Source organism: Bombina bombina, chromosome 3 (genome assembly GCF_027579735.1).
Source record: "Bombina bombina isolate aBomBom1 chromosome 3, aBomBom1.pri, whole genome shotgun sequence".
Lineage (NCBI taxonomy): Eukaryota > Metazoa > Chordata > Amphibia > Anura > Bombinatoridae > Bombina > Bombina bombina.
In genome coordinates, this window is record NC_069501.1 from 373879327 (window position 1) to 373951415 (window position 72089).

At 37.7% G+C, this 72089-nt stretch overlaps 1 protein-coding gene across 1 annotated transcript in view; it reads left to right on the forward strand.

The window, feature by feature from the left end:
* The first annotated feature begins 71045 nt into the window (after positions 1 to 71045).
* SIRT2 (sirtuin 2) overlaps positions 71046 to 72089 on the forward strand; it is a 105465-nt gene continuing 104421 nt past the window's right edge. The window contains exon 1 of the mRNA XM_053706513.1: positions 71046 to 71102. Within this exon, the coding sequence (XP_053562488.1) occupies positions 71093 to 71102 (10 nt within the window). The 5' untranslated portion in view covers positions 71046 to 71092. The remainder of the gene's footprint in view (positions 71103 to 72089) is intronic.

The window sequence follows — 72089 nt, forward strand, 5'->3', positions numbered from 1 at the left end:
TAAAGTTGCGAGATCTCGGGTGTTTGAAAAAAATCCACACAAATCCATTTTCCCATTGACTTACATGGACATACGGGAAAAGACCCTCATATACCTACATCTAACGAATAACATTATCACAAACATACACTCATCGATGCATACAAACAATATACACCACATTACATACACAAAATATTTATTTATTACAAAAAGAACACGATTTAGTTACTTTTTCACACAAGCTCATGACGTCACTCACTTTACGAGGAAAACCAGTCTTAGAAAAAAAAATATAGAAATCTTTGGAGCCTCCATTGACTTCTATTGGGAAGACGTGCTCGTGCACGCGAAACCCTCATTTCCCTAACGCACGCAAATAGCGTAGACGGAAAAACTCCAAATACCAGCGCTAGAAAATACATGCTTTTATGCGTTAGACACAGCTATGATAAATAGATCAAGAAATGACTATTTCCCTATGGTGGATTTATGTTTTTTAATATTAAATATTCACCACACCATAAATATTTTTAACACTTTTAGATTACATCAACTACAAATCCCCATCACTAGTAACACATTATTATTTCAATAAAATTACATTTACAATTAAAATAAAATTCAATACACATTTCTGGATTCACAAACACTACACAATGGGAAACATCTCTCATTTACCTTTATTATTGCATTTCTGTTATTCAACTCATATGCTTGCAGCAACTGCATATCTACATAGGCTTAACACATGATCACTCATGGATGCACATACATTACTTTTAACATTCACTCATACATGTGCATTCAAATGATGGGGGAAAAACACATTACATTCTCTCGAGGAATCACAAAACACAACATATGGATTTTACTGTACTTTTAACATCATGATTCCATCACCAGAAACCATTAGGAATTACCTACAACAAGAACATCATTACAGCAGATTACAGATGTCACTTTATGGGAAGGAACAACAATGCCAGACCGCTATATAGAAGTCAGCATATGTGGGACACAATCACAATATATACGTACATGTACATAACACGCATCACCCATCACGCAACCACAAAGCACACATTTAGATTTTATTCAGCACACAATAACAATGTAGCACAATACAACAACACAATGAGGATTTCACAACTACATAGGCAGGTTAATAATATCATGACGTCATTACAAGATTCAACCATACACATCACAGATTCACCACTGTACCGCCCCTTTAGGAACTTTAACACTCAATACTACAATACAACATATACGTAAAACACACTTTTGAACAGCATTATTATGGAGATTTCAATGGGACAATTCAGAAATATTGTCAGATCGCACATCAATTATATATATAATACTACAGATGGCAGCCGGAAGTTATTCAGTATTCGTGCAATTTTTATGGGACGCATACAATATCGTCAGATCGAAAATCACTTATATATATAATACTACAGATGACAGACGGGAAGTTCGGAATTATTATTGCGATTTTAAAGGGACGCGTACAATATTCACATCTCGGCAATCACTTATATATACAATACTACAGATGACAGCCGGAAGTTATTCAGTATTAGTGCCATTTGAAAGGGACGCATACAATATTGACAGCTCGGCAATCACTTATATATACAATACTACAGATGGCAGACGGGAATTTCGGAATTATTATTGCGATTTTAAAGGGACGCGTACAATATTCACATCTCGGCAATCACTTATATATACAATACTACAGATGACAGCCGGAAGTTATTCAGTATTAGTGCGATTTGAAAGGGACGCGTACAATATTCACATCTCGGCAATCACTTATATATACAATACTACAGATGACAGCCGGAAGTTATTCAGTATTAGTGCCATTTGAAAGGGACGCATACAATATTGACAGCTCGGCAATCACTTATATATACAATACTACAGATGGCAGACGGGAATTTCGGAATTATTATTGCGATTTTAAAGGGACGCGTACAATATTTTACAGCTCGGCAATCACTTATATATACAATACTACAGATGGCAGACGGGAAGTTCGGAATTATTATTGCGATTTTAAAGGGACGCGTACAATATTGACAGCTCGGCAATCACTTATATATACAATACTACAGATGGCAGACGGGAAGTTCTGAATTATTATTGCGATTTTAAAGGGACGCATACAATATTGACAGCTCGGCAATAACTTATATATACAATCCTACAGATGGCAGATGTTCCTTTATCATTTACAAACAATATTGCAGCAACATTGATCGATCACATTCGATGCACATTATACACAACTATGCACTTTCATTCATGTTAGCCTGGACGTGTGCTTGTTACTATAACATCGCGTTTAGGAAATATTGATTACGCATATGAACAAACATTACAAACATGCACTGTATGTGTGATATTTGACACTTTCACATTGAGAATCATTGTTTGAAACTAACATTTCAGCAAACAACAAATAAACGCCCACTGTGAAAGCATTCGCGCCGCTCACATACAAACAGGTGAATACAATCAGCAATCATTACAAACTCACTACCATTGGACTAATTGTACTATAAATCCCCCAAACAACATGGCCAATGCATCACTTGTGATCCACATCAGATCAAGTGCTTACCTTGTTACGCTGTTTTGAAAGATGGATGACGATGACATGGTAGACGCTGCTGGTGGTGCTATTGGCGAACTAGCTGTTGGTCGAATCAGGCAGCCTCGGCGGCTCAGACCGAGACGAAGGGGTCGTCTGGTTCGAGGTCCTCGTGTCTACAGGGTGAGACCCACCTTGGAAAACATGAGTGACTTTGAGGTTTTTGATAAGTATCGGCTCGATCGCGAACAGCTCATTGGCCTTTACGAGCTTCTTAAACCTCATTTGGAGCCACGTATACAAATAAGGACTGCTGTTCCCCCCATGAGTAAGATGCTAAGCTGTCTATACGTCCTGGCCTCCGGGAGTTTTCAATCCGGAGAACTGTACATGCATGGCCTGGCTCAAGGTACATTCTCTGGGGTGTTTGATAACTTTCTGAACGCCATGGTACGTATCAGTAAGCAATACATAGGATTCCCACAGAATGATGGTGATTGGAGGCGCCTGAAGCGGGAATTCTTTGATATTGCTCAATTGCCCAATGTCTTGGGAGCCATTGATTGTACCCACATTGCGCTGCGTGCTCCAATTGATGACTTGCCCTTCAGAAATCGCAAACATTTTCATAGCCTCAACGTGCAGTATGTTTGTGACGCACGGATGAGGATTATGCATGTGTATGCGAATTTTGGAGGTGCTTGTCATGATGCCCGCATCCTCTCTCTGTCGTCCCTGTGGAGACAGTTTGAGGAAAGACAAATGCCCCCTGGTTATCTCGTTGGTGAGTATTTGTGCACAACATGGTTAATTATTTTGACAATTGCCCCTGTATTTTTTAACTGTTAGCGTCATGTTCAGCTATAGGATTAAATTTAACCATTTGTTATTTACCGACGCTAATGTCTATTTTTATTGAAATGCAGATATGTAGCATGTCTTACCTTAAGTGTTCAGATAGAGAATGCAATGTAAACATGTAGTTAGCATTTTACACAAGGTTTGTTTTAGGAGAAATACGCATATGTAGCATGTCTTAGATGAAATGGCAAGATATTATCTCATGCAATTTAACCCTGTCATTGTCTTTTTCTGCTAATGTCTATTTTTATTGAAATGCAGATATGTAGCATGTCTTACCTTAAGTGTTCATATAGAGAATGCAATGTAAACATGTAGTTAGCATTTTACACAAGGTTTGGTTTAGGAGAAATACGCATATGTAGCATGTCTTAGATGAAATGGCAACATATTATCTCATGCAATTTAACCCTGTCATTGTATTTTTCTGCTAATGTCTATTTTTATTGAAAAGCAGATATGTAGCATGTCTTACCTTAAGTGTTCATATAGAGAATGCAATGTAAACATGTAGTTAGCATTTTACACAAGGTTTGGTTTAGGAGAAATACGCATATGTAGCATGTCTTAGATGAAATGGCAAGATATTATCTCATTCAATTTAACCCTGTCATTGTCTATTTCTGCTAATGTCTAGTTTTATTGAAATGCAGATATGTAGCATGTCTTACCTTAAGTGTTCATATAGAGAATGCAATGTAAACATGTAGTTAGCATTTTACACAAGGTTTGGTTTAGGAGAAATACGCATATGTAGCATGTCTTCGATGAAATGGCTAGATACAGATTTAGATATAATTTTTTTTTTTTTTTTTATGTTTCTGACAACTTTTAATATGGATTATGGTTTTTAAAAAATATATTTATACAACAATATACTAGTTTAAGTATTCTGTTTGAATTATGTTCTGTTCTAAATTTATAGGTGATTCTGGGTACATGAGCCGGCCTTGGCTCATTACCCCCTTGCGTAGCCCAACTGATGTGTCTGAGGAGCGCTACAATAGGGCTCATAAGAGAACCAGGGCGGTGGTTGAAAGGATGTTCGGGCTCCTGAAGATGAGATTCAGGTGCCTGGACCGTTCTGGAGGAGCACTCCAGTACAACCCAAAGAAGGTGGCTAAGATCGTTGTAGCCTGTAGCGTCCTGCATAATATTGCACAGCGGGCTGGGATGCTGCAGGCCGTCCCGGTGGACAGAGACCTCCTCAGAGATGAGGAGGATGATCCTGTTCTAGAGGGGGAATTCCAGGACGAGGGACTTGATGTCAGAGCAGACGTCATCAACCGCCACTTTAGACGGTAAATAATAGAAGTTACACTGGAGTATTTTCAATAGATGTGAACTCTAGGGAAATGACAAGTAGAGAATTGTGCAAACATGTTAGTATTGATAAAATGTTATAATAATATTTATTTCTCATAATATAGGTGATGCTCTGGGCATTGGGTCCTATAGCGAGTCTTTGCCACCTGGTTTTTATAGAGGACATCAGATGGTAAGTAGAAATGTATGGACTGTTGCTGGCATGATTTGTACACAAATACATAATATGGCATAAATTTTTAAAAATATAACTTTGTTTACACATTACTTATGTACATAATCAGAAAGGGATACTCTAGAATGACTATGGTTCAATGTCACACAGAGGTTTGTTCTGCTCAATATGACTCATCTTCACACTTGATAGAAAATAACACAGGTTCATACACAGGCTTAGTAAGCTAGTGATAGATATTTATTATGAAATGGGGGGTGGGAGAGGGGTACAGAACTGATTCACACACTTGTATGAAATCTTTATATATAATTTCTTACATTAGGGAGATGACTTAATATAAAGACTGAAAGGGAACAATTTGAAGCCTGACAGTGAAGATTTCCAAGACTGACAGTGGGGAAAAAGCCAAGATTGAAATTGAAGTATACCAATGGGATCATGTCTGGCATATTTAAATTCTGCTGACCTTGAAAACCATACAAAGACATGTTCACATGGTAAGTGCAAACTATTTGATAGAATAAGGCTGTGGAGACATCCTATTGGAGACACTTAGATGATTTTCTATTTTGTAGATGGTATTTCCCAGTCCTCTATTTAATGAACTGATGAATAAGACACCTATTGAAGATCAACTGTTTACCCCTGAATTGACATTCAAAGACCATGCATTGTCCAGGTTGGTGTACCAATGCATGCTAGTGAAGACTGTAGAATATTAGTAGCTTACATACATTAGTCATATTTAGTTCTTAATTAGATATTTAGGGATCACAATCAGACACTTAGATGATTTTACTTTTTTAGATGGTATTTCCCAGTCCTCTATTTAATGAACTGATGAATAAGACACCTATTGAAGATCAACTGTTTACCCCTGAATTGACTTTCAAAGACCATGCATTGTCCAGGTTGGTGTACCAATGCATGCTAGTGAAGACTGTAGAATATTAGTAGCTTACATACATTAGTCATATTTAGTTCTTAATTAGATATTTAGGGATCACAATCAGAAAAAGGAATACATATTATAGTTGATATAGAGGTATTTGAATGGACATGAAATATTACATTTATGTTCAGCATACATATATTGTTTACATGTGATATACATTATTATGTATAAATTTAATTTTTGAAATTTAAATATTATTTTTAATCAACAATATAATGGTGTATGTATTTCATTAATTTAAAATGAATGTAATGATTATCTTTAAAAAATGTTGATCAAAGTTAGAGCATAGACACCATATGATTTTAAATGTATTTTATGAATATTTTACAACGTGTGTATTAACTTTGTTCCATTTTTATTATTTGTCATTTCAGATTGGCATCTGATGACTTCATGGAATATTTATTTATTTTCTATTAAATATATATTTTTTTTTTAGCAGATTCTAATATATATCAATATAATCTGTAAATAAATAAAACTTGGACTCCCATGACTGGTAGTTGGCTATTTGACAAGCACATGCATAAGAGAAAATAATGCATTAATAGTAGAAAATAAAATTCTTCAGAGAATATTAAAAGATATATTTTAACATTAATTGGGGAGTCATATTCTTCAATGCTTTTATATTGAAAAAGTATATATTAAAAATATTTAGGATATGTATTAATATTATGATTGTTTTAACATTTAATAAGGTGAAGTGGTTCAATTACATGAAAGTGACAGTGTTGTTGAATGTAAAAAGAATTGTATAAGATCATGTATCTTCCTTAGGTATCTCAAAACATTATTAGAAAATATTTTACAATTATTACATTTATAAATGGTAGGTCATTTAACTTTATAATTTTTAATAATTATTTATTGGATGCCAGGTTAATCTATGTAATTTTCTAGTGGAGTCATTTAACTATACTTAGTAATATTATGTATTTATTACAATCTTACCTCTTGGGTTAGACATCAAATATCTATATAGAATGTAATTTCCCCTTTAGTTTTTTTTGTCAATGTTAAATAAAAATACAATATGTTTGGGTCCTTAAAGGGGTCATTCAAAATGTATATTTTGTATACATTGTTACAAATATCATACAAGAATTTAAACATATTTAGAATGTACTATAGAATTACATTCAGTCTTTAAATATACTTGTTAAAATAAAAATAAATGCACATATCTTAGTGAATGATATAAGGCATCTATATGCAAACAACAATCAGCATCAAAATAGCCTATGTAGAGATGTATTTAATCCACGAATATATATAATTACAATATAATGATTGAATAACAAAACATATTAAGTTGGTCAAATATAAGATTATGATACAAAATGCATACATAACATATAGCTTAATGTCCCTCTACGCTGAAGGCTAAAAAATACCTCATTTAATAAATATATTTCAGTCAGTGTGTAAAACAATCTAGAAGTTAATCTAAATTTGCTTTACTCATATGTTAGACTCATTTAGCAAAAGGAAGGTGCCTAGGTTTATGATATATTAAGCATTATTGTGAAATGTTTATTTAAAGGGACATGAACTCAAAATATACTTAAAGGTAGCCATTTAAAAAAAACAATGATTTATACATTCTGAATGAGTATTCTATTTTAATCAACTTTAAAACTTGTCTCATATTATGAATGCTCATTGTGATGTTGCTATCATTACTTTAGAAATAAGGCAGTAAATAGCTAATTTATTTGCTTCAGTACTCTGGACAGAACTTGATTGTTTGGAATAATTGATGCAACAATCGTCAAGGACAACCCAGGTTTTTATTAAACAATTGTCCGTAATATAAAATATCATTATTGATTTTCAAAGAAACATAACAAGATAACTTAACATTTGATAATCGTATTAAATAATAAAGTTGATTAACATTTAATGCTCAATCACCAATGGTAAATTTGTTTGGACAGTGTCCCTTTAAGAGCTTGAAATAGTGTATTTACTTCTCTTCCTATCTTGACATACTTTGCTTGAAAAGCATATCGAGATAGGCTCAGTAGATGAAGATTGGTGGATGCACAGAGATGCCTTATGTGATTGGCTCAACCATGTGCATTTAAATTTCTTATGTTGAGGATATATAAATACTAAGAGAAAATGATTTACATTTTAAAGTCTAAACAATCTTCTATCTCTACAGATCATTTGATACAATTGTTTGTAATGTCTCTTTAAAACTAAAGACGCCATTGCACAATAACATATATGAGCACTTCAGAGAAATACAAGCTCGAGGTTTATTTGCGAATAACAAAGCTGTAGTTTAACATTTATAAACAGATTATCAAAGTTACTGACATTCTTCCCGGAATTTTAACATTAATAAATATTGCGTGGGAAACGCATCTTCAAACACCAGATTAGCATATTTAAACATTAGTGTAATGTCACGCAATAGCACACAATCAATGTGCATTATAAATACATTTAATAGAGCAATGTCAATACTTCACAATCAATTTATTTAAAGAACAATAAAGACATACAATATTAAATGTGTATTTGTATTAAAGAAACAGACCGTTATTAAACCGAGAAATGTCTACAACATTAATAATGTGACAGGATGAGATTTTAAAGAGTATTTAATCATTAATATTTCACGGATCACGGATATTAAATCTGCGTCACACATATCCGCATGACAGGCCCATGAGTTACAAATAAGTCTACATGAAAAATGAAGTTACAGCACCACCAAGCGGTATGTGTAAGGAAGTTACTAAGATATGAAACATTAAGGAACGGCCAATCAGAGTTCATCACACAAACACAACTTGAGTCAGGATGGTCTCACAGACATTATAACAATATTTCAAACTTTTATCCAATCAGATGTACAGATAAATTGTCCCATGGTGCATCTCATGTTTACTTCACCATATAAAAGTCCATTACACGTTGCCATCTTTGTCAGTTCTCTAATGCCTGCAGGCAGTCTTATATATTAATATTATTATAATATATTTAGTAGCCAACCGAGCAGGCATGTCAGTTCCCAGGTTCACCAAGGAGGAGAGCGCTGCACTGGTCCACGCCGTCAAGGACTTTTATCCCCAGCTGTTTGGGAACAAGAGGAGCTCGACAGATGCGCCTGTTAAGAAGGCCCTCTGGGAGTCTATCACCAATGCGGTTAGATTGGTGTGTGACGTCCAGAGGACCCAGGATCAGATCATGAGGAGATTCGGAGATATGAGGTTGCGTTTATCGAAAAAAGTCAACCTCATAAGGGACTGGGTACAAGCCCGTAAAAGAGGGGGCCAAAGAAAGGCCCCGCGGAAACTGTACCTACTCCCTTATGAGGTGACTTTATGCGAGGTCCCCAAAAGATTTAGATCCTCGCCATCCTCGGCCTCCTCTTCTTCCCTCCCAGCTGCGGGATCTGAAAGTCCTGACGCGGGGGACAGGGCAGATGCTTCTCCGTCCGGTGGCCTGGGAGGACCCGATAGAGAATCTGAACCAGGTAATTATCCAACTTCATATAATATTTATAATGTTAAAAATCCAAAATGTGTATTTAGTCAGATACTAAACCTATACAGATCTCACAACATACACTACATATGATGTTTAGATATCTGATTTTACATTAGTGATACATGAAATTGGAATGATGTTTATTGCGCTCTACAGAATATGCGTCACAGAGCGGAAATCTAATTTCGCATCCACGTTAACATGGGTTTGCGGAAAGTGGCATTGCTTTATACATGTTGGTCAAATGACGGATGCGTAATTCCGCTTGGAATCATTGCGCAATGATCGCGAAAATGGCATTTCTCATCCACGTTAACATGGGTTTGCGGAAAGTGGCATTGCTTTATACATGTTGTTAAAAATTAAATGGAAAATCTTAGATTAGTGAAGAATACAGTATTCTTATTTTAAATATTATATCTAATAAAAAACGAATAATACTAATAAATTATAACATATGGCCATCAATTGATGATTATGTAATAACAAGCATATATTCTTAAAGATACAGTAAACAACACAACTGATTGAAAATAAGAGTCCAGGATATATTTATCATTCATTTAATTTCGGAAACTATTAACTCATGGGACTACCAAAGGATTAATATTTTTCTATTGATTTGTTATTAATGTAAATATTTTAAACATGGCATGATTAGTATTAATGATATGCAATCCTCATTTAATATATTACAGATATGGATGTGGCTGCTGGATCCTCAAGCCAGGGCTTGTCACAGTATGGTATGTCTCATTTTAATTGACATTTGTCTTAGAAACATGGAATGAACATTACATACTAAATACACATTGTTCTATATTTATATGTAATGTCTATTTAATAGATGAAAATTATATAATTATTCGGATATACTTAAATAACATATTTGATTTTAATTGCATGCTCAATACCATTCATTACATCAACATATGGAGTAGATAATTCATTAACAAACAACAACATTGTGGAATCTATTTAATTTTAGATTAAAGGGATACTGAACTACAATTATTAATATTGTCTTTCACATACAGTATGCAATATTAATAAACATAAAATATAATACTATCATCATATGTGACATATTCTATTGCTAAATGTATTTTAAAATAAATAAAGTACGTTTATGTGCATCTAAATATTTGTTGACCAACCTGGGTTTATATTGATGATTGGTGGATACCTTCAACAAACAATATTTATTGAATCCAATATTCCTTATCTGCCTTTAAGATTAATATCGAACAACATTCGAATTATAATAGGAGTCAATGTTAAATCATTTTTTACAGTTTGAACATAGAAATCAATTATTTAAATTAATCATGTCAGTGTCCCTTTAAGACAAAATAGATTCATTCATCATTACATTATTTTTATTAAAAACTATTGATATATAAATCTAATTATCTGTTGGAGTTACTTTATATATATCTGCATACTCTAACAGCACCATGATTACATATTTGTAATAATAAAGTTTGTTATGTATTGTGATAAATATGTGTTGTGTCCTAAACAAGATTACTGTACATTGAAAAAATGGCTCGATGTGACACATGTTTGTTTAGATTTGTCAACAGATGCTCCTCAATATGTGGTTTGTGTGTATTCTTGTAACTTCTTAAGGACATATGACGGAATTATTCCGTCATAAAACAATTGAGCTAAGTGAAAGCTGTGTCCTTAAAGGGTTAAGAACATTGATCATTGGGTATATTTAGATATGCAATAGCAGCATCTGAGATGAATTTGATGTCTAATGTAGTCTGACATTAAACATATGTTGAATACAGATATGTTTACAGAATCCCCTTGATTCAATCAAGCATTTTCTGGTGTAATGACTGCTCTATTCTTCACATTTTAAAGTTGATTAATGTTAAAATTCTAGACAGATGTGATTTAGTGATATCCAAAATGTGTTTAATAATATATATCTATATCATTCATAGAGAGAGTTGGTGTGGGGAGCCCACAGGAATCCAGCAGTGACATAGAGCCGCCTTTGCGGTCTCCTGGTAAGTCCATTGACTCATTTATATGTAATTGAAGGTGTATTGCTAATCAATATTATGATCATGATTCCGATGAAGCATAACATTATAAAAAATCATAGAATTTATCTTCTGATTATATATTTATTTTTTATATTGAGCGATTAATAATTTCTACTTTATTATTCTACACATTTGTTATTCATAAGATGTCTAACATATGTTTTTTTAAATTTTTTTTTTTAACAACAGTCATCAAGTGATACACACATGAGAAATCTTAAATGTTCTATGTACTATGCTTTTATGAATTTAACATTAAGACAAACAATACATTAATATTCTGATTTATTGACAATAACAAATCTATTGTCATTGGTATGCTCCATCAAAATGATGTAAATCATAACTTTGTGTGTGTATATCTTTAATGCAACATTGATGTGCGTATTTGAGCAACAGTAACATATGTTATAATATCTGATCTTAAGGTGTACACAACATGTTATGTTTTACAGAGATTGATGTCACATGTGGGATGGAGGAGGAAGAGGCTGCCTTGGAGTCTGATGGTATGTGAAATATATCTATCATGTTTCCAACATGTTTCTTTTTTTGAAATCATTTTATTGAAGACATTCAAAGTCTACAGCTTTTTCCCTTTAAAAAGGAATATTATTTGTCTGTTCAAATACACTACTGCCCCCTTTCTATATCAGGCAGCATGAAAATCTGCTTGTATATATTTTTTTAATAATATATAATTCATGCCATCATTATGTCACATGCATATTCCATGCCAAAACACAATAATAAGTTTCACATTGTACAGACAGTCATTGAGATTCATCTGAGTGCCTATATAGATACCATATCCTCATTTCAGAATAGTTTACAGATTCAAACACACTTCGAGGTATATTGAAAACATAATCAATTTTAAATGCGTTGATTTGATGTCAGGATGTATGAGATGTTAATATATTTATTTTACATTTTCAGATGGATCCACCACTTCTGGTCATCTGGATTCCGCCCCTGCCCAGTCACAGACCCCTCCCCGTGCACACACCCCTGACCATGGCCACACCTCTGCACACACCCAGAGCCCTTCCCATCACCAAACCCATGACCATGCCCCGACCACTGCCAGCCCTTCCCATATTTCATATCCTGTCCCTCCCAAAAAACGCCCATACACCCCCCTTCGCCGCTCTCCCCGTATTCTGGCCCGTACAGCTGCCCAGACCCAAACTCCCCACTCCCCAGCTGTACGGCCTACCCTGGAGCAGCAGCTCACCACTCCCCAAGCCATTCCCATCCCTCCCCGAGCCAATCCCATCCCTCCCCCCTGTTTAAACCTTCATTGTCCTGGGTGTCAGATTGTCCTTCCCAGGCACAGCTGTAAGTATCATTCTAAATACACTTTATAAGATACTTAAAGGTACAGTGAAGTTAAATTGGTTAAATTGTGATTCAAATCCAGCATGCAATGTTAAGCCAATGTATAATAGAATACTCTTATGAATTATTCGTCATTCTCTTGATATATTAATTGAAAACAACTTATTCCTATAATTAGTTTAAACAATAAAATAAATGTGGCCATCATTTCTTTATTGTTGGATGAATGTATCCATCAACCAGCATGCACAAACAAGGTTCATCAACAAATATTGGCTTCCATAAAAACCAACATTCTTGCATTCAAAATATAGCTTGACAATTAAAACATATAATGAATATGTGTAATTTCTAAAGATTTGTCATGTCATGCTCTATCTGAATCAGTCCATTAAATATTTAGGTTCAGTGTCCCTTTAATTGGATATCACTACATATACCAAACACCACTACTTGGATACAAAATTTTATGTCCAAATGTGGATACATTATCTCTTGTCTAACCCAGTGGGAATGTAATTTCTTCTGGTTGCTATGTTTACACAGCTTGTCCTCAATGCCAAAATGTTTAAGGATATGTGTGCCTACCACAGTCTAAATTGAATTTTTAAATTGCTAATGTAAGTACAATGTAAATCCTTTAACAAGATTTGATACACTCAAGCTGTATAAGTGGATCATCTAAAACCAATTAAAGGGTTCAACATGTTTGAGTAACATGAGCCTTTAATGATTTCTGTCTGTCTGAATAACCTAATTCATGTGTAAAGAATATATGAAAAATAATTGATGTAAATAATTATTTGTCTTTATGATGACAATGTATGTATTAAAATCTTTTATTCTGTTGTGTAATTATCCTTAATATTAATTTTTATTTTATTTTAGGCTGTGACTCAGCATGGCTCATGCTAGAAGGGATAGCAAGAGTAGAGCAGGCCGTGTTGAGGAACGCAGCTGTCCTGAGAGGGATGAACGACACCATGCAGGCCCAGCTCCGGGTTCAGGACTTGACTCTGCGTGAAATTATGCAATTACGTTCAAGGCCTGAATCTGGAGCTGGACATGCACAGGACAATGAAGAGGATGACCAGTAAGTGGAGGATCTGGATATGCTCCATGGTGGCAGATAATAATCCTCTGTCCACATGTTGAATTTGTATTTATATTGTTGCCATTTGGCCTTTTTATCAGTTTTTTGTTGTGCCTGTTGCACTCTTTTACCTTGTCATGTGTCTCCAATGAGGCTATGCTGGCCCTTGGCAACTCTCTTCATGGACTGTGATGCACTGTGTTACCTTGCCATGTGTCTCCAATGGGGCTATGCTGGCCCTTGGCAACTCTCTTCATGGACTGTGATGCACTGTGTTACCTTGCCATGTGTCTCCAATGGGGCTATGCTGGCCCTTGGCAACTCTCTTCATGGACTGTGATGCACTGTGTTACCTTGCCATGTGTCTCCAATGGGGCTATGCTGGCCCTTGGCAACTCTCTTCATGGACTGTGATGCACTGTGTTACCTTGTCATGTGTCTCCAATGGGGCTATGCTGGCCCTTGGCAACTCTCTTCATGGACTGTGATGCACTGTGTTACCTTGTCATGTGTCTCCAATGAGGCTATGCTGGCCCTTGGCAACTCTCTTCATGGACTGTGATGCACTGTGTTACCTTGCCATGTGTCTCCAATGGGGCTATGCTGGCCCTTGGCAACTCTCTTCATGGACTGTGATGCACTGTGTTACCTTGCCATGTGTCTCCAATGGGGCTATGCTGGCCCTTGGCAACTCTCTTCATGGACTGTGATGCACTGTGTTACCTTGTCATGTGTCTCCAATGGGGCTATGCTGGCCCTTGGCAACTCTCTTCATGGACTGTGATGCACTGTGTTACCTTGTCATATGGCTCATATATTCCTTATTTTTACAAGATTATTTATAAACGTTGTGTATGTTTTCTTACATACTAATAAAATAAATTTTATTTCACAAATCTTTGTCCTCATTCTTCCTGTTATTTTTTGCAAGCTCTAGTTTATGTTGTTTATCCTTAAAGGGACCTAACAAATCTATTTGTTATAATGAAATCATATATGTAAGACAATAGTAAATGACTTTAAGATTAACATCTCCAATGTAATCTTATTATTTGTGTTTATATTATTTTCTCTTAGCTCTATCATTGCCTGATTATGATTAGCAGAGTAATTTCTTTATATATGTATATATATTTTTGTATTTGTGTATATATGTATATTTAAATGTTCATATCCATGTGTGTATTTATAAACTCTGCATGAATTGATGCACCTTTACCAAATGATCTGAGTATTGATACAATGATATAATCCCTGTAAAGTGTTCATTTTATTTAAATAGTATTGACTATGTGTATGCTCTTTTTAAAAACAAAATAATGTCCCTTTAAGTGATGTTGATCACTATTGTAAATGAATGTATTTCCATTTGTAAAGCGTTTTTGTCCTTTTTACAAGAACAAGGACATATAGTTTTATTAATAAACAATCTTATTGTAATGTTGACAGCACCTGTATTTCATTTTCAAATCTATATTATTGTCAAAGTGTAACCAAATCAATCTCTGTGTGTAATACAAATAATGTAGATGATGAATATTAGTTAACTAATATGTTAACAAAATACATCTCCTCCCATATATGGCTATAGGTAGGCTGACCATAATTAAACTTGAATAAATGACACGTTTAATCAATACATGTATAACTATTGTTATTCAACAACAATCCAAAGATATCTTAAAACATCAATGGCATATGTATTTCTCATGTGTATCTTTTAAATGTTAAAGATATACACCATAGCTATAGTTCAAGGGACAGTCAAGTCCGAAAAGATGATTCATAATTTGGTGACATTCCTAGATAGCAATCTACACACATACTAGTTCCTAAAATATAAATACGTTTCTTAATGATATGCCAAGATGTCACTGAGTCCTTGTATTGTCTGCGGTTTTTCAGCGATCTCGGATGCGCCATGTTGCTTAAGACGTCACCTGCCAGGCTGTCCAATGATTCCTTGTATTGACTGACGTTCTTACGTGATCAGGAATATGCCTTTTATTGGATTGCGTTTTGACGCGATCAAGGATGCGCCTTTTTTTTTTGGGCGTTCTTACGTGATCAATAATGTGCCTTTCATTGGATGGCGTTCTTACGTGATCAAGGAAGCGCCATGTTAAGACGGCACATGTAAAGTTAAAAAAACGTGTGATTGGATTGCGTAGTCCCGCAATATTTGTGCACGTTAAAAACGTTTGTGACTGCATGCAATTTTAAAAAGCTTGCGAATATGTATTATTTGCATCATGTTACATTGTTGACCCGTAGCTGATAAAGACCAACACATTCTCTTTTGCTGGATGTCTGGTTGAATCAACGAACGAAAGCAAAATGTTTTCATGCATAGGATATTTCTAGGCAAGTGCAAATCTCTACAGTCCATGTTTAATATGTTTGTCAACAATGTTCCTTTTTCTTAAAAATTAATGTTGTGTTTAATGTTGAACATATCTAATTAATAAATATGCGCTATTGTGTTTGAATAAAGTAATCAATATGCATTTATCATATGCTAAATATATGATGCCGACTTCTTCTAAATGTAATTTCGTTGTATATTTTATGAAAGGTTCATTAGACACTCACATTATAAATAAAAATATTTGATTTTGTCTCTAGTTAGATAGTCCATTGTTTAACCAATAGGTTTATTTTGTCTTGTGTTGTAAGAAAATGTAAGTAATTTTCTTACTCCTCGCAAAGCCAATGAGTTTCATGTGAGTACCATCTCCAGCTTTGTCCAGTTTGTGTAAAGGTTCTTTTCATATGTTAATGATGGGGTATTGTGTTTTACGGTTGTAATGGTGGTTCATCTATATTTAAAATATAGCTAACCCTATTTTATTTGCAAGTGTTTGAAGCTTTTTAATATTGCTATCAGTATATGTTAATCTTGTTGTTTGTAGTAGTGTCTATTACATACAGTTATGTAAAAAATATAGGATACTGTCCCTTGAATGCAAATGTTGTTTTTTTTGTATCATGTATGAGATCCACATAGTTTAATCTTCAAATATATTTTTGTTAGCATATTTCACCCCCCCACTCCTAAAAGGACTTTAAACCATATTCATTGTTAAAATATAAATAGTTACAATAAAATATTAACACAATAATGTCTCTTAAAGAAAATAGACTTTATTTAACACGTCAATATAAATGTGATTTTCAAATATTTTTTTTGACAAAGTACATGTAGATATAGCAACAAGCTTAAAATGTGTTAGCATATGTAATGTTGTTAAAGGGACAGTTTCGAAAAAAAATATTTTTACATTATTCGAAAAGTCAATTCTGTAATAACAAGGATATCAAATGTTTCTCAACAATTGAACATTTGCTATCTAAATTTGCTATCTAAACCTATGAGGTTGGTGTGCTCATTTCTTAAATCTTGAAGAGTGCTTGTAATCATTATACAATTTGAGCACTAGAGGGCATTTGGATAGCATTTGTATATGTAAAATCTTGTGCTCATACAGCATATTATTGACCATGTATTGATCATTGATATCTAAAATGTTGTTATGTCAGAACAACAAATAAGTGGTCATTTTTCATAGTCATAGATACAAGGGTAAGCACATAAGTCACACATGTATTTCTCCATGTTTTGTTGTTTCAAACTTTATAATGCGTAATACAGTGTTTTCTTTGTAATCAATAATTTTCTGACTGTCCCTTTAAGCTGTGTTATTGGCATTCAAACAGTAATATGCCATCATGGATAATTGTTATGGTAATTTAGTTAGCGATTCGGGAAACAGTTTGGACATCACATCACAGAAACCAATCAATATCATGAACAAGGATAGGTATGTGATGATGTGGTTTTCACACACTTATAACCCACACTCTGCAAAGAATCTTCCTCCATGGACCCGGTCCCATAGAAGTCGATTATATACAGAGTGTGGTCCACAAGTGTATGAAAACCACATCATCACATACCTATCCATTACACAAAAAACAAAATTTAAGATGGAAAAAAAAACTTACTTCCTCTTCCTTCCCCTCTTCCCACGGGGCTGAGGCTCTGGGAGAGGCAACTGCCGACTCCGAAGAGTCCTCCTTGGAGCTGTTGTGGGAGGAGTGGAAGGAAGAGTACTGGGACGACCAAGGTGAGGAGTAGATGGCTGAGGAGGAGGAGGAGAAGATGGCTGAGGAGGAGGAGGAGAAGATGGCTGAGGAGGAGGAGGAGTAGATGGCTGAGGAGGAGGATGAGATGGGCCGGCAGGAGGAGATGGCCCAGCAGCAAGAGGCCCAGCAACAAGAGGCCCAGCAACAGGAGGTAGACCAGCATGCGCCTCCCGGAAAAATGTGAACATTTCCTGATGAAGATTGAACATTCTTGTTTGTCCTTCTTGTATTGTATTCAGTATACTGATTATTTCGTTTTGGCCTTGAATTATTTGATTCTGCCCATCAAGTATTCTGCGTCGTCCTTCTATGTTTTCTATCCGGGAGGTACGCATCTGGTCTATGTACTCCAGTAGAACCCGCACCTCCGCTATTTCTTCTTGTTGTGCCTGTTGAACCCGTGCACGGCGGGGTGCCCGTGCACGGCGGAGTGCGGGTCTTTGAGGGACCTCGGGTTCCGCGGCTTCAGCGGCATCCTCCTGTGCTTCCGGGGCCTCTTGATCATCTCCCGTGCGCTGTTCGTCACGGGGGGCCTCTTCCCTCCGAAGTGGGAATTCCTCACCACCACTCTCATCCCGGGGAGATGCAGGAGGCTGTGCTGCCTCGTCCCCAGACTCTGTATATTAAAAAAAAAATAAAAAAAGAAATGTATATATTAGCATATTTGCAAATAAAGGTTTAAATGACTTAGCTTACGATACAATTACAAATGCAGAATCATTAATCCACTTTGAAATCTAACAAACAATCAATACGATTTCCGCTTTTTCTAAACAGTGTTTGTGATATCTGGTCAATGTGAATGTTTCTGCGTTTGTTTTCAGTCTGTTTAAATGCACACCTAACCTATAGCCTAGATACTGATGTAACCGCTAAGTAATAGAATGCGTGTAAACAGCGTAATAGCATTAATCTGATCCTTAACACATGAAACCCAATGTTTTATCTTTCATGATTTATAAGCATACATTTAGTATCAACTTTCGAATGTACTTTTGTTATCTAATTAGCTTCATTCTCTGGATATTCTTTGCTGAAAAGCATATCTAAATATGTTTATAAGATTCTGATTGTTAGCTGAATATAGCTGCCTCCTGTGATTGTTTCACCGTGTGCATGGCTATTTCTTCATTAAAATATATCTCAAGAATGAATCAAATTATGTAATATAAGTACATTTGAATGTTTTGTCAAATTGTATTCGCTACCTCAATCATGAAAGTAAATGTTTGCGTATAGTGTCCATTGAAATACATTCGTATGTGAAATTATTGTTAAATGAGCTTACCGTCAGATGAGAGTGGCAGGTTCCCGGTATCGATTCCTCCGATACCGACTACTTCCACCTCGGAGATGCTGGGCCGCAACATTTCCTCCCATCTGCAGTACTCCATTTCAAGGGCAGGGCCGCCACCGGTCCCTGCGGCATGTCGGGCCTCCAGGCTTAACTTTTTTTTAAGTTCAAGTTTACAGTCCCGGTACCGATGTTTGATGGAATCCATATCCCTGTTCCGGCAACCCACTGCATTGACTGCATTCCGAATCTCGTTCCAGAGCCTCCTCCTGTCAGTCGGGGTAGTCTTCTGGTGCTGCAGCATCCTATACCTGGCCATATAGGCCTCTACGAGGGCCTCCTTCTCCTCCATCGTAAACCTCGCCTCCCTAGTCGCCTTGGCCTTCCCCTGTGACGATGCCCTCTGTTTCCCGGACTGTGAAGCCCTACTCTGACCGCCACTGGGCCCAGCCACTTGGTCATCTTGAACCAAGTGGCTGGGTCCACCCACCGCTTCCCCCCCCGCTTCCTGCCCCCCTTCCTGCCCCCCTTCCTGCCCTGTTCCTCTCCCCCTCCCTCTACTCCCCCCTCTACCTGTCCCCTGCCTGGCCTCCATCTCCTCCCTAAACTAAACCCCAAATAATCAAAAAAAATTGAGTGTGATGAAATGAAAGGGGGTCAAAATAAAGAACTAAAAAGACAAAAAAGGTGCTTAAAGTGTGAGGGATGTAAAAAAAAACAAAGAGGGTAAGGAGTATTTAAATAAACGAAAAGAATAAGACTAAAAGGAGGATATGTAAACTAAATGTAACTAGGGGATGGGTATGGGATGGGTATGGGGTATGGGATAAGAGTAAATGGGATGAAAGGGAATGGGACTACAAGGAATGGGGTATGGAGTGTAGTATGAGGGGGTAGGGGGTATGGAGTGTATGTAGTGTTATTGATAAGTGTATGTATGTATTGAATGTGTTTGCGTGTAAATGTGTTAAGTGTACAGATAAATCACTCGCTCGCTAACTAACACTACTTCTAATTCTCAATAACAAACACTCCCACTAACGCTCACTAACTACCACTAACTGACGCTCACACTAACAACTATCACTAATAACTCCCACTAACTCACTCACGCTCCCACTAACAGACTCTCTCCCACTCCCGCTACCTCCCACTAACTCACTCACTCTCTCACGCTAACACTACCAACTGACTATCTCACGCTAACACTACCAACTGACTCTCTCACGCTAACACTACCAACTGACTCTCTCACACTAACACTAACTCACTCTCAAAAAATCGCAAAATCTCTATTCTTAACTCTCCAAAGACCCACCAGCAACACAGTCAAAGAAGCCCTGCTTGTGTGGTGCTTATATACCCTGTGTAAATGTTTAATGATGTCCCAATTTCCATTGTAATTAGTGTTCAGGTGTGCTTTATTAGCAATTAATATTATTGCAATGTGTATTAGGTGTGTTAATTTGCGCATGCTCATTTTGAGTTGGTATTTGTGGAATGTGTAGAATGCGATGATGTCATAGTGGTCGTTTTCTCTAACATTGTCCAATAGTATTCTTTTTAAATGTGAATTTGCGATGGTGTGTTCTTCGTGAAGTGTTGTATATGTATGTTTTTCATAATATATAATGATATTGAATGCGATTTTTATTTTAGTGTATGTATATATTTTTTAATCCTTGTTGTTATTGTGCGATTTTCCGCATCTTAAAGTATATGCGTATTCCACGTATAAATAGTATTAAAACTTCCCCCGCTTGTGAATGTGTAATGCTTGTGTGCTTTGTTGATTGATTGATGTTGTGACATTTGCGGCGTGTTATTGTTGTGCATGATGTGGTATGCGTCATATGACCGAGCTGTGCGTATTTCTCGCGAGATCGAGTGTTAGGTGAAAAAAGCTATTTTTTGCCTTTCCCATTGTTCTCTATGGGAGACTGTCTAACGCGGGCAGGATTACGCGTGTGACATACACGCGTTAGGAGCATCGTTAGATGGTCTTATATTAACTCTAAATACCGGAGTCAAACAATGCCGTGCGTTAGACATAAAACACGCGTGGCGTTAACAGCCCATCTACCGCCGAACTCTAAATCTAGCCGTAAGTTTTCATGTGAGCTAACCCGACACTGAGTTAGACCAAAAGCACGAAACATAAAGAGTGTTACGCATATTTTACATTCCTATGTTCTTCACATAGAAAAATATATCATTTTTATAATTAAATATATATTTCTCTATATAAATGATAATGTTAATGTAAAGTATATATATCTATACCTATAGGAATAGATATACAGGTATTTACAATAAAATACAATGTTCCTGTATGTGAAGAACATTGGAATATGAAATATTTACAGTAAAATACACAGTATATCACAATATTAAATATTATTATAGAATTATTATTTGTGTGTGCACTGTCTAGAGTGCTCCAAGTTTCTGCGCTTGTTAAAGGGAATGTTGTCCATTGCTGAATAATCGATTCATTTAGGCAGCAATATGTTCTTAAAGTGTTTGGTGCAACTTTTTGTAATTTTTTTTTATCCCTAACCCTTTACACGAGGTCTTTGGACCCGCTAACCGGACGCGTGTTAAATTTGATTGCGCTCTTGCATTCGCAGTTACTTTCAACTTTTTAATCCGAACGCTATTATCGTCACGTGCAAATAGCCGAAAATCCCCTGATATTTCTTGCGTGCTAAAGTTAGTGCACCACTTGTAATCTAGCCCTTTGTGGAGCACTAATTTATCGTGTTCCCGTAGATGGGCAAATTGGCCTGTTTACGGGCATGCAATAAATAATCAGCCATTACAAGTGGCGCTCCAAAAATTAACCAGAGATCAGATATCTGGTTAATTTTCTAAATGTGTCCCCAAAATACAGTGGTGTGTTTGTTTAATTAAATAAAAAATATTAGCTTTTTTTAAACTAAAATAACTGCAATGAGCAGTTATGAGGGGGTTAAGTTGGCGGGTGTTGGGAGTTAGAAAAAAAAAACGGCACTGAAAAGACCCTTTACATTGTGGTCTATGGGGACTGTGGTATTCCTATAAATATACAGTATATGTATATGCTTCTATACATATATATTTATGTGTTAAAGGGACAGTCTACCATAGAATGTTTATTGTTTTAAAAGATAGCTAATCCCTTTAGTACCCATTCCCCAGTTTTGCATAACCAACAAAGTTATATTAATATACTTTTTACCTCTGTGATTACCTTGTATCTAGGAACCTTCTTCCAGCCCCCTGATCACATGACTGTGACTGTTTATTATCTATTGACTTGCATTTAGTATTGTTTTGTGCTAGATCTTAAATAACCCCCTGTGCCTGAACACAGTGTTATCTATATGGCCCACGTGTACTTTCTGTCTCTTTGTGTTGAAAAGAGATTTAAAAAGCCTGTGATAAGAGGCAGCCCCCAAGGGCTTAGAAATTAGCATATGAGCCTACTTATGTTTAGTTTAAACTAAGAATACCAAGAGAAAAAAGCAAATTTGATGATAAAAGTAAATTGGAAAGTTGATTAAAATTACATGTCCTATCTGAATAATGAAGGTTTAATTTTGACTAGACTGTTCCTTTAATATCTGTATATACACATATAAACACATAAATATATATATATGTATATATTCATACACATATATATTTAAAGGGACAGTCTACACCAAAAATGTTCTTATTTAAAAAGATAGATAATCCATTTATTACCCATTCCCCGTTTTTGCATAACCAACACAGTTATATTAATATACTTTTTACCTCTGTGATTACCTTGTATCTAAGCCTTTGCAGACAGCCTCCTTATCTAAGTGCCTTTGACAGACATGCAGTGTAGTCAATCAGTGAAGACTCCTAAATAACTTCACGGGAGTGAGCACAATGTTATCTATATGACACATGTGAACTAGCACAGTATAATTGTAAAAAACTTTCAAAATGCTCTGAACTAGGAGGCGGTTTTCAACTGTTTAGAAATCAGTTTGAGCCTAGCTAGGTTTAGCTTTTCAAAAATACCACCAAGGGAACAAAGCAAATTTGATGATAAAAGTAAATTGGAAAGTTGTTTAAAATCGCATGCCCTATCTGAATTATGAAAGTTTAATTTTGACTAGACTGTCCCTTTAAATCTGCTGCCCAACGCTGCGTGACTTACCTCCTTCACTGTGCTAGGTTCTCATGCCGTGTCTCACGACATGAGAATGTGGCTCCCTTTAGAGCCTATGGAACCGCACTCTATTTAGAGCAAAGCTTCCATGCAATGCAAACATGAGGTCGCGTTCGCATTGCGGGCCACTTCAAATACCAGTGCTCAATTTTGCACTCCACTCGCAATCTGGCCCTATATGTTTGTCTATAAGCAAAATATTATGATCTATACTGCTCTCCCCTATATTTCAGACCTTGTCTCCAGATACTCTCCCTCCCGTCCCCTTCGCTCTGCTCATGACCTCCTACTCTCCTCCTCTCTGGTTACCTCATCGCACTCCCGTTTACAGGACTTCTCCAGACTGGCTCCCATCTTGTGGAACTCTCTGCCTTGCTCCACAAGACTCTCCCCTAGTTTTGAAAGCTTCAAGCGCTCCATAAAGACTCTACTGTTCAGGGATGCATACAACCTACACTAACCTTACTTTAAACGAGTTCCACTCCTCCATCGCTATCCCCTGAACCCCCTTAGCATGTAAGCCTAAGAGTCCAGCTGTTTGTAGATCACCTTCTGCCCTCTACCCATTTGATCCCTATATTTGTTTTGTTGTACTCCCCCTTTGTTTATAGCGCTGCAGAATCTGTTGGCGCTTTACAAATAACCAATAATAATAATAATAATAATTGGAAACACATTAAAGAAAAATAATTTGACAGTATACTGTATCTTTAAACAGCAACTGTCATTAAACAACTGACACCCAGCTAGTGAAAGACTAAACTATAACAATTAAATAGCAGAGTGTGCTCCATAAACAGAGTCTGAGACACATTAGAAATAGGACATTAGGAAACATGATATAGCAATCAAGATATAAAGAAATAAAATGTTGACACCATAAATTTATTTATTGACAACAAATTTGACAAATTAAAAAAATGTACACTAATATTTAAAATTCAGTAAATAATTGTGAGTGTTTCACTGTGACTTGCAAGTAGATCATTTACTTTGAGTCTCTCATTGTATATAATCAACACTGCTATCATACGGCTAGATTTAGAGTTTTGTCGGTAAGGACCCGCATAGCTAACGCTGGCTTTTTTCTGGCCGCACCTTTAAAATAACTCTGGTATTGAGAGTCCATAGAATGTCAGCGTTAGGCTCCAAAAAAGGAGCGTAGAGCATATTTAACGCAAATGCAACTCTCGATACCAGAGTTGCTTACGGACGCGGCCAGCCTCAAAAACGTGCTCGTGCACGATTCCCCCATAGGAAACAATGGGGCTGTTTGAGCTGAAAAAAAACCTAACACCTGCAAAAAAGCCGCGTTCAGCTCCTAACGCAGCCCCATTGTTTGCTATGGGGAAACACTTCCTACGTCTGCACCTAACACTCTAATATGTACCCCGAGTCTAAACACCCCTAACCTTACACTTATTAACCCCTAATCTGCCGCCAGGGCCGCCACTAGAAATTTTGGGGCCCCTGACTTGACCATTGATCAGGGCCCCCCCCCCCCCCCTTGACATGTGCAATTTTTGACCAAGTGACTAAAACGTATATGGACTTTATTCTCAAGTGTCTATTTAAACTTGGAAATGTTGTAAAGGTAGTAACATACAAACACACAGACACACTCATACACTAAAACACACACTCACACATAAGGATTCACATATAGATACTCTAGCAGACACGCAAAGAAACACACAAACACACTCAGACACAGACACCCACACAGACACTCAGCACTTGATTACATTGACCTGACAAGTAATGAGGTAGGCTACAGTTTTGTAAGAAAAAAGGAGATTTAGAAAACAAAATATGGAGTTCTGATTATCTTTTTGTAAAGGAAGATGCCAACTAAATGATGACAACAGCATGCAGTGGCTGAAAGGAAGGGCCCTGAACTGCCTAAACAATAATTTAAAGGTTAAATGGTGGATTGGTGACTTCCGTAAAGGTTTCATTAGTCTCAAAGTATGTAGAAAGATGTGAATAATCAGTAGTACGGTAAAAATGTCCTAAAAATGAACAGACAATGGACACACACACACACAAACTCAAACTTGCACATACACCCAAGGAAACACCGACAGAGACAGCCTCAGGAAACACAAAAAAATACAAACACACACACAGAGACAACCACATAAAACACAGAAAGACATGCATACACACACCCTCACTGAGACATCCACAGAAAACAAACAGACATACACACACCCTCACAGAGACACCCACAGAAAACACACACCCTCACTGAGACATCAAAAGAAAACACACAAAGACATACACACACCCTCACAGAGACATCCACAGAAAACACAGACATACATACATATACACACACACACACACCCTCACAGAGACATCCACAGAAAACACAGACATACACACCCACCCTCACAGAGGCATCCAGAGAAAATACACAAAGGCAAACATACACACACCCTCGCAGAGACACCCATAGAAAAAGCTCAAAGACATACACACCCACCCTAACAGAGAGACCCACAGAAAAAAATACATACACACTCATAGAGACACAAACCAAAGCACAAAGACATAAACACAGACACCCACAGAAACACTCACAGGAGGAAACATTTATGCACCTTGCATCCCCTAAATCAACAGTGTGTGACATGCATGATAAAAAAATTGCAGAAATTAAGAGATCACTTTTTAAAGAATCATATTTGTAAATGTGTAAACAAAAATAATTCTGTGAATTCAAAATTGTACATTAATGATCTGGGTAGATGGCTAGATGAAGAAAAGTACTTTTAAAAGGTTGACATATGTTTGTTTTTTCCCCAACCAAGAGCACCACTTCAAATATAGTGTACAAATGTTCCCATCTGTCAGCTGTACTTATGGATTTTGAAAATGCTGTACTCTATATGGTCTTGGTGGAACCATAAGCTGTGGTACTCATTACCATTAGATCTGGTTAAATGCATAATTTAGGCTTTTTGGTATGTATTTCAAAATAAAGTCAGCTGTAGTGTAAACTGAACAGTTTGAAGTTAACCTGACTCATTTCAAACACTGAGCAATCTAAGTCTGAGTATAACATTTTATGCAGATGTGAAAATCTTAGATGAAATGCCTCCTTGCATCTGGAAAGTCCTTGCATAAAGGGGTAGTAAAGTGTAATGTTTTATATATATATATATATATATATATATATATATATATACATATATATATATATATATATATATATATATATATATATATATATATATATATATATATATATAAATAAAAAATGCATATCTGCCAAAAGGGCACCTACCATTTGTGTATTGAGGAGGAAACATTTCTGCATGGTTTTAAATATAGAATTTCTACAGCATTGTCAAATAATCATAAATACACTGCTGCTAAAAAAAAATTGTTTTTATGGACCCCTGGCCCCACCATACAACTACTACCACACTGAAGTTACAATCCGAAATTGCACAAAGAAATAAAAAACATTTGCTAATTAAGTCATACCTCCTCTGCAAATGAAAGTTATCTGCAGTCTGACTCAGGTACACGCTGAACAAACTTAAGTGCCAAGTCTGTCTCACACTGTGCATAGTGGTTTAGTACACATTCAGAAATCCTCTAAAATGCTAATACTTTACTCCTTGTAATAACATTTCCCATGCTAAATTAGCACTCTGCTGTAGTACCCACTGGTGGTTGCCAAAACTTAACCCAATCGGATTGAACTTGATTCTGATTGGCTGATTCCATCAGCCAATCAGAATATTCCTACCTTAATTCCGATTGGCTGATAGAATCCTATCAGCCAATCGGAATTCGAGGGACGCCATCTTGGATGACGTCATTTAAAGGGACCGTCATTCGTTGTTCAGTCGTCGGCCAGGATGGATGTTCCGCGTCGGAGGTCTTCAGGATCCTGCCGCTCCACTCTGGATGGATGACGATAGAAGATCCCGCTTGGATGAAGACTTCAATCGGATGGAAGACCTCTTCTGCCCCGCTTGGATGAAAACTTCTACCGGATGGAGGACCTCTTCTTGCTCCGATTGGATGAAGAATTTGGCTCGGCTGGGTGAAGACGACTCAAGGTAGGGAGATCTTCAGGGGCTTAGTGTTAGGTTTATTTAAGGGGGGTTTGGGTTAGATTAGGGGTATGTGGGTGGTGGGTTGTAATGTTGGGGGGGGGGTATTGTATGTGTTTTTTTTACAGGCAAAAGAGCTGAACTTCTTGGGGCATGCCCCGCAAAGGGCCCTGTTCAGGGCTGGTAAGGTAAAAGAGCTTTGAACTTTAGTAATTTAGAATAGGGTAGGGCATTTTTTTATTTTGGGGGGCTTTGTTATTTTATTAGGGGGCTTAGAGTAGGTGTAATTAGTTTAAAATTGTTGTAATATATTTCTAATGTTTGTAAATATTTTTTTATTTTTTGTAACTTAGTTCTTTTTTATTTTTTGTACTTTAGTTAGTTTATTTCATTGTAGTTATTTGTAGGTATTGTATTTAATTAATTTATTGATAGTGTAGTGTTAGGTTTAATTGTAACTTAGGATAGGATTTATTTTACAGGTAATTTTGTAATTATTTTAACTATTTTAGCTATTAAATAGTTCTTAACTATTTAATAGCTATTGTACCTGGTTAAAATAAATACAAAGTTACCTGTAAAATAAATATTAATCCTAAAATAGCTATAATATAATTATAATTTATGTTGTAGCTATATTAGGATTTATTTTACAGGTAAGTATTTAGCTTTAAATAGGAATAATTTATTTAATAAGAGTTAATTAATTTCGTTAGATTTAAATTATATTTAACTTAGGGGGGTGTTAGTGTTAGGGTTAGACTTAGCTTTAGGGTTTAATACATTTATTAGAATAGCGGCGAGATTCGGTCGGCAGATTAGGGGTTAATAATTGAAGTTAGGTGTCGGCGATGTTAGGGAGGGCAGATTAGGGGTTAATAAATAGAATATAGGGGTCGGCGGTGTTAGGGGCAGCAGATTAGGGGTACATAGCTATAATGTAGGTGGCGGCTCTTTGCGGTCGGCAGATTAGGGGTTAATTATTGTAGGTAGGTGGTGGCGACGTTGTGGGGGGCAGGTTAGGGGTTAATAAATATGATATAGGGGTCAGCGATGTTAGGGCAGCAGATTAGGGGTACATAGCTATAATGTAGCTGGCGGCGGCGTGCGGACGGCAGATTAGGGGTTAATTATTGTAGATAGCTGGCTGCGACGTTGTGGGGGGCAGGTTAGGGGTTAATAAATATAATATAGGGGTCGGCGGTGTTAGGGGCAGCAGATTAGGGGTACATAATTATAACGTAGGTGGCGGTCGGCAGATTAGGGGTTAAAAAAATTTAATCGAGTGTCGGCGATGTGGGGGGACCTCGGTTTAGGGGTACATAGGTAGTTTATGGGTGTTAGTGTACTTTAGAGTACAGTAGTTAAGAGCTTTATGAACCGGCATTAGCCCAGAAAGCTCTTAACTACTGACTTTTTTCTGCGGCTGGAGTTTTGTCGTTAGATTTCTAACGCTCACTTCAGACACGACTCTAAATACCGGAGTTAGAAAGATCCCATTGAAAAGATAGGATACGCAAATGACGTAAGGGGATCTGCGGTATGGAAAAGTCGCGGCTGAAAAGTGAGCGTTAGACCCTTTTTTGACTGACTCCAAATACCGGAGGTAGCCTAAAACCAGCGTTAGGAGCCTCTAACGCTGGTTTTCACGGCTACCGCCAAACTCCAAATCTAGGCCATAAAGTCCACAACATCTTTTTTGTCTGCTCCATGTGTAAAATGAAATCTTCACGTATGTTCCTGTATCTTTCTGAAACAGCACCTAAATAATAATATTTAACATGAATGTGCTGCTTTATTCCTGTGACTGATGAAGTAGTACTTACCGGTTGCTTATAGTTGTTATCAATTAAATAATAACTTCAAACATTATTAATCGTGTGATGTTGGGATTAATTATACTTTTTTGCCAGGTCTTCGCGTGAATACTGTTAGGCTGCACATTCACCGAGATTACAAGTTTTGCGTTATAGAGGGTGCACAACGAACGCAACAAAAGTTGAGTTATTTCACCCCCATAGCACTGCCATTACAGGTTTTGAAAAAGCCGCCTCGTGTGTGCGATATGGTTGCGTTGAGCTCCATACCGCGCAAAATACAAGCGCTGCTTTGATGTGCTCGTGGACACTTTGCCCATAGACATCAATGGGGAGAGCGTGTTAGAAAAAACCTAACTCTTGCAATCGCGGAATGAAAAGCTCCGTAACGCAACCCCATTGATGTCTATGGGGAAAAAAAAGTTACGTTTAAACCTAACACCCTAACATAAACCCCACGTCTAAAAACCCCTAATCAGCTGCCCCTGACATCGCAGACACCTAAATAAACTTTTTAACACCTAAACTGTCGCCCCGACAGAAATATATTAACCCCTAATCTGACGCTCCAGATATCGCCGTCACTTAAATAAAGTTATTAACACCTATTCCCCCGCACCCCAACATCGCCCATACTATAATAAAGATATTTACCCCTATTCCGCCACTCCTCGACATCGCTAGCTTAGGTTTTTATTTCACAGGATAGTTTGTATTTATTTTAACTAGGTAGACTAGTTAGTAAATAGTTATTAATTATGTACTAACTACCTAGTTAAAATAAAAACAAACTTACCTGTGAAATAAAAGTAAAACCTAACATTACCAAAATAAACTAACATTACAAAAATAAAAAAACTACCATTACAACAAATAACAAACAAAATTATCCAAAACAATAAAAATTATTCCTATTCTAATACCCTATTTAAAAAAAAAAAAAACACCCCAAAATAAAAAACCCTAATCTATAATAAACTACCAAGGGCCCTTAAAAGGGCCTTTTGTAGGGCATTGCCCTAAAGAAATCAGCTATTTTGCTACAAAATAAAAACAAACACCCCCTAACATTACAAACCACCACCACCCCCCAAACCCACAAAATAAAAAAAAAACTAACTAAAAAAATCTAATCTACCCATTGCCCTGAAAAGGGCATTTGTATGGGCATTGCCCTTAAAAGGGCATTCAGCTCTTTTACTGCCCTTAAAAGGGCATTCAGCTCTTTTAGAATTGCCCAATAGCCCTAATCTAAAAAACAAACCCACCCCCAAAAAAAACTTTAAAAAAACTAACACTAACCCCATTTTAGGTACTCACATTTGCCAAAGTCCGGCTTGAACAATCTTTATCTCAGTGGCTCCATCTTCATCCAGGTGGCTCCATCTTCATCCATCAAGGGATCGGCCTCTTCTTCATCCCTGCGTAGGCGGAGCAGTTGATGCGCAGAGGCGAAGGTCTAAGGCGGAGGTCCATCGATCCGACGTGGAGGTCCCCTTCATGCGATCGTCCGCTGCACACTGAGGATTCAAATGCAAGGTACCCCTTTTATACTGGGGGTACCATTGCATTCCTATTGGCTGAACATTTTAAATCAGCCAATAGGAATGAGAGCTGCTTAAATCCTGTTGGCTGATTTGAACAGCCAATAGGATTTTATCAGCTCTAATTCCTATTGGCTGATTAAAATTTTTCAGCCAATAGGAATGCAATGGTACCCCCAGTATAAAAGGGGTACCTTGCATTAGAATCCTCAGTGTGCGGCAGACAATCGCATGAAGAGGACCTCCACATCAGATTGATGGACCTCCGCCTCCGCACATCGACCGCTCCTCCTCTGCAGGGATGAAGACGATGCCGGTCCCTTGATAAATGAAGATGGCTAAACTTAGAGCACTAGCTTCATTAAAAGTATTCAGGCAAGGTAGAAAAACCCTCAGAGAGCTGACCAAGCTAATTCGACCCTATTTAGCATGCACCCTGGATCTAGCTGCAGCAAGCCTTCTTTTTAGCAGGCCCCCAGGTCCTAGCTTTCAGAACAGCATGGCTCGTAACGCTCTGCAACCCCTGGAAGATTGTAAGTACAGAGTGGCAGCTTAGGAGCCTGACAGCCATTTTCCTATTACCACTACCAAATGGTCTGCAGCTTCATTCTAGGAGCCAACATCTTGGACTTTTCATATCCAGTCACTTTGTGACAGAAGAGATCCGCATTCATAGACCAGTGATGGTGCTGGCTTTTTGGTCAAGGGCTTTGTGTTTAAACATTAAAGGGTAAAATACATTGTTAGAATCAAAAACCGAGTGCAATCCGGTGCTTCCTCAAGTTGAGATATGGATGGTGACTTGAGGATAAGTATCTATGCTACTTCTAATTGGCTCATATCCTTAACTGGAGTGGCAATGCCCTGTGAGCTGTTGCATGACTTTGACTACAAGTTTACCCTTTTTACAAGGATTAAAGAGACATGAAACCCAAATTATTTTTTTCATGATTCAGATAGAGAATACAATTGTAAACAACATTCCAATTTGCTTCTATTATCTAATTTGCTTAATTGTTTAGATATCCTTTGTTGAAGAAATAGCAATGCACATGAATGAGCCAATCACACAAGGCATATATGTGCAGCCACCAATTAGCAGCTACTGAGCCTATCTAGATATGTTTTTCAACAAAGGATTTCAAAAGAATGAAGCACATTAGATAATAGAAGTAAATAGGAAAGTTGTTTAAAATTACATGCTCTTTCTACATCATGAAAGAAAAAAAATGGGTCTGATGTCCCTTTAAATACACAATAAAAATTAGTTTGTTAAAAAAATAGAATAATCTAATAATTAAAAGCATTTTATTTTTGTAATAGATGTCTCTAAAATAAAGTTCTTGTAAACAAAACAAGACATCCTGATCTGTTTGTGACCTTTGGTTACAAAATGTGTATACTTTACATACTTTGTACTCTCTAAATTTTATGGCATAGTGTTGTCTCTGAAATAGCACATAGCACACTTGAAAGGCTGTATGTAGCATTTCAGAGACTTTATAATATGGGTAAATTCTATTACTTTCTAATAAAAAAAAGAAAAAAAAAAGGAACAGAATTTTTTTCATTAACTGACGCCTAGATTACAAGTCTTACGTTAGGGTTAAAAGCAGCGTTGGCCGGTCCCAACGCTGCTTTTTAACGCCCGCTGGTATTACGAGTCTTGAAATGACAGACTCACCGCTCACTTTTTTGGCTAGACTCGGAGATACCGCAAATCCTCTTACGTCAATTGCATATCCTATATTTTCAATGGGACTTGCATAGCGCCGGTATTACGAGTCTGACCAAAAGTGAGCGGTAGACCCTCTCCTGTAAACACTGGTACCGCATTTAAAAGTCAGTAGTTAAGAGTTTTACACTACAACGCTGTAGCATAAAACTCTTAACTAAAGTGCTAAAAAGTACACTAACACCCATAAACTACCCATTAACCCCTAAACCGAGGCCCCCCCACATCGCAAATACTATAATAAATATTTTAACCCTTAATCTGCCGAACCGGACATCGCCGCCACTATAATAAATATATTAACCCCTAAACCACCGCACTCCCGCATTGCAAACACTAGTTAAATATTATTAACCCCTAATCTGCCGGCCCTAACATCGCCGCCACCTACCTACATTTATTAACCCCTAATCTGCCGACCCCAACGTTGCCGCCACTATATTAAAGTTATTAACCCCTAAATCTAAGTCTAACCCTAACCCTAACACCCCCTAACTTAAATATAATTTAAATAAATCTAAATAAAATTACTTCAATTTACTAAATAATTCCTATTTAAAACTAAATACTTACCTATAAAATAAACCCAAAACTAGCTACAATATAACTAATAATTACATTGTAGCTAGCTTAGGGTTTATTTTTATTTTACAGGCAACTTTGTATTTATTTTAACTAGGTACAATAGTTATTCGTTCGTTCCCAGGTTGAGCGCTTCTCTCTTTTTATTTATGCAAATTATGACATTTTGGGAAGTCTCCCTAAGTGTGATGCGGGAATCCAGACGTGGACCCATTGCTCAGTGTGCCTAGATAGGCCGAAACGTATGTCTGGGGTTTTGCTGTTTCTCTCGTTCAGAGAGGGATTGCCTGGTATTTCGCAGCTGGACTGTACTGTGAAGTCAGGATCAGACTGATATGCTTCAGGAAAGTTCTTCTCTGTGAAAGGCACATGTTGAGCAAAAAGAGGCTGCTTCTTGGATGGTAACTAGCCATAGAGCAAGCTATTATGCTATTGTTCGTTCCCAGGTTGAGCGCTTCTTTCTTTTTATTTATGCAAATTATGACATTTTGGGAAGTCTCCCTAAGTGCGATGCGGGAATCCAGACGTGGACCCGTTGCTCAGTGTGACTAGAGGGATATGGCTGCACCTCACTGACGAGGCCCACAATAGGCCGAAACGTACGTCTGGGGTTTTGCTGTTTCTCTCCTTCAGAGAGGGATTGCCTGGTATTTCGGGGCTGGACTGTACTGTGAAGTCAGGATCAGACTGATATGCTTCAGGAAAGTTCTTCTCTGTGAAAGGCACATGTTGAGCAAAAAGAGGCTGCTTCTTGGGTGGTAACTAGCCATAGAGCAAGATATTATGGTATTGTTCGTTCCCAGGTTGAGCGCTTCTCTCTTTTTATTTATGCAAATTATGACAATTTGGGAAGTCTCCCTATGTGTGATGCAGGAATCCAGACGTGGACCCGTTGCTCAGTGTGCCTAGAGGGATATGGCTGCACCTCACTGACGAGGCCCACAATAGGCCGAAACGTACGTCTGGGGTTTTGCTGTTTCTCTCGTTCAGAGAGGGATTGCCTGGTATTTCGGGGGTGGACTGTAGGTTGATCGCTTCTCTCTTTTTATTTATGCAAATTATGACATTTTGGGAAGTCTCCCTAAGTGTGATGTGGGAATCCAGACGTGGACCCATTGCTCAGTGTGCCTAGATAGGCCGAAACGTATGTCTGGGGTTTTGCTGTTTCTCTCGTTCAGAGAGGGATTGCCTGGTATTTCGCAGCTGGACTGTACTGTGAAGTCAGGATCAGACTGATATGCTTCAGGAAAGTTCTTCTCTGTGAAAGGCACATGTTGAGCAAAAAGAGGCTGCTTCTTGGATGGTAACTAGCCATAGAGCAAGCTATTATGCTATTGTTCGTTCCCAGGTTGAGCGCTTCTTTCTTTTTATTTATGCAAATTATGACATTTTGGGAAGTCTCCCTAAGTGCGATGCGGGAATCCAGACGTGGACCCGTTGCTCAGTGTGACTAGAGGGATATGGCTGCACCTCACTGACGAGGCCCACAATAGGCCGAAACGTACGTCTGGGGTTTTGCTGTTTCTCTCCTTCAGAGAGGGATTGCCTGGTATTTCGGGGCTGGACTGTACTGTGAAGTCAGGATCAGACTGATATGCTTCAGGAAAGTTCTTCTCTGTGAAAGGCACATGTTGAGCAAAAAGAGGCTGCTTCTTGGGTGGTAACTAGCCATAGAGCAAGATATTATGGTATTGTTCGTTCCCAGGTTGAGCGCTTCTCTCTTTTTATTTATGCAAATTATGACAATTTGGGAAGTCTCCCTATGTGTGATGCAGGAATCCAGACGTGGACCCGTTGCTCAGTGTGCCTAGAGGGATATGGCTGCACCTCACTGACGAGGCCCACAATAGGCCGAAACGTACGTCTGGGGTTTTGCTGTTTCTCTCGTTCAGAGAGGGATTGCCTGGTATTTCGGGGGTGGACTGTACTGTGAAGTCAGGATCAGACTAATATGCTTCAGGAAAGTTCTTCTCTGTGAAAGGCACATGTTGAGCAAAAAGAGGCTGCTTCTTGGGTGGTAACTAGCCATAGAGCAAGCTATTATGCTATTGTTCATTCCCAGGTTGAGCGCTTCTCTCTTTTTATTTATGCAAATTATGACATTTTGGGAAGTCTCCCTAAGTGTGATGCAGGAATCCAGACGTGGACCCGTTGCCTAGTGTGCCTAGAGGGATATGGCTGCACCTCACTGACGAGGCACGCAATAGGCCGAAACGTACGTCTGGGGTTTTGCTGTTTCTCTTGTTCAGAGAGGTATTGCCTGGTATTTCAGGGCTAGACTGTACTGTGAAGTCAGGATCAAACTGATATGCTTCAGGAAAGTTCTTCTCTGTGAAAGGCACATGTTGAGCAAAAAGAGGCTGCTTCTTGGGTGGTAACTAGCCATAGAGCAAGCTATTATGCTATTGTTCGTTCCCAGGTTGAGCGCTTCTCTCTTTTTATTTATGCAAATTATGACATTTTGGGAAGTCTCCCTAAGTGTGATGCAGGAATCCAGATGTGGACCCGTTGCTCAGTGTGCCTAGAGGGATATGGCTGCACCTCACTGATGAGGCCCACAATAGGCCGAAACGTACATCTGGGGTTTTGCTGTTTCTCTCGTTCAGAGAGGGGTTGCCTGGTATTTCGGGGCTGGACTGTACTGTGAAGTCAGGATCAGACTGATATGCTTCAGGAAAGTTCTTCTCTGTGAAAGGCACATGTTGAGCAAAAAGAGGCTGCTTCTTGGGTGGTAACTAGCCATAGAGCAAGCTATTATGCTATTGTTCGTTCCCAGGTTGAACGCTTCTCTCTTTTTATTTATACAATAGTTATTAAATAGTTATTAACTATTTAATAACTACCTAGTTAAAATAAAGACAAATTTACCTGTAAAATAAAACCTAACCTAAGTTACAATTATACCTAACACTACACTATAATTAAATAAATTAACTAAATTAAATACAATTAATTACAATTAAATAAAATTATCTAAAGTACAAACCCCCCCACTAAATTACAGAAAATAATAAAATAATTACAAGATTTTTAAACTAATTACACCTACTCTAATCCCCCTAACAAAATAAAAAAGCCCCCCAAAATAAAAAAAGCCCTACCCTACACTAAATTACAAATAGCCCTTAAAAGGGCCTTTTGCGGGGCATTGCCCCAAAGTAATCAGCTCTTTTACCTGAAGAAAAAAAAGTACAAATACCCCCCCAACATTAAAACCCACCACCCACACAACCAACCCTACTCTAAAACTCACCCAATCCCCCCTTAAAAAAAAACTAACACTAACCCTTTGAAGATCACCCTACCGTGAGACGTCTTCACCCAACCGGGCTGAAGTGGTCCTCCAGACGGGCAGAAGTCTTCATCCAAGCAGGGCAGAAGAGGTCCTCCAGACGGGAAGAAGTCTTCATCCAGACGGCATCTTCTATCTTCATCCATCCGGTGCGGAGTGGGTCCATCTTCAAGATATCCAACGCGGAGCATCCTTCTCGGCCGACGACTACCCGACGAATGAAGGTTCCTTTAAGTGAAGTTATCCAAGATGGCGTCCCTTCAATTCCGATTGACTGATAGAATTCTATCAGCCAATCGGAATTAAGGTAGGAAAATCCTATTGGCTGATGCAATCAGCCAATAGGATTGAAGTTCAATCCTATTGGCTGATCCAATCAGCCAATAGGATTGAGCTCTCATTCTATTCACTGATTGGAACAGCCAATAGAATGCGAGCTCAATCCTATTGGCTGATTGGATCAGCAAATAGGATTGAACTTCAATCCTATTGACTGATTGCATCAGCCAATAGGATTTTTCCTACCTTAATTCTGATTGGCTGATAGAATTCTATCAGCCAATCGGAATTGAAGGGACGCCATCTTGGATGACGTCACTTAAAGGAACCTTCATTCGTCGGGTAGTCGTCGGCCGAGAAGGATGCTCCACATCGGATGTCTTGAATATGGACGCGCTCAGCGCCGGATGGATGAAGATAGAAGATGCCGTCTGGATGAAGACTTCTGCCCGCCTGGAAGACCTCTTCTGCCCGGCTTGGATGAAGACTTCTGCTCGTCTGGAGGACCACTTCTGCCCGGTTGGGTGAAGACGTCTCACGGTAGGGTGATCTTCAAGGGGTTAGTGTTAGGTTTTTTTAAGGGGGGATTGGGTGGGTTTTAGAGTAGGGTTTGTTGTGTGGGTGGTGGGTTTTAATGTTGGGGGGGTATTTGTACTTTTTTTTCAGGTAAAAGAGCTGATTACTTTGGGGCAATGCCCCGCAAAAGGCCCTTTTAAGGGCTATTTGTAATTTAGTGTAGGGTAGGGCTTTTTTTTATTTTGGGGGGCTTTTTTATTTTGTTAGGGGGATTAGAGTAGGTTTAATTAGTTTAAAAATCTTGTAATTATTTTATTATTTTTTTATTTAATTGTAATTAATTGTATTTTATTTAGTTAATTTATTTAATTATAGTGTAGTGTTAGGTGTTAGTGTAACTTAGGTTAGGTTTTCTTTTACAGGTAAATTTGTCTTTATTTTAACTAGGTAGTTATTAAATAGTTAATAACTATTTAATAACTATTGTACCTAGTTAAAATAAATACAAATTTGCCTGTAAAATAAAAATAAACCCTAAGCTAGCTACAATGTAACTATTAGTTATATTGTAGCTAGCTAAGGGTTTTATTTTATAGGTAAGTATTTAGTTTTAAATAGGAATAATTTAGTTAATTGTAGTAATTTTTTTTAGATTTATTGTAATTATATTTAAGTTAGGGCGTGTTAGGGTTAGACTTAGGTTTAGGGGTTAATAACTTTATTATAGTGGTGGCGACGTTGGGGGCGGAAGATTAGGAGTTAATAAATGTAGTTAGGTTGCGGCGATATTGGGGGCGGCAGATTAGGGGTTAATAAATATAATGTAGGGTTCGGCGATGTTGGGGGCAGCAGATTAGGGGTTCATAAGTATAATGTAGGTGGCAGCGGTGTCCGGAGCGGCAGATTAGGGGTTAATAATATAATGCAGGTGTCGGCGATGTCGGGGACGGCAGATTAGGGGTTAATAAGTGTAAGATTAGGGGTGTTTAGACTCTGGGTTCATGTTAGGGTGTTAGGTGTAGACATAAATGCATTTTCCCCATAGGAATCAATGGGGCTGTGTTAGGAGCTAAACACTGCTTTTTTGCAGGTGTTAGGTTTTTTTCAGCCGGCTCTCCCCCATTGATTCCTATGGGGAAATCGTGCACAAGCACGTTTTACCAGCTCACCGCTAACGTAAGCAGTGCTGGTATTGAGGTGAGATGTGGAGCTAAATTTTGCTCTTCGCTCACTTTTTTGTGGCTAACGCCAGGTTTGTAAAAACCCATAATACCAGCGCTGTCTGTAAGTGAGCGGTGAGGAAAAACTGCTCGTTAGCACCGCACCCCTGTTGACGCAAAACTCATAATCTAGGTGAAAGTGATCACAATCTTTCAGGGTCAAACACAACTGAGCTGGATAACTGCCAGGAAACCAATTTCCATTTTCCCACAAAGGCAGCCTAGACTACCAATAATCAATGCTTACCACTGAAATCCAGAATGGGTTCATTCAGCCCATATGTATGTTTTGCAATTAGATAGAGTGGTGATTATGACAATCTGAATGCCATTTGTATATGGCCATGACTTGTATACTGGTCATTGTTTGATGAGATTTTCATCTAAAATGAAGAAGAACATAGCAGGATATTCATTTCCATAAGAAGAAAGTGGTCACAGCTTACCTCATCTTCTAAAATGGGGTGTTAGCAGTTCTCATACTGTAAATCATGAAATCTCTAAGTGACAAGTTTGAAAATATCAGCAAAAGTTCCAAACCTCACTGTAGAGAATGAGTATTACACAGGAGAGGCCAATATAAAAAAAATAAAAGCAACAGATTTGTTTTCATTAACAATAGGGGGCGCTAGTGATAAAACACTGGATCTTTCTGAAGATATGAGTTCACCTGCATTATTTATTACAGCAGAAATTTTATTTGGGTTTGAACAACTAATCATTTGGATGTCCACTCCTATTTGAAAACACCATGTTCCATATTATCTATTTGCACATAACAAAGCACTTTAGTTAGCATTTTTTCACAACTATTAATATGCACTCTAAATAAAGGGTTAAAGTCTCTGGGTCCTCTCCCCTGTGAGGGAGGTGGCCGGTGTATTCTCCTTGATTGGTAAGGCTTATGTACCTAAAGGCTAATTACAGCTACTATATGCCTGATGAAACAGGAAACCTCTTGGTTCCTGTTTTTATTATTATTGATGTTTTAATAAAGTTTTTATTTTTAAAATTGGAACCTTGTACTGCCTATCAATACCAATCACTTCTACTGGGAATATCAAGTTTGGAGATTCCTGTGTTCCTGCATCTGGTAGACCAGTTAGCTGGGTTGCTGTATAAACACCCAGCCTGCACCTGATAGCACTGTCTGATTGCTCAAAGGAATTGTGAGTACCCTGTATCAGGGGTTCTTTTGTGTTCACATTCTGTACGCTATCGATACACACAGGCGCCTCTCTTTTATCTACATTTTGTTCTGTACAGAATGAGGTTTGTCTTTGCTGATGCTGAATATCTGTTACTGTAAGAAGATGGTGACGTAAGGTTCTATGTACCATGAAACATGTTTTGTTTTTTTAGAAAACGATTTTTGGTACTTGTGTTAACTGTAAAAACCAGTGCAAAAGATCTGAGCAAACTGTTAAACCCTGATCACAAATCTGTGATTGCTGATGGAAATCCTGTTTAAAAAGATGAAATTACTGTAACCTAGAATGACGAAAATGCAAGTGTGAAATAAAAACAGAAAAATTGCTAAACATCATCATCTAGATGTTGCAGTGGCATATTAAAGTGAAGGTAAAGTTAATACCCCTAAAATTCATCAATACTTACAATATAATAAGTTTACTATGATAGCTAAAAATTTTTTTATCATTTGTTGAAAAAAATTACGGCCAGATTACGAGTTTTTCGTTATGAGCTGTGCGGTGCTACTGTGCAGTTTTTTCTCACCGCTCACTTACCTGCAGCGCTGGTATTACAGGTTTTTACAAACCCGGCGTTAAAAGGCAAGAAGTGAGCGTAGAGCAAAATTGAGCTCCATACCACACTCCGATACCATTGCTGCTTAAGTCAGCGGTGAGCTGGTCGTACGTGCTTGTGCACGATTTCCCCATGGGGAAACACATTTTATGTTTACACCTAACACCCTAACATGAACCCCAAGTCTAAACACCCCTAATCTTACACTTATTAACCCCTAATCAGCCGCCTCCGACATCGCTGACACCTGCATTATACTTATTAACCCCCTAATCTGCCGCCCCCGACATCGCCGCCACCTACATTATACTTATTAACCCCTAATCTGCTGCCCCCAACATCGCCGACACCTACATTATATTTATTAACCCCTAATCTCCCGCCCCCAATGTCGCTGCAACCTACCTACACTTATTAACCCCTAATCTGCCGTCCCCAATGTCGCCACCACTATAATAAATGTATTAACCCCTAAATCTAAGTCTAACCCTAACCCCCCTAACTTAAATAAATAAATCTACATAAAATTACTATCATTACCTAAATTATTCCTATTTAAAACTAAATACTTACCTATAAAATAAACCCTAAGTTAGCTACAATATAACTAATAGTTACATTGTATCTAGCTTAGGGTTTATTTTTATTTTACAGGCAAAAGTTTGTATTTATTTTAACTAGGTAGAATAGTTATTAAATAGTTATTAACTATTTAATAACTACCTATCTAAAATAAATACAAATTTACCTGTAAAATAAAACCTAAGTTACAATAACACCTAACCTTACACTATAATTAAATAAATTCCCTACATTAAATACAATTAAATCAATTAAATTAAATTAGCTAAATCACAAAAACAAACAAACACTAAATTACAGAAAATAAAAAACAAATTACAAGATCTTTAAACTAATTACACCTAATCTAATAGCCCTATCAAAATAAAAAAAGCCCCCCCCAATAAAAAAACCCCTAGCCTAAACTAAACTACCAATAGCCCTTAAAAGGGCCTTTTGCGGGGCATTGCCCCGAAGAAATCAGCTCTTTTTCCTGTAAAAAAAAATACAAACACCCCACCCCAACAGTAAAACCCACCACCCACACAACCAACCCCCCAAATAAAAGCCTAACTACAAAAACCTAAGCTCCCCATTGCCCTGAAAATGGCATTTGGATGGGCATTGCCCTTAAAAGGACATTTAGCTCTATTGCTGCCCAAAGCCCTAACCTAAAAAATAAACCCACCCAATACACCCTTAAAAAATCCTAACACTATCCCCTGAAGATTCACTTACTGGGAGAAGTCTTCATCCAAGCGGCAAGATGTCCTCAAGGAAGCCGGCAGAAGTGGTCCTCCAGACGGGCAGAAGTCTTCATCCAGACGGCATCTTCTATCTTCATCCTTCCAACGCGGAGCGGCTCCATCTTCAAGACATCCGGCGCGGAGCATCCTCTTCAAACGGCGTCTTCTTCGGAATTAAAGGATTACTTTCTGTTATAATTTTTAAGCTAAACAACTAACATATTAAAGTTAATAAACATTAATTAAAACCTACTGACCTATATTTTCTCCAAAACGAAGTTTCATAACGTTCTAAAAGTTATATCTTTTATTCGCCGATGATGTCACGTTATCCTGCCCACTATTTTCAGCACTGTGTGTTCAAAATACTTAAACCAATAACTTTGTGTTTAAAGCGCCATTTTGAAACCTAGGTATTGTAAACGGATTGGTACAAAGCAAAGGATACCCACGGAGTGGGTTTGGAAAACAATTAAATTTGCAGACAAGATTTCTGATATACGGTAGAGATATGTTAATGAAATGCTATTGATAAAAAGCGTATTTGGGGTAGTTAGTTAGTAACAGGCATAGAAAATATTTACTTACAGTGGCCCTTTAATATCTCTTTAAGTGACGTCATCCAAGATGGCGTCCCTTAGATTCCAATTGGCTGATAGAATTCTATCAGCCAATCGGAATTAAGGTAGAAAAAATCCTATTGGCTGATGATTGGAACAGCCAATAGAATGCCAGCTCAATCCTATTGGCTGATTGCATCAGCCAATAGGATTTTTTCTACCTTAATTCCGATTGGCTGACAAAATTCTATTAGCCAATCAGAATCTAAGGGACGCCATCTTGGATGACATCACTTAAAGTGATATTTATTCTGAAGAAGATTTGGTTTGAAGAGGATGCTCCGCGCCGGATGTCTTGAAGATGGAGCCGCTCCGCATCAGAAGGATGAAGATAGAAAATGCCGTCTGCATGAAGACTTCTGCCCGTCTGGAGGACCACTTCTGCCCGTCTGGAGGACCACTTCTGCCGGCTTCCTTGAGGACATCTTGCCGCTTGGATGAAGACTTCTCCCGGTAAGTGTATCTTCGGGGGTTAGTGTTAGGATTTTTTAAGGGTGTATTGGGTGGGTTTATTTTTTAGGTTAGGGCTTTGGGCAGCAATACAGCTAAATGCCCTAAGGGCAATGCCCCTCCAAATGCCATTTTCAAGGCAATGGGAAGCTTAGGTTTTTTTAGTTAGGCTTTTATTTGGGGGTTTGGTTGTGTGGGTGGTGGGTTTTACTGTTGGGGGGTCTTTGTATTTTTTTTAAAGGTAAAAGAGCTGATTTCTTTTGGGCAATGCCCAGCAAAAGGCCCTTTTAAGGGCTATTGGTAATTTAGTATAGGCTAGGCTTTTTTTTATTTTAGGGGGGCTTTTTTATTTTTATAGGGCTCTTAGATTAGGTGTAATTAGTTTAAAGATCTGTAATTTGTTTTTTATTTTCTGTAATTTCGTGTTTTTTTTGTGTGATTTAGCTAATTTAATTTATTTAATTGTATTTAATGTAGGTACTTTATTTAATTGTAGTGTAGTGTTAGGTGTTATTGTGACATAGGTTAGGTTTTATTTTACAGGTCAATTTGTATTTATTTTAGATAGGTAGTTAGCTTAGGGTTTATTTTATAGGTAAGTATTTAGTTTTAAATAGGAATAATTTAGTTAATAATAGTAATATTTATTTCGATTTATTTAAATTATATTTAAGTTAGGGTTAGACTTAAGTTTAAAGGGTTAATACATTTAGCATAGTGGAGGTGACGTTGGGGACGGCAGATTAGGGGTTAATAAATGTAGGTAGGTGGCGGCGATGTTGGGGGCAGCAGATTAGGAGTTAATAAATATAATGTAGGCTGCAGCGATGTTAGGGGCGGCAGATTAGGGGTTAATAATATTTAACTAGTGTTTGCGAGGCTGGAGTGCGGCGGTTTAGGGGTTAATATGTTTATTATAATGGGGGCAATGTCCAGAGTGGCAGATTAGGGGTTACATTTTTTATTATAGTGTTTGCGATGCGGGAGGGCCTCGGTTTAGGGGTTAATATTTAGTTTATGGGTGTTAGTGTACTTTTTAGCACTTTAGTTATGAGTTTTATGCTACAGCGTTGTAGTGTAAAACTCATAACTACTGACTTTAGAATGTGTTACGGATCTTGTCGGCATAGGGTGTACCGCTCACTTTTTGGCCTCCCAGGACAGACTCGTAATACCGGCGCTATGGAAGTCCCATAGAAAAAAGGGTTTACGAATGTGACGAACCAAGGTTATCCAACCCTGCGCCAGTCACTTATTTGGCACAGAAAGGGTTTTCAGACCCCTTTTCTGTCACCTATAGGTCACAATCTAGCCACACCAGGCAAGCTTGTGATTCAGTTTAGTGGGTGCAAGAGTTAATTTGCACTCCCTTAATCTGTACTAGACGTAAGAGAAATGCCCAACACTCCCTTTTAATGCCACCCACACCAAACCAACAATCCTATAGCTCAAATGCTGCCACCACTTAAAATTTATTAAAGGGAAAATCTTAAGGAAACCCCCAGACTTTACACATTAACACTAGAAATACAATTTAGCAGAAAATAACCTAAAATTATACAGTTCAAATATTCCAGTCTCTTTCAGTAACGTGGTTCAATTATTAGACAAAGGCCAAACTTAATAAAGGAATTATTTATTATGCCAAAAATATTATGCACAATGCATTATTAATAAAAAGTTGTTACAAATAAAATTACACACGCAAACAGTATTTTAAAATAAAAAGGAGAAAAACAGAATTGAATACTTTCCTAGTCTTCAAGATCTGCGCCAGGGGCTGGCATGGAAAAGATGGCTCCTTACTTCTGTACAGCAGCTCCCCTTGTAAGAATGACCATCTTATTGTTGAGAAATAAGATTCTTAAACCTACTTTTCAGAGATCATGTTGCTTAACCACACCCTCCTGGGTGGGCTAAGAAACCCCCCTGTCTTTACAACCTTCAATAGACTAATTTCTTGCCTGAATTTATACAACCCATTATCATTCCTGCTAGGTAAGAAATTTCTATATTTACATATTTAGAACCTCTTAGTTTTATTGGGAGAACCGGTTTGATATCAAATATGCCATAGGTTGTCATATTTACCTGCCTGTAGGTTATAACAGCTTTAACCCACATATGTACATAATATACCAATGTCCTGTCAGTGACCTGGTCAGTTTTTGTAATGAAGAGCCTGTTTTGCGTCAGGCATTCTATTGACAGCTTAAGCCATAAACTTTATCCTGTGTATCTCTGTGACTAAGAGTTTCAGTGACTTTATGACCCAATGCATACACACTAACATTTGGTGGCTATTTAGAGGGTTCTGGCACTTCAAAGAAAATACAAACACAATTCTTCTTGAAAACAAATAACTGTTTTGAGTGCAAGCTACACAAAGTTAACTCCTTAGCAGCTGAATCCTGAGATAGTTGTGACAACGAAGTTTGCGTAATTCTGTTTGGTTTGCGGTAAGGCCAAACAAGTGTGCGGTACACCTATACCTGCAAGACTCGTAATAGCAGCGGGCGTAAAAAAGCAGCGTTAGGACCTGTTAACTCTGCTTTTTTACCTTAACGCACAACTCGTAATCTAGCCGTTAGTCTTTTATTCATTATGTTTTTTCCTACCGTTACAGGGCAAACTCCTCCCATCCTTTACTTCCCATATTGCTGTTATGTGATGTATAGAGCGGTCCCACCCGATCTATACGTGTCTCTAATGCGCGGTCACGAAGATGCTCTCTAATGCGCATGCGCAAATCGGCGGTTTCTCAGTCTACCGCGCATGCACTTCACGGTGATACTGGTGTCTCCAATACGCTAGAAACATAGTACTTAATGAATAACAATAATGTGTTCATTGAGTACTATGTTATTTGTGAACGAGAACAGCTTTTTAGTACTTTTGGAGCCGTCTGTGACAGCAGATGCTGTTTCTTGCCTAAGCAATCCAATGCGCATGCGCCAAACGGGAGCGCGCTCCAGACACAATTTTTATCATGAAAAATTCTTGAGCATGTGCAGGCTAAGATGTGGGCGGGTGACGTAGTTCGACGGCTGCCTAACGGCCAGAATTTCAATAGGTTATATAAAAAAAGTGACCTAGGGAGAAAAAAATAAATAAAATATGGGCTAATTTCGGTGATGAAAATAAATATATGGATTACGGCTATAACTTTGTTTAGAGGGAAATTTATAAAAAACGATGAATGAAACGTATATTGTTTTTTGGAGAACAATATTACTGTGGATCACAAACATGGTAAGTTTACCTTCACTTTAAGGTTTTATGCTGCCCTAGGCACTCAATATTCTGCTGCCTCCTATCCTCCTCCCCTTCTAAGGGTTTAGGCCTTTTTTATCTGTGATATTTTTTGGTCAGTGAGTAAAGTGGATTTTTTATGGCATTTTCAAAATAAAATGTTCACCCACAGTCTCAGAGTTATGCACACAAACACACACGCCTGTCGCTGCAATATACAGAATCAAACACAGATTTCTTGAAACAATACTTCCCCAAACACAATACTAAGTGCTGGTAGCCAACAGAACTAAAGGCGATAACTAGCTGAATAAAAGAAAGGTTCAAAGCTACCGCTAAACTGTAAGCTCCATGGGCAGTCTCTTTTGCCCCCTAGAATGTAAGCTCTTTGGGCAAAATATCCCTTATATACCTGTATAATACTTCTAAAATAATTGTAAGCTTCTTACAAGTATAGCCACAAAAAGTGCTGCCCAATCCCAATCTGCTACCCTAGGCAAGTGCCTTGTTTGCCTAGACCAAAATACGCTCCTAAGATGTTGTGTTTATGATTTCTGTTTTCTCATGTCTTCTGCGGGTCTTGTTACTTGTATACAATATCATGTATATTTAAATGTCTTTCCTGCCTACTACCGAGGGACTATACATTAGTGCTGAACATAGGTTTAATGAATCTAGACCATATATTCATCATCACATCTACAATGGCTTCTGTGACCATTCAGAGTGTATTACATGTGTGCAAGATAATAAAATGATTTCAAAATCTCTTGGAATACTCACAAGTATGTAAAAAAAACAGTTTTACACTTTGTGTGTTGAATTCAATGGGGTCGAATTATCAAGCTTGCCAGAAACAGAAGTTATGAAGCAGCGGTCTTTTGTCCGCCTGCTCTGAGGCTGCGGACATCAATCCACCTGATCCTATATGATCGGGCTGATTGACACCCCCTGCTAGTGGCCTGAATCTGCAGGGGGCGGCATTACACAAGCAGTTCACAAGAACTGCTTGTGGAATGATAAATGCCGACAGCATATGCTGTCGGCATTTATCGATGTGCGGCGGACATGATACGCTTCATTGTATCATGTCCGTCCGCACTTTAATAAATCGGCCCCAATGTGTTCAGTGGTGACTGTATGGGTGATTTAACCGATATCTGCTTGAATCCGAACCAAACCTTTCCCAATATGGAAATGGTGTTAGCTCTTGGATTGTAATTGCTCAGATCTTTAAAAAAATGTATCAGAAATTGAAAACAGACAATAACAAAATCAGAAAGTCTGGAATCAACCCCAGGTTGATTTTATGTTCAAATGTCATTTTTGGTGATATTTTTAATAACAAATGTACCAAAGTATCACCCAGCAGACTGGCCTCTGGTATAGGATCAGCAATCTCTAGATGAGGTGAAAGCAAAACAATGCCAATATGGCCTAGTATTGTATGGCTCAGTGAGCAGTAATAATAAAAGTGATATAGCACTCACGTGTGGTATAGCACCCCTCTTGGTGCAAATGTAGCAGGCTGGAATTATAACAGTCACTCATAATGAGCCATACAATACTGGGCCATATTGGCATTGTTTTGCTTTCACCTCATCTAGAGATTGCTGATCCTATACCAGAGGCCAGTCTGCTGGGTGACTGATCCCAGCCTGCTCCATTTGCACTGTACAAGTGCTTCACCAAATGTGAGTGCAATATATCACATAAGAATTTCCATATAGATTGCTGAACCAGGATTGTGACCTTATCCTCTACAGATAGCTGCCTGGTCCCAGAGGAGTATACTAAGAACTATCAGCATTACTTGGGATTGTGGTATAATGGTGTTTTAATACACTATATTATAAATTTTTTTATATGGTTTCACATTTGATAGGTTGTCATTTTTGCCTATAAATATATCATAGCCTAATCTGTGTGACATATATCATCTGTTTGGATATTATTCAAGGGTGCCCCCTATATATATATATATATATATATATATATATATATATATATATATATATATATATATATATATATATATATATGCACCAAAGTATCAAATCATCAGTTCATTTTTGCTTAAAAAATGAGCTCTTGTTTATGTACGGCAGTAGGTATTCAAGCATTATCAAGACAAGGCTGGATTGGTCTTCCAGGACACCAGGAGATTTCGCTGTGGGCCGGAGCAGCTGGGGCTAACCAGCTACAATTTAAAGGGACATTGTACACTAGATTTTTCTTTGCATAAATGTTTTGTAGATTATTCATTTATATAAGACATCTGGGAGTGTTTTTGTAAAAATGTATAGTTTTGCTTATTTTTGAATAACATTGTGCTGATTTTCAGACTCCTAACCAAGCCCCAAAGTTTTAGATGTATAAAGATGCCTACATTTTCTTGTTTGTCTAACCCAGGGGAAAGGGGGGAGTGTCTGTTATTCATGCTTTCTCAGCCTATTTAAGTGGGTGTCCCAGCCTCAACTCATCTACAGTGCTAAATTGGGAGCTTCTAAGTAATTTTTTAAAAGGTTTAACACTGGATTTTTATATCAGTATCGGTTATTTTTATAGTAGTGTCTATTACACACAGGTTTATTAAAATTGGTGTATACTGTCCCTTTAAGGGGGGGTCATTCTACTGGTCAGGCTATACAGTTGAATCACTTTTCTTCTCTTCTACTCTGAGCTATACATAATAAGGTGACAAAGTATTTCCTTGTAAGTTTTATTTCATAAACCATGTGCTATTTTATTAGCTCTCCCTCCATTGAATGGTTTCTAATATGTAGTCAAATCAAATACTCTTGTGAGACACAGTGTTTTGAGTGTCTTCTCTAGATCACACTTTGGATAATAATTTTTACACTGTGAAAAGGAGTCAAGTATGAAATTGTTTTTATCCAGGGCTGCATTTTATTCCCAGTCCGCCATGAAGACAATGATTTGCCTTGCAAGCACAATGAAATAAATGGCTTAATCAGCCAGCTTACAAATAAGAAGATTATATAGCTCTTGAAATGCATTTTGACAGCAAGCAAGCAACAAAAAACTGAATATCCACTTTTGCATTTCAAAAAACCTCAACAAACTTAACGGATACACCAATTTCCTTTATTTTGAACATATTTATACAATAACATGGATAGAAAATACTTACTGGAAGTTTACTGGATTATTTATGTGCTTACAGCCTAAGGCACATGAGATGAAAATAGGTAAGAATTTTGTTACAGTTTCTTTAGAATGTTTCTATATTTATGTGCATTTTGTACTGAACAAAAGACAAAGATAATAGAAGATAAATAGAAATTGTTGCTAATGGATAGATATCACTATTGTTAATTGGCTCTATAGGAAAAGATGCAAGAGAATTGTTAGTTTGATTGTAAAGAGAATTTACAAAAGGTCCAAGGCTTTTAAAAACACAAATGGTTATACTATGATAGTGCAGTGGCCCAGTCAAAATATAGAACTAGTTGGTAGAAGAGTAAGAGTTTAGTGGAAATGAAAGTCAAGATCTAAAGACCGCTGCTACATAACCCTGTCCGCCTGCTCTGATGAGGCGGACAGGAATTGCCGGAATTCAACCCGATCGCATACGATTGGGTTGATTGACAATTGGCCGTGAGTCTGCAGGGGGCGGCGTTGCACCAGCAGCTCACACGAGCTGCTGGTGCAATGCTGAATACGGAGAGCGTATTGCTCTCTGCATTCAGCAATGTCTGTCGGACCTGATCCGCACTGTCGGATGAGGTCCGACAGACATTTCATAAATAGGCCTCAATGTGTGAGTCTAATTTGTCTATGTTACACAGAAACATTCATTGCATAATTAGAATTTGTAAAATCCCAATCCTAAATACACTGTTGTATGAAGAGTGTAAGTGCATTAAAATACAAAACAGAAAGTGCAAATGTTAAATGTATTAAAACCGAAAGGACAAAAGCTGAAGTCTAAAATAATATAAAATGCAAAGCAAAATGTGTAAATGTAACAAAACTCCCATGCCATGTACAGCTCTATTTCATTGGGCTTGTCCAGTCTTCACATACAGAAATACATGAAACAAACCCCTTAGAGAAGTATATCAAAATATACCTTTCTAGAATGTTGTGATGGATCCTAGTGTTGGAGAATCATTTTAGATAATCTCGTCTGAGCTGAGAGCTTTAGATCATCTGTCCCATAGTCAGAAGGAAAGTGCTTAAAATACTCTAATTAAGCATTATATTTTCAAGCTAGAATGTTCCATTTAAAGGGATAGAATATTTATTGTTTAAAAAGATAGATGATCCTTTTATTACCCATTCCCTAGTTTTGCATAACCAACACAGTTATATTAATATACTATATACCTCTCTGATTACCTTGTATCTAAGCCTCTGCAGACTGCCACCTTATTTCAGTTCTTTTGACAGACTTGCATTTTAGCCAATCAATGCTGAATCATAAATTACTCCACAGGGATGAGAGCACAATGTTAACTATATGGCACACATGAACGAGTGCTGTCTAGCTGTGAAAAGCTGTCAAAATGCACTCAGATATGAGGCAGCCTTCAAGGGCTTAGAAATGAGCATATGAGCCTACCTTGGTTTACCTTTCTACAAAGAATACCAAGAGAACAAAGAAGTTGATGATAAAAGTAAATTGGAAAGTTGTTTAAAATTGCATACCCTATCGGAATAATGTAATTTAGTTTTGAATAGACTGTTCCTTTCATATGTTGTCCAGAAATTTTTAAAAAATTTAATCATAATGAATAATGGAGATGAACTGCAAATTTGCAATACAACATATGAGACATCTTGAATGCGTAATAAATATGTCACGGGTCTGTTTGATCATTTGAAGCGCCAACGCGATTGTGAGATCACAGTTTTTTTTGCGCTCAAATCCATATTTCAAGTGCTGCAGTGTTTAAATTACCACAGATTTGTTTGTGCAAACTTGCAGTGATTTACAACTCCCCTTATTTTCGAAGGCCGGCACTTAGCAGTAATGTGTGCTCGTATTACAAGTTGAAAGTAAATGCGATCGCTCAAATGCAATCTCATTCTACACTCAAACTTTTCGCGTAAAGAGTAAGGCCATAGGAAAAAGTTGCACTAAATTATACTATTAACCACTAAACCACCACCCCCCCACATTGCAAACTACCCCGCTACACTATTAAGCCCTAAACTGCCACAACCCCATCACAAACTACTCTGCTACACTATTAACCCCCTAAACTGCCACATAGCCCACGGCAAATTACTCTGCTACACTACTAGCCTTAAACCACCACAACCCCAAAATTATTCTGCTACACTATTAACCCCTAAGTCACCACATAGCCCACCGCAAACTACTCTGCTACACTACTAGCCCCTAAACAACCACAACCACCAAATTGCTCTGCTACACTATTAATCCCTAAGCCACCACATAGCCCACCGCAAACTACTCTGCTACACTATTAACCCCTAAATGGCCACATAGCCCACCGCAAACTACTCTGCTACACTGTTAAAGGGGCAGTATACACCAATTTTCATTTCACTGCATGCAACAGACACTACTATAAAGAATAATATGCACAGATACTGATCTAAAAATCCAGTGTAAAACCTTTTAAAAACTTACTTAGAAGCAAGGCTGGATTGATTTACCAGGATACCAGGAGACTTCCCGGTGGGCTGCAGCAGCTGGGACTGGAAAGCTACAATTTAAAGGGGTGATTAATGGATGCAGTTGGGTTGTAGGGTTCTAACCCCCATAAACCGCCACTAATCCCATCACAAAGTACCCACTAACGTCCTAACAGCTAACCCACCTACATTAAATAAAAATAAAAAAACTTTGCATTACATAAAAAACTAACATTACAGAAAATAAAAAAAGCAACATTACAGAAAATATATTTTTTATCAAAAATAAAAAAAACACAGTTATGCCTATTCTAAAACTAAAGCCCTACTTAAAAAATACCCAAAATAAAAATCCCTATGATAACACTAAAAGTTAGTATAGCAGTAGGCCTTAGAAGGGCTTTTTGTAGAGCACTGCACTAAAGCGATTTAGGTCTTTTCCAAACAAAAAAAATACAACCCCACAAAAAAACCTACTCTAAAAATTGCCCTGATAAGGGCATTTGTTAGGGCATTGTCCTAAATTGATTTCAGCTCTTTTGCTATATAAAAAAAAAGTAATCTAAACTATCTTAAAAAAAGATTGCCGTAAAAAGGGCATTTGGTAGGGCAGTGTCCTAAAGTGAATCAGCTCTTTTACTGCCCAAAAACTAATAAAAAAACTAATCTAAAAAAAAATCCTACCCTAAAAAAAGATTGCCTGAAAAGGGCATTTGGTAGGGTATTGTCCTAAAGTGAAAATAGCTCTTTTTCTTTTTAAAAAAACCACCCCCAAAAAAACCTATAGCACAGCTAAGCCCCAAAGATAGTACTCACTGGACATGAATCCGTCTCCAACATGCTCACAAACTGCGGTGCTTCTCTTCATGGCAGGGCACATCATCATTCTGGTGGCAGCAGGGGCTTTAGTTTTAGAATTGGCATAACTGTGGGGGGTTTTTTGGTAATTTTTTTAATGTTAGGTTTTGATTTTTTTTCTGTAATGTAAGATTTTCATTTTTATGTAATGATTGTTTTTGTTTTAACTGTGGGGGTATTAGGTTAGGGGGTTTAGCTGTTAGGAGGTTATTGTGTACTTTGCATTGGGGGTTGTGGCAGTTTAGAAGTTAATAGTTTACACTTATTTGCACGTAAACCTGAACAGAAACGCTTCAGTAAACACTGCTGCTGTTGGTGGGAGGAGCTGTAGTATAGTCTGGTTAGAGGGAAAGTGAGATCCTCTAGTAATGGGCAGTAACACTTCCTACAATACACGTAATGCAAGCCTGTCAGTAGTCCTGCTGCTACATTTCTGTGTGGCTTGCTTGGGGTTATTTAGTTCCCCTCAGCAGAAATAGGACTATTGCACCTTAAGTGGGTGAGACTCTGTGACAGAGGAGGAGTCTCAGGCCCAAAGGCAACCATTCAACCCTTCATTAAATTTAATTTGCTTTCATTAACCAAAGTGTATAGATTATATAAATATAAATACAGTGTGTGTTAATTGTTTGGGGGGTTGAAGTCTTGGTGAGTTCCCACACATTTTTTGTAGGACTTGACCTCTGTGTTTAACCAAGTGCCCTAACCTGACATGAAAATATTAATATTTCACATTCCAATGTTCTTCACATAGCAGAATATGTTCTATTTAGTTATATATATATATATATATATATATATATATATATATATATATATATATATATATATATATATATATATATATATATATATATAAAATATATATATATGTATTTATAAATATACAGTATATATAAATTATGTTTTTTTTTTGTACAATATATACAGTGCCCTCCACTAATATTGACACCCTTGGTAAATATGAGCAAAGAATGCTGTGAAAAATAGTCTTTATGGTTTAACCTTTTGGTCTTTTGTTCAAAAATATTAGTACAGGGCACAGTACCTATACCTCTATATATACACTCACCGGCCACTTTATTAGGTACACCTGTTCAATTGCTTGGTAACACAAATTGCTAATCAGCCAATCACATTACAAAAACTCAATGCATTTTGGCATCTAGACATGGTGAAGACGACTTGCTGAAGTTCAATCCGAGCATTAGAATAGGGAAGAAAGGGGAGTTAAAGGGACACTGAACCCAAATTTTTTCTTTCGTGATTCAGATAGAGCATGCAATTTTAAACAACTTTCTAATTTACTCCTATTATCAATTTTTCTTCGTTCTCTTGCTTTCTTTATTAGAAAAAGAAGGCATCTAAGCAATTTTTTTGGTTCAGAACCATGGAAAGCACTTGTTTATTGGTAGGTGAATTTACCCACCAATCAGCAAGAACAACACAGTGTGTTCACCAAAAATGGGCTGGCATCTAAACTTACATTCTTGCATTTCAAATAAAGATTCCAAGAGAATAAAAAGAATTTGATAATAGGAGTAAATTAGAAAGTTGCTTAAAATTGCATTCTCTATCTGAATCACAATAGAAAAAAATTGGGTTCAGTGTCCCTTTAAGTGACGTTGAACGTGGCATGGTTGTTGGTGCCAGACGGGCTGGTCTCAGTATTTAAAAAAACTGCTAATCTACTGGGATTTTCATGCGCAACCATCTCTAGGGTTTACAGAGGATGGTGCGAAAAAGATAAAATATCCAGTAAGCGGCAGTTTTGTGGCCGAAAATGCCTTGTTGGTGTCAGAGGAGAATGGGCAGACTGCTTTTAGATGATAGAAAGGCAACAGTAACTCAAATAGTCACTCGTTACAACCAAGGTATGCAGAATACCATCTCTGAATGCACAACACGTTGAACCTTGAAGAAGATGGGCTACAGCAGCAGAAGACCACACCGGGTGCCACTCCTGTCAGCTAAGAACAGGAAACTGAGGCAACAATTCGCACATGCTCACCAAACTTGGACAATAGACGATGGGAAAAACAGGCAACGTTTTTCCAATCTTCTATTGTCCAAGTTTGATGAGCCTGTGCGAATTGTGCTTCAGTTTCCTGATGAGTCTCGAATTCATCTGTGAGATTCAGATGGTAGGGTCAGAATTTGGTGTAAACAACATGAAAGCATGGATCCATCCTGTCTTGTATCAACTGTTCAGGCTGGTGGTTGTGTTATAGTGTGGGGATATTTACTATATATGGACCCAGCACTCACTCTTCTTCTGTGTGAGTGTTGGATCCATTGTATTTATTTGAGATAATATCCACTCAAGCACCCTCAAGTTGTTTGGAATAGAGTGAGAGTGCACTTAAAGGGACAATTAACCCAAATGTTTTCTTTCATGATTCAGATAGAGCACAGAATTTTAAGCAACTTTCTAATTGACTCCTATTATCAATTTTTCTATGTTCTCTTGCTATCATACCAAAAGAAGGCTTGCACTCTCTGGACTTTACTTGATAAAAGGGCTTTAAATGTGACATTTCGGGAATAACGCTCCCCTTCCTCAGACGGGGTCTGAGGAAGGGGAGCGTTACCCCTGAAACGTCACATTAAAAGCACTGTTATAAAGTAAAGACCAGAGAATGCAAGCCTTCTTTTGGTGTGTATATATATTCAGCAAAGTATAACGAGAAGGAAGCAAATTAAATAATAGAAGTAAATTGGAAAGCTGTTTAAAATTGTATGCTCTGTCTAAATTATGAATGTCTAATTATGACTTTACTGTCCCTTTAACTGCAAAGGGCTGAAATGCACTTATATATATGTCAAGATATTTATATATATTCGAGAATAAGACAGAGGGGAAGCAACTGCTGTTTGAGCTCAAAATAGAATATTAATACCAGGCTAACAAATGTCTATATGGAAAAAATTGGTGCAGACCCTTAAAATAAATAGCATGGGGCAAAAAAGAGAGAAAAAGACAGGAACGAAATCTTGTATATTTAAATACAGGGAATTCAGCACTCTTTTATAAAAAATTGTAAGAAAAGCTCAAGAGATTGTATACTTCAGAATGATTATTTAATTGTAGATTGGTGACATCTCACCTCGTGGGGACATCATCACTCATATAAAAAATATATATTTAGCTCCAAAATACATGTATAGTATATAGACACACAAAATTGTTAAAACCAATTCATAGCATATTGATTATATACATATTGAAAGATAAACCTGACAGGTCAGGGATGCACGCTGGCACATATATATTAAGGCCACAAGAATTATCTTAGATAGTGGTAAGGTCTTTATTAACCCTCTACACCCTGCTGCACACAGAACCCCCGTATAAAGGTGCATGGAGGTATTGCCTGGGCAGGAATTAAGTGTGGGATCTAAGAGGTTAATTAAAGATCAGTTGAACAATGTCAGCACTTTAGCTGAGCAGTCTTGCAAAGTACATTGGCAGTCACAACAATATAGCGATATATATTGAAGGCGGAATGTTGCCTGGACCGACTACACCCTGCTGCACACAGCACCCCAAAGGGAGAGGCAAACGCTAGGCAGGATATAAGTGGGATCTAAGTGGTCGAGTAATCAATCCGCCTAAATATGTACATAGAAGGAAATAAGAACATACAAGATAGGAGTTTATATAACAATTAATATGCACATTAGCAACAAAAGTGCAAGCTTGTCATGTTAGATCCTTGCAAAGCGTTAAGCACATTAGCAGCAGTAGTGCAAGTTTTGCCTTGTTAAATCCTTGCAAAGCGTTATGCAGCAGCAAAGCTTAGTTCAGAGCAATGTATGTAGCAATATTTAGACAGTGTGAAACTTTCACAGATAACCATTCCAATTCATAGACCATAACCCTCAACAGGGGAAGTCATGCTTAAGGTAATTCTTCTTTTATCATACACTCCCGTCTGGCTATTTCTTCCTCAATTTATCAACTGCAAAGTTCTTACAGCAGGTTTCCCTGCTGCTAGTTGTGACAAAGTTCATACAACCTTATTTACATTAGGCAGAAGTTGGAAGCCATATGCCGTACTCTTAAGGCAGCCTGCTCCGAGATGCGGCACAGTTTTCAGATCGAAATCCTAAGACCCAAAGCGTGCATCACCAAACACCGGTCGGCTAGCCAATGCCAACGCGCGTTTCACCTGCTCGTCTATGCGTTAGACCGGGCTTCGTCAGGGCGTGATCACTGAATGGAAATAAGGTTGTATGAACTTTGTCACAACTAGCAGCAGGGAAACCTGCTGTAAGAACTTTGCAGTTGATAAATTGAGGAAGAAATAGCCATACGGGAGTGTATGATAAAAGAAGAATAACCTTAAGCATGACTTCCCCTGTCGAGGGTTATGGTCTATGAATTGGAATGGTTATCTGTGAAAGTTTCACACTGTCTAAATATTGCTACATACATTGCTCTGAACTAAGCTTTGCTGCTGCATAATGCTTTGCAAGGATTTAACAAGGCAAAACTTGCACTACTGCTGGGTTAATAAAGAACTTACCAATATCTAAGATAATTCTTGTGGCCTTAATATATATGTGCCAGCGTGCATCCCTGACCTGTCAGGTTTATCTTTCAATATGTATATAATCAATATGCTATGAATTGGTTTTAACAATTTTGTGTGTCTATATACTATACATGTATTTTGGAGCTAAATATATATTTTTTATATGAGTGATGATGTCCCCACGAGGTGAGATGTCACCAATCCACAATTAAATAATCATTTTGAAGTATACAATCTCTTGAGCTTTTCTTTAATTTTTTTATAAAAGAGTGCTGAATTCCCTGTCTTTAAATAGACAAGATTTCGTTCCTGTCTTTTTCTCTCTTTTTTGCCCCATGCTATATATATATATATATATATATATATATATATATATATATATATATATAATATATATGTATTTATGTATCTATATCTATCTATCTATCTATCTATCTATCTATCTATATATATATGTATTTATGTATCTATATACAAGGTAGCCCTCAGTTTACGCCGGGGTTAGGTTCCAGAAGGAATGGTTGTAAATCGAAACCGTTGTAAATTGAAACACAGTTTATAATGTAAGTCAATAAGAAGTGAGGAAGTTAGGTTCCAGGCCCCTCTCAAAATTGTCATAAGTAACACCTAATACATTATTTTTAAAGCTTTGAAATGAAGACTTTAAATGCTAAAGAGCATTATAAACCTAATAAAATAATCACACAACACAGAATATATAATTAAACTAAGTTACATAAACAAAAACATTTGCTAAACAGCATTATAAACCTAATAAAATAATCACACAACACACACTTTACTTGCATTTTTCTGCAAACAATTCTTTCTATGCATTCCAATCTGGACTGATTTATAGACCCGAAGATCTTGTTCCTATGAAAGCTGCTCGATAGCTCAGGTCTAGTTATACTGATTCATTTTTGCTTGCTTGGCTTGCATATCTTTGCTGCAACACAAGCAGACAGCTCCACCTACTGGCTATTTTAATCAATGTACTGCTTCTCAATGCTTTTCAATAGCAGTCACATGACTGGGGAAAAAAAAGTTATTCTGAAACGGTGCAAATTGAGGGCCGCCTGTATATGTATTTATGTATCTATCTATCTATCTATCTATCTATCTATCTATCTATCTATCTATCTATCTATCTATCTATCTATCTATATATATGTGTGTGTGTGTGTATTTATGTATATATAAATATATATATATATATATATATTTATTTATGTATTGTGTGTGTATATATATATATATATATATATATATATATAAATAAATATATATATATATATATATATATATATATCAGGGCTCAAAATTTCAACTCTTTACTAGCCATTGACAAGTGGAAATTTAATGGGGGCGAGTTAAAGTTAATGATAAATCAACATTTACTCACGGTCCGAAGTCTAGTGGAGTGTTGAAGTAGCAAAGTTAGCACATTTGCAAAATGTACACTCCTATTGCAGCATTGCAAACAAACATTTTGGGTTATGTGCTAAGAATATTATCTGAAGGGATATTATATATCCTAGAAAGGGCAAGGATATGTTATTCCTCTAGGGCTGTAGGAACACCATTAGTGCTTAGACTGTTACTTCTGAGAGGGAAAAACGGGGGCAGAGAGAGAGAGAGTTTGGAGAGTAAAAGTAAAAGTGGAGAAGATAGCTTTACGAGAGTGGAGAAAAAAAAGAATGTAAAGGGAAGCTATAGGGGCCGATTTACCATGGCCCAAATGTGGCCATATACACCTGTTTCCGCTGCACTTTGATAAGTCGGCCCCATGGCCTGGGAGAGAAGGGAGAGGGGAAAAAAAGATATTGAAGAGAGGAGGGAGGGGGAAAGACAGTTAAGAGATAGAAGGGAGAGATGATAATTATTAAAAGAAAATCTCCAGGTCTGCTATGACCGTCCATGACTGTCGGCCCTCTCTTTCTCCACTCTCTCACTTCAACAATTTCCTATTTCTATCCAGCTGTTGTCTTACCCAGAACCACCAAGTTGATTTTGCTAACTGCTATGCACTTATTTTTGTTCATCTATTACTGTATGTAGCATTATTTAATTTGTTAAGGTAAAATATTAAAAATGACTGCACAATAATGTGTTTCACAATGGCAAAACATATGCAAAGAGGGAGTGGAGTAGTTGGTGGGGTGAGTGGAGTAGTTGGTGGGGTGTGGGCAGGTAGTTGGTAGGTTCAGAAGTGGCGAGTAACATTTTGGTCTGTCTAGTAGCTTATGACCTAAAATTTTGAGCCCTGTATATATTATAGTAAAAAGTACATTATTTTCTATAAGAAGAACCTAGGAATTTAAAATATGGGTTTTGTGCATTGTGTTTCTCAATTTAGATCTTATTGTGGTCGGGTTAGCGCACATGAGAACAGGATTTTTAGGGCGTGTTATTGAAATAATAAATATAAAATATTAATAAAAAATATTACAAATTAATAAACATACTGTAAAATAGAAAAACAAGTTCCAAAATCAATCCAGGATTCCAGAGGATGAAGTAAAAACGTATCTTTATTCAATTTCCATATAAAACAGCAGACTGTTAAAAGCAAGGGATAACCAAGGCAGAAAGTCTGACCGGTTTCGGTCCTCAGACCGTAATCAAACACTCCCAAACAATGATACAGATATCTATCTATCCTATGAATCTTACATAAAGAGATATAATGTATATACCCCCATCATAGCGCAGAGTGGTGAGTGTAAGTGTAATAGGCATAGTAGGAGCAATACACTTAGCATTATTTCAATATGGGATAGCATTGTGCAGTCAAATTAATTTAATTTAAGGTTGGAGTGATGCTTCATGTTGGTATAAAATCACTCACCCAGTGATCATATAGCTGATACCAAAATACAAAGCCATCCTATAGTCTGCTTAACATGAGCCCTATATACCTGTACATGTGTACACACAAGCAAGTGTGCATATACATATATACGTATTGCACGTATACAAGAGCTTTACCAGATAGTATTAGTGTCTGATCCATACCAACTTATCTATGTCATCCATCTCCTGCGCTTACTATTTATAGCGCCCTCTTCTGTCTTCCTGACTCCCACCCTGACTTATAGTCCCAACAACAAATACTACGGGTGACAGATTTTTATGAAAATGACATATGGCTTTCTCATCCTGTTTTATGTACTAAATTTCGCCTAAGCACACGTCTACGTACATGGGGTTACCCTAAACAGTCACTAAGACCATTGACAACCTGGGAGATTGCATGGCAAAGAGCTCATAATATCAAACATCTTCTTTCCTTCCACTATAACCTCCTCACCAACTCACACTCCTCTTACAAAATACCACAACACTGCGCATGGGAAAGAGAAATCGTTTTTACAGCTCACATAGAGATTTGGCAAACTAGAATCATGTTAACCAAAAAACTACTACACTGTGCCACCTTATGGGTGAACCTCTGCAAATGCACCCTCAAATATTCTTTTTGGGTATCCTCTAGATTTCAAATGGTATGTTAAGTCTCTGCTCTGTTTCAGGAATGTACTCTTTAGAGTGCAATTGCATTTTAAACGCATAAACCGCACTTTTGCAATCCCCCTAAACACATGTCTTGAATGATTGCTAAGGGCATGCAAGAGAGGGTTACCTGAGATTGGCTTTCTGAAAAGAGAGGAGAGCATACGTTTGTTTAAAGGATCAGCTTTAAACAATACATCCAAAAATGTAATTTCTAACTTATTCCACTCAAAGGTGAATTGTAGTCCCACATCATTGTGGTTCAAGTAGTATACAACATTTTTTGCAGTAGCAAAGTCTGACGACCAGATGATCAAAATATTATCTATTTACCTTACATACTCGACCACATGAGAGGCAAAAGGGTTACCTACCCCATAGACATGGAACCGCTCCCACCACCTCATAAAGAGGTTCATGAAGGAGGGGGCAAATTTTGCCCCCATTGCAGTTCCATGCCTCTGGAGATAAAACTTCCTTAAGAACATAAAAAGGAATGCTCTAACAAAAATGTGATTACTCTGATCAGGAAGCACTTCAATTTACTAGCCAAGTTAGTATACATATCCAAAAATAATCTTATTGCTTCTAATCCATATGTATGTGTAATTTGAAGAATACAGGGATATGATATCAACAGTCAACTGTATTCCTGATCCCACACAGTTTGTTCCATTTTGGATAACACGTGTGGTGTCCCTGATATAGCTAGGTAATTTGTGAACCAATGGTTGCAAGAACTGGTCAACCCACTTGGAAAGAGGTTCCAAAAGGAAACCAATGCCTGCAACAATTGGTCTGCCCTTGACATCACAAAGGCTTTTGTGCACCTTAGGAAGGTGGTGAAAAATGGGCAACACCGGACTCTCAACCAAAAGGCACTCCATCGTTGTCTCATCAATAAAGCCCATTTCAACACCATCATCCAGCAGGTCCCTTAACTGTCCCCTATATAGAGCAGTTGGATCACTTGACAAGGGTAACTATGTATCCAAATCACTTAATTGTCTCATTGCTTCATGAATGTACATATGCATATCCAAAACCACTACACTTCCTCCTTTATCTGATTGTTTAATGACTATAATCTTGGTATTTTGCAAGTTAGATATAGCCTTTCTCACACTTCTAGATAAATTAGAGCCACATCCCTGGTTGGATTTAGAGAGTACTGTTAGATCTTCTAACAATCTTTGGTGAAAGACTTCTAAAAATTTACCTCTGACCTGTAGGGGGTAAAAGTTAGATTTAGGTTTTAAGCCCCTCTGGGCAATACATCTAGATTCATTCACATAGACAGTATCAGCCAGAACCTCCGGAGAGGTTAATGTGAAGATATCCAAAAAGGACAATTGTTTATAGTTAGCATTCAATGGATGATTATATCTGTTTGTTTGTGTGGTATTAATTCACTCACTGTGTGTCAGGGTTTTGTTAGGACTTAGTACTGTTCCTTTAAGTCTCAATTACTTTACCCCTATTTAAGGCTCCTCCTCACTCTAATCTATGCTTGGTAATTTGTTGCACTTGTTCACCTCAAGAGCCTGTGAAGACACCTAGCCTATCCCTGCTGCTCAGCTCGGATCCTTGTTTTCCTTACTCACTAGGTTGTGAGTTCTCCTGTCAAAAGACCCTGTTCGTTCATCTAGGTATTTGGGGAAATACCTTCTCTACCCTCCTTGAAAGTTTGAAGCTGTTTCTTTTTGCCGGTTCCTCTGCTGATCCGTTCAGCGTGTGACGTCAGACCCGGCATCCGGCCCTGCAGATTCAGCGTGTGCTCCTCTCTCATCGCAAGCTGTGTTTCCCTGTCGCAGCACCATAACTTACTCTGCTAAACTTACCTGGTATTTCTCCGGATCCTGGTCTGTATCTGTTACTTATTTACTATCAGAATTATACTTGCCTATGTACTTGTACTACGGACTGCAATATACACATACTAAATACTGCCTACAGGTGATATCCAGACTTCCTCCCAAGAGACATGCTTATATTATATATATTGATTTCTGTGTCACTCTCCAGCTCAATTCATCTGCTGCCAAACTGTTTAGTTGTGTATCACCTAATTGAGATATAAACCTCTCCTCATTGTTTGATCAGTATCATATTAAGCACTATTTCCATACGCTACCTAAGTTTACCAAGTATTCATATACATATCAAACCAGAGCATTGTGACATTCATCCTGCAACATATATATCTATATCATGTGTGATTGCGGGTGTGTATGAATATTGTATATATTTTATCCTGTATGAGTTGTGTGTATGATATTCCTTATGCCAAAGGATTTAATACACTTCAACTACAAACTACCTTTGCCTATTTGTGTACACTGCTTACATAACTTCTAAGTTGCGTGAAGGCTCCGTATCTCTCTGTATCCCTACAGAAGAGACCCTCAGTACGATGAGCATAACAGAATTCTAATAAGTTAAGTCTTACAGAATTCGAGGTATGGTGTGAGGCTGAGTGGTCCTGCTAGAATAGGATACTAGTTCACCCATTCAAAGTTTATATCATTGCAGTGTTTCACATCCTGACATACTTCCTCACATATCTTGACACTGTGGTGTTAATTCACTCACCATTTTGTTTACATCAAGAATGGTCTGAAATAGATCAAAATTGTGTGAGGGAATGAAGCCCAAACCATAGCATTTACTGGCATTTTATGTGCTGTTTGTTTCTGTTTCCTCTCAACAAATATCTTGGATTCTCCACACTCATACCCCCTATATTTGGAGTTTCTAGGGATCTATTCCCACCCCCTTGTGGTTGTTTGGTAACCCACTGAAAAACCTAGGTGTCAGTAGTTGTTTTCTTTGGGTTAGAAAAATACTAAGCAGAGGCTAGAGAGTGACGTGATCCAGCTTAAGTGTTAGATTTGCTGTGAGAGTTAAACTCCTTAAGAATCCCTCTATTGGGTATCACTGATTTAGATGATGCCATGCCATTCGTATTTAATGAGACATCTGAAGTGGGCAACACATCCTCTACCTCTTTGTCTGAGCCAGACAGCGCCTCCAAGGAACCACCCTCAAAACTGGAAGTAAATTTATCTTCAGCCGAGTAGTCTGGCTCAGAGTCTAAGAAAGTTACCCTCTTAAGAGGCTTATTGCAGTTTGTCTGTTCCTCCTATTAAAACATCTCCTATTTCTACTTTGTTCATTCACTTAGGTGTTAGACTCACAATCTTTATGATTGTACCAGGATCTGTTACGCTGGCGACGTCGCCATATATACACTACACATGAAGTAAAATCTTTCTGATCTTTTAAGAATACTATCAAAATACTATCAAATTATGGATATACATCACATTCTTTAAACTTATTCATAGTTGTTTGTAAATGTGTAATTTTATTTTTTTTCTTTTTGAAGTAAAAGAAAAAAATAAGATTACACATTTACCAATTGTTGCGGGCATTGGTTTCCTTTTGAAACCTCTTTCCAAGTGGGTTGACCAGTTCTTGCAACCATTGGTTCACAAATTACCTAGCTATAGCAGGGACACCACACGTGTTATCCAAAATGGAACAAACTGTGTGGGATCAGGAATTCAGTTGACTGTTGATATCATATCCCTGTATTCTTCAAATTACACATACATATGGATTAGAAGCAATAAGATTATTTTTGGATATGTATACTAACTTGGCTAGTAAATTGAAGTGCTTCCTGATCAGAGTAATCACATTTTTGTTAGAGCATTCCTTTTTATGTTCTTAAGGAAGTTTTATCTCCAGAGGCGTGGAACTGCAATGGGGGCAAAATTTGCCCCCTCCTTCATGAACCTCTTTATGAGGTGGTGGGAGCGGTTCCATGTCTATGGGGTAGGTAACCCTTTTGCCTCTCATGTGGTCGAGTATGTAAGGTAAATAGATAATATTTTGATCATCTGGTCGTCAGACTTTGCTACTGCAAAAAATGTTGTATACTACTTGAACCACAATGATGTGGGACTACAATTCACCTTTGAGTGGAATAAGTTAGAAATTAAATTTTTGGATGTATTGTTTAAAGCTGATCCTTTAAACAAACGTATGCTCTTCTCTCTTTTCAGAAAGCCAATCTCAGGTAACCCTCTCTTGCATGCCCTTAGCAATCATTCAAGACATGTGTTTAGGGGGATTGCTAAAGTGCGGTTCATGCGTTTAAAATGCAATTGCACTCTAAAGAGTACATTCCTGAAACAGAGCAGAGACTTAACATACCATTTGAAATCTAGAGGATACCCAAAAAGAATATTTGAGGGTGCATTTGCAGAGGTTCGCACATAAGGTGGCGCAGTGTAGTAGTTTTTTGGTTAACATGATTCTAGTTTGCCAAATCTCTATGTCAGCTGTAAAAACGATTTCTCTTTCCCATGCGCAGTGTTGTGGTATTTTGTAAGAGGAGTGTGAGTTGGTGAGGAGGTTATAGTGGAAGGAAAGAAGATGTTTGATATTATGAGCTCTTTGCCATGCAATCTCCCAGGTTTTCAATGGTCTTAGTGACTGTTTAGGGTAACCCCATGTACGTAGACGTGTGCTTAGGCGAAATTTAGTACATAAAACAGGATGAGAAAGCCATATGTCATTTTCATAAAAATCTGTCACCCGTAGTATTTGTTGTTGGGACTATAAGTCAGGGTGGGAGTCAGGAAGACAGAAGAAGGCGCTATAAATAGTAAGCGCAGGAGATGGATGAGGGGATATGGCCAGATTATGTCTTATCTGGACCCAGAACTGAAGGGCATGTTTGAATATTGGATGTATACTATCTAAGTCTTGTCTATGATGATTAGGGATCCAGAGAAGGTCAGAGAGGGTTACCCTAAGGGGTAACAATGTTGATTCTAAAAGCAACCAGTCTGGTTGTTGTTCCGCGTCGTTCCATCTTAATATGTGTGAGAGTCTGGCTGCGTTATAATATGATATTAGATTTGGCAGGGCAAGGCCACCCTGTGCAATAGGTTTTTCTAGAGTACGACCGGAAGTTCGAGGTCTCTTATCTTTCCACACATAAGTGGTGATCGTACCCTGTAGTCTGTTTAGGACCGTTCTGGGGACGTTGTATGGGATAGATCTGAATAGATATGTGATCTTAGGAAGAAAGTACATCTTCATCGCGGCAATACGCCCTGTCCATGAAATCTCCCGAAATTCCCATGATTCAAGCAGTTTCCTGAATTCTAAGAGTCTGTCTTCGAAATTCTGAGCTACTGTAATGGATGGGTCTGTACTAAGATGAACTCCCAGGATCCTAATGGAAGTTGTTTTCCATTGGAAGTGGTACTTTTTCTGTAAGAAATTGAGGTCATTAGGGGAGACATTCATGGGGAGGGCCTCTGTTTTTGAAACATTGAGTTTGTAGAAGCTCAGGTTACCAAAACGTTTTAAAATTGTAAAGACTGCTGATAGTGACTCTCGAGGAGATGTTATAAAAAGAGTAATATCATCTGCATTTTGTGGGTATGGGCTCCAATAGAAAGGCCATTGATTTGAGAATCTTGTTGAATACATTGGGCGGGGGGTTCTATGGCCAGAGCGAACAAGAGAGGCAATAATGGACACCCCTGCCAGGTGCCATTTGTTATATCGAATTTAGGGGACTGAAAACCAACTCCTCGAACTCTGGCCGAAGGATGTTCATAGAGGGCTCTCACTGCAAGAATAAGAGCACTAGGAAACCGGAAAGTTCTCATGACTTCCCATAGATAATCCCATCTGACCCTGTCAAATGCCTTTTCGGCATCAAGAGACAGGGCCAGGAAGGTAGCTCCTTTTCTAGAAGCGAAGAATATTGAGTATTCGCCTGGTCGCATCAGAACCCTCTCTATCTGGTATAAAGCCTACCTGGTCATTCCCTATGAAATAATTCTTGAAGCTCTGTTAGCTAGGGGTTTGGTGTATATCTTGGTGTCGAGATTAATTAATGAGATAGGGCGATTTAAGCGGCTTACACCAGGGGTAGTGAGTTGGCTTCTTCCCCCCTACTGGATGCCTAAATTGTGACGCTAAATACAGCTAGTAGCTGACGGCTGATAACGGACCATTGTACTGGAACGGACGGCGCTTGAAAGCGGGGGTGAGTCTCTGTGCTGCAGCTGAGTTTGTTTGCTCCATACATTGATATATTCTCTGGAAAGTATGTGCATGTGGTAGGAGAGGTAGATACCTCGGTCCCCTGCTAAACATAATACATATTTAATATATATCCTTTGTATGCTCTTTTCTTACCACCCACCTATAAAGAGTAACCAGGTTGTTGAGGCTTTTTTTCTCTGTTCTTTGTTGTTTATACTGTAAAATATTCTAAGTAAGCTATAGAATATATCTATCTATCTATATATATATATATATATATATGTATATATATATAGTCAATAATGAAGAAACAAACTATATTATTGTGCTATCGTACTAGAAAAACTGTTGGTACCAACCACAGACAGATAACAACACTTGACACACTAATACAGTGGGTATTGAAAAGAATCACTCCCCCTTGAAAATAATCACATTTTGTTGCTTTGCAGCCTGAAATAAAGACAGACACTGTTTTTCTTTATCCAGTAGTAATTACTCAGTGCAACTTATAACATCCAAGTGAAAGATATAACACCAACATGTCAGGCAAATATAAAGACAACTCAAAACAGAATCACTGAGTTACAAAAAGGATCACCCCCTCCTAAAATTTCTTGTAAACTCAATCAGGTGTAGCTAATTACCTTCTCAACGGCACACACAAAGCCATTTGACCTTCAACTGTGATCAGCTGTGGGTATATTGATTAGCTCAGCATGAAAAGAGCTTTCCTGGAGCATCTCAGTCCCTGGTAGTTCAACTGAAGCAATCAACTATGGGTGGCAAGGCACTGTCAAAAGATCTCCGGGGTAATGTGGACAGGCACAAGTCAGGAGATAGGTACAAGAAAATATCAAAGGCTTTATCAATGCCTAGAAGCACAGTGAAGTCTATTATTAAGAAGTGGAAGGTATTTGGTACAACACAGACCCTCTCTGAATCAGGACGTCACTCCAAACTGGATGAAAGAGCCAGGAGGAAACTGGTCAGAGAAGCTACCAAGAGACCCACAGAAACTCTGAAGCAGTTGCAGGAATTTATGACAAGTGGTTATTGTGTGCATGGGACAACAATATCACAAATTCTCCCCAAATGTGACTTGTATGGGAGGGTTGCAAGAAAAAAGTCTCTCTTCAAGAAAGGCCACATTCAGTCACAACTGAGCTTTGCCATAACACACCTAGAAGATTCTGAGGCCATATGGAAAAAGGTGTTATGGTCAGATGAGACTAAAATTTAATTATTTCGCCTTAACACCAAATGATATGTTTGGAGAAATTTCCAATACAGCTCACCATCCAAATAACACCATACCTACAGTAAAGCATGGAAGTGGTAATATCCTTTTATAGTGGTGTTTCCCTGCAGCAGGCACTGGAGCACTTGTCAGGATAGAATTCTTGAGGAAAATCTGCTGCCCTCTGCAAGGAAGTTGTCAATGGGAAGAATGTTCTCCTAACATGAGAATGACCCAAAGTACACAGAAAAAATGACCACAGTGGTTGAAGGAGAAAAAGGTAAATGTCCTTGCATGGCCTAGTCAGAGCCCAGACTTAAAGTGAAAGTTAAGTCAGAGCTTTTGCTATTCATATTTTGAAATATCATTGAAATTGAACGTTAGTTTCATTCATGCTTTTTTTATTCCCTTTGTCTAAATACATTTTATTACTTGCTGAGTTTGTTCTATCAGCTATCCGTTCCTCCACCCACGATAAAAAAAAAAAATTATTTGGCTGTGACGAAACCTTTGGTATCTAACCGATTGGTTCCCCCATTGGCGTCTCCAGCATCCAGAATAACGCCCACGGCTTCTAATGAGCATGCGGCTAATAGTGAATCCCTTCTGTCTCAGAGAAGCGCGTTCACAGTAGCCGCATGCGCATGAAAGAAGTGAATCCTGTTTACATCACGAAAGCTACGTGAATCTGTGTTACTATGTATCGCAGCGTATAGCGTCCAATTGCGCATGCGCAAACATTTTTCATTGTTGGTTACGAGCGTGCATCTTGACGTAAATTACGTCACGGTCAGTTGAAGATTCAAGCTCGCATAAACCAGGAAGATGGCGAGGGGGCGGAGGAAGGCAATGCTTTATGCGATCAGTAAAAATAAAATTATTTAGTCACACTTTGATTTGTTTAAAAAAATAAGTTAGCGATTTGCTTAATTGAACTGAGGTTTAACTCTAGGTAGATTCATTAGCACAAAAATGTACTTTCACTTTAAACCCCATTGAATATCTGTGGCATGACTTGAAGACCGCAGTCCACAAACGGTCACCATCAAATGTAACGGAACTGGAGCAGTTCTGCAAAGAAGAGTGGGCAAATATTGCACAGTCTAGATGTGCAAAGTTAGTAGAGACATATCCCAACAGACTAAAGGCTGTAATTAAAGCAAAATGTGGTTCAACAAAATACGGACACAAGGGGGTGATCCTTTTTTTTAACTCAGTGATTCTGTTTTTGAATTGTCTCTATTTTTGCCTGACATGTTGGTGTTATATCTTTCACTTGGATGTTATAAGTTGCACTGAGTAATTACAACTGGATAAACAAAAACTGTGTCTTTATTTATTTCAGACTGCAAAGCAACACAATGTGATTATTTTCAAGGGGGTTATTATTTTCAATGCCCACTGTACCTCTGTATGTTATGCACTTTTGTTGGGATCTTTAGTAGATAAAGACTGGAAAGAGAGCTTCAGACATACCATAGGAACTTGCCTCTTCAGCCCAGGGAAATGCCCTCTCCCTCCCACTTTCTGAAAGTGTCAGTTTTAGTTTGCAATGCAGCCAATTCAAGGTGCAATATAATTTGTATACTGTATATAAACAGAAATAAACAAAGTTGTTAAAGGGACATTAAACACTAAATTAATGCTAGATAGAATGATGCATTCAAAGAAAAGATTAGTGTGATAATAACATGTAGATGTATTTTTTAAAGTTTTATTAGTTGTTTAAATATTGAAAAAATAAGTGTAAAGTTTTAGTGTCTATAAAACAATGAGAGCTGACATTTTGTAACTAAGGTTACCTTCTCTGCTGTGGCCAATAAGGGCCAGTTATAAATAGGTCACTACAGTGTGCAGCCAATTACTGTGTGGAATATAACAGTGTTCTGCACTTCCATTTGTATCAGGAACAGAAAAGCTCAAAATTTCAGAATAAAATTAAAGGAAAAGGGGTCAAAATAAATAACGAAAGTATATTGCGATCATGTGCTTAAAAAATGGCAGATTGGCTCCTGGGGAACTGCCTGCATTGCTAGAATGCACCAGGACTCCACAAAAAAAAAAAAAACGCTTTTAGGACATCATGGAACGTCCTAACGGCGTCAAGTGGTAAAAGGGACTGTAAAATAGGCTGACCATATTGCCGCTTTAAGAAGGAACACATATGAAAAATACATATGCAAGGGTTCTTATACAAAACCATTTCTTTAAACAGCCCTGAAAACAGCCCTGACATATGTATTTTTCATGTGTCCCTTTTTAAAGCGGCAATATGGTCAGCCTACTGTAAAATCAAAATGAAATGTTCATAAATCAAAGTATGCAAATATAAACCACTTCGCAATTTATTTCTATTCTCATGTTTTTATTCTTTTGGTATCCGTTGTTGAAAGCATACTTCGGTAGACTCAGGAGCAGCAATGCGCCACTGGGAGGTGACTATAAATATATGCATATATGTCTATTGTCATTTGTCAACCTGTGTTCAGCTAGCTCCCAGCAGTGCATTGCTGCTCCTTTAACAAAAGATACCAAGATAATGAAGCAAACTAGATAATTAAAGTAAACTGGAAAGATGTTTAAAATCGTATTTGCTGTCTGAATCATGAAACAGAAAAGTGGGGTTTTATGTCCCTCTAAGTAAAAAAAAAAAAGTATAGCAACAGGCTAAATCAGCTTTTTCAAATACCTAAATAAGCGTAAAGGAGCTACTTGTAAACAATTTAATACACTCCAGAAGGTAAAATGGATCCTTGGGAACAAGGTAAATGTGAGAATTTATTGGGGTAAACTGTGCCTTTTAATTCTGCATACAATTCATTGCAGTTATATTTTAGGTAAATTGTACACAATAACTGCAATATGCAGGGCTAACACAAGTCTTCTTGCAGGGGATACTCACTGGGTTTGGCCTTTTCATAATGTATAGTTCTGGCAGGAACTGAAATACTTAAAGACCACTAACTTTTGTAACTTGAAAACGCTTCACCACAGCGCCAGTTCGCAAATAACATTCTGAATCTACACAGGTAGAAGTGGAGCTATAGAATTAGAAAGTGGATGTTACAGAAACAGTTTTTGTCAGGTGTTGATAGAATATTCTAACTGCTCGTCATCTTCTGCGTGCTCAGTGGTTAAACCACTCAGATGCATCACTAGTTTTACCAATCAGTAGTCATGTGGGTCTGAATGTGATCACATGATCTGCATTTGCTGACAAACCCGGAAGTGGCAGACGGTTCCATGGCTGCAGGTATTAGATAACTTTGTAACTCACAGCTGTTAGTGGTGCTTCCATCCCTACTAACTGTAAACAAATATCGAACGCGCAAGTAAAAAAAATAAAAATGTAATTTACATACATTATTCGTGCATTTGTGTAACGGTTGTTAGTATATGCGCTGTGTACTATGTGTCCTAGGTTACTAATACTAAATCTACATACTATTCAGTGTTTGACAAATAATTTGACAAGTCACTGGAACCATAGAGCCACGGCTAGAAAACCGTCAGTGTCATACTAGGCATTGAGATGAATGTGCAAATTAGATTGGCCCGCTGAAGAGAAATATTTGTTAAAGCTTTGTCCCTATATTCCTCTCGTTTGATCAGTGTATATATTTAAATATGATGATAATTGTGCAGAATACTTTTTAACAGTCACGAGTCCTGTAATACCAATTCCTACGCCCCCTTCCCCAATTGTAGGCATTTCATTTTCAGCAAAATAATTAACCTTACTAGCTCCATAGAGTTACTGACAAATATTTCATAGCCTAGGGAACTGGAAAATTATAAATATTGTTTAATTTGATTAGGTTAGAAGTGGTTATTTTTCATCTGCAGTTACATTAATCAATGTTTTCTTGCAATTGCATTGGAATATGGTTAGTTATTATGGCTTTTTTAATTTGAACTAAATATAGTTTGCTATCTAAGCATGACAAAAGAATATGATATACATCACAAGGAAGCATTATATCTGCCAATTTGCTTTAAAAAAAAAAAAAAAAGAATGGCTTCATTGCAGTCCAGTACAAGAAGCCTATAAAATCATTGTATGGAATGGTGATATTCGGCTTTGTTTCCTAAAACATTCCACTTCTTTATAAGAGTCACTTACATTTAGCAGAAATGCCAGTTATGTATGCATTTTCGCAGGAACACCTGATTACATGAAAAAATTTACAAATCGTGTATTTCACTGGCTTTTCAAAGCTTTTTTTTTCCCCAGGGAATT